At 53.2% G+C, this 63,373-nt stretch overlaps 1 protein-coding gene across 2 annotated transcripts; it reads left to right on the top strand.

The window, feature by feature from the left end:
* Positions 1-5,553: 5,553 nt before the first annotated feature.
* On the top strand, positions 5,554-45,503 carry LOC119089459 (putative phosphorylase b kinase regulatory subunit beta). 2 transcript variants are annotated; one of them, XM_037212164.1, is made up of 23 exons: positions 5,554-5,615; positions 11,619-11,870; positions 23,251-23,418; positions 24,226-24,361; positions 24,762-24,969; positions 25,137-25,333; positions 25,743-25,902; positions 26,927-27,124; positions 27,401-27,539; positions 28,000-28,017; positions 29,718-29,971; positions 32,856-33,002; positions 33,425-33,508; positions 34,013-34,200; positions 34,515-34,630; positions 35,077-35,225; positions 35,795-35,927; positions 36,437-36,579; positions 37,644-37,846; positions 38,389-38,523; positions 39,270-39,510; positions 41,259-41,366; positions 44,603-45,503. In XM_037212164.1, the coding sequence occupies exons 3-23, from the start codon at positions 23,253-23,255 to the stop codon at positions 44,762-44,764; spliced, it is 3,285 nt and encodes a 1,094-aa protein (XP_037068059.1). In that variant the 5' UTR covers positions 5,554-5,615; positions 11,619-11,870; positions 23,251-23,252; the 3' UTR covers positions 44,765-45,503. The 2 variants fall into 2 exon arrangements, with proteins under 2 accessions (XP_037068059.1, XP_037068061.1); XM_037212166.1 differs by lacking the exon at positions 28,000-28,017.
* The last annotated feature ends 17,870 nt before the right edge of the window (positions 45,504-63,373 follow it).

Below are 63,373 nucleotides of genomic sequence, written 5' to 3'. Positions count from 1 at the left end.
CCGTAAACATGGAAGTCAACTCTTTCTCTGTGAAGTATAGTCTGAGGCAATCACGTCTATATGCTTCAAATGCGTACTGGATCAATTAGGTAAACGACCGGTAATGAGAAAATCCCTTCCTTTGCTGACAAATCTAGCAGACTTTTACAACGATCGCGTTCCGAATGATTTACCGAAAACTTACCAAGTTTGAAAACAAATAAGATAAGCAATTGCGCTAGCCTACTCATATGAGCAACCGGGTTTGGTTCACGCTTTTTTATCTCGATGTGATGCATTATGCGAAACCGTTGAAGCAGAACGATCTTCAATGCGCGTTCACTGTTCAAAAATTGCTCCAGAACTATGCGCGTCGCAAAAAAAGTAGTCAATTATTTAATCACACAGTCAGTGCTTTCTTATTTTATTTTTTCGTGACTCACTCACTGGTAGTTCACTCTCACTGGTAGACAACATTCATGGAAGTTCCTAAATGAACTGACCGGTAATATAGAATGCGTCGCAGTGTACTTATTTTCCATCAAGTCTGTATCAAAACAGTGCGCATTGCAAGCAGGTAGCTAGCTTTGGACATTTCGAGAACAAACCTAGAACAACCATTGTCCTGAGTTGCGCCAACCTTTCATGGGGAAACCAGGTCATTACGTCCGAACACAATGTATCTAATGTTGACTCCTTTCGTGCTGGTGTTGCGCTATAACCGTGGGGTTTCTGCCGACTATGCGATGTTTCCGCCCGGTGTCGAACCGGGGGCCTCCTGCGTGTTAGCCGGATGTGATAACCACAATTTCTCGGGAACAGGTGATGCTACCTGACAAACCAGCCGGGTGGGGGACAGGAGCCGGCCGACTGACCTTGACATGACCAGCTTTTCGAGAGCGGGTCCACCTCAAGCGAAGGCTGACCAGTCGGTAGAACGCTCGCTTAGCATGTGAGAGGTACGGGGATCGATACCCCGCAGGAATCGTGAATTTTAGCGTTAACATGTCGACAGAGACGTCGGGGCCCATGCCATGAAAAATGGCATCGAAATGTTTCTGTCAAAAGATGTGGAGATCGGACTGCACGGGAGATGTATTTGCCCGCTTGGCAAATGGCGAGGGGGCAGTTCCCCGCTTGTCCCTCGGGTTGTGCTGCCTCTGGGCGTGTCCGTAAGGTTGATACGCGCAGCTTCTGCGTAACCAGGAATAAGAATGTCACCAACTTGAAGAGGGGGAAACGATTAATTAACAGATTCTCTTCAGGTTACATGAATTAACTGTTACAAAGTAATGAGTAAAAGAAAACAAAGCAAAACAGAATGCACGTAATGTCCGTTCTGAGAGGTCGGCTGATGCGGCAGATTTCTTACTGCTGGCGTGATAATTAACACGAGTGGAGACCTGGCTCCTGCCAGTGCTTCTCGCGAGTACCAAAGAGGGATCTTGTCAAACAGGGCTTCCATTTTCCGTGCACTTACACTCACCAACACTCACACTACGACGTTCACACACACACACACACACACACACACACACACACACACACACACACACACACACACACACACACACACACACACACACACACACACACACACACACACACACACCACACACACACACACACACACACACACACACACACACACACACACACACACACACACACACACACACACACACACACACACACACACACACACACACACACACACACACACACACACACACACACACACACACACACACACACACACACACACACACACACACACAACCGACAGCGATATCGCTTCTTCGAGCTCGTCGGGAGTAGGAGCCTTTTCAGGGTCACCAATGGCATAGCATATATACGGCGCGCGTCGGAACCGATTCATGGTCGTAGGGTACAGAAATGACGTGATGAAGACCAAGGAGAAACGAGTGTGACATCGTCCCATGATCGCCTAAACGAATAAAAATGTAGGCATCGCCATGCGATCACAAAACTGGCTGCTACAAATAGCAGGTGGTGAGACGATGAGGATAAATGTTAGCTGGCTTGTCCAAGAGGATTTCGTCCTCAAGGCCTAGCCCACAGCATGAAGTCCACTGTCGACCAATTGGGCGAGTGCGAAGTCACTGCATGGTAGCCTTAAGGTGATGGGCGTTCCAGGGAAATGTTCCTTCCACCAATTCACTGAAGTCCGTACCGTGTACGATGTCATGCCGTCTTAATCGGGCCATTGTTACTTGAACTTGCCGAGAGGTGGTGGGAGCGGTGCTGGATTTGTTTGCTGAAGCAAATATCGTTTTTGTGCTTGTTTTGACCCTTTTCGTGGTTTTTCATATTTTTCCTGGAGTCTAACATGTTTATTTTCATTCACATTGTCAGTTATCGTACGACTCCTAGGTTAATCGATTACACGCGTCATTTCTGAAACGACCAGTAGTTATGCCCAACTTATGTAGCACAAAGCGTGACTGGAAACGGGTGATGTGATCTCATTCTAACATATCTACTGGTAGCTATCTTGATGTTGGCCTTATACAACATCAGTGGCTTTTCTTCCAGCTAAACGATGTTTCCGCCCGGGATCGAACCGGGGGCCCTCCGCGTGTTAGCCAGATGTAGACACCACAACACCACGGAAACACCTGATGGTTCCTAATGAGCCGGCTGGTCAGCAGACAGGAGCCGACCGACTGACCTTGATATGTTCAGCTCTTTGGGAGCGGGTCCACCACAAGTGAAGACTGACCAGCCGGTCAGCCATGACGTGCCAACTATTGACGACATGTTGGAGCATCGCCGGGGCTGTAGCTCAAGTGGTAGAGCGCTCGCTTAGCATGTGAGAGGTACGGGGATCGATACCCCGCAGCTCCAAATCGCTGCTTTGATATTCGAAAACCCCTGGAGAGGTACCCTACAAAGCTAAATTGATATATAGCACTGCTACATGTGCCCATTGGCAACTCGCCAAACGGAATACATCTTGAGCGGGCCATTGGCCAAAATGGATAAGCATAGAAATTAGATGCTTGGTAGATGCTCATCATGAAAGGCATCAGATACACCCGAAAAATAGAAATCAAATCCGGACGTTAAGAAAGCTTAAACAAACGTTTAAAAACTACCACATGGCCGGCCGTGCAGAGGCTCACTCCAGACCAAAGTCTGGATACGCTGCGCCCTCCACGCAGACACTGTATGGAGGGCGTCCTGTCCCATATCACGTTATCCGATTTAGTTGCATGCTGGATTTCATCAGCCTATCTCAGTGTGAGAGAGCAGAGCCCACTCCCTTCCACGCATGACGCTCTCTTCTAAGTTTGACATTCAGCCACCCGTTTTTTTTAACGTACTTCCATCCCTGGGTAGTAACGTTGGTTCCACGAAAAAAGTGCGCATTGAAGTAGTACGCGAGCGTTAAACACCTCAGCATATGTTCGTTTCCAAATGTATGTGTATGTTGCAGGAGGGTGCTCGCTGCGCTTTTCAATGCTTTTGCGAAGTTTGACAGCATTTTCTTTATGGCTTCGTAGGGTGCTTTCGGGGCTTGTGAGAAGAATGCAAGTAATTGTGGAGCTCTATAACGCTTCATGTTGCCGTAAATCACTGTTGCAGCCTTCTGCAACTTTTTGCAACAAGCCGAAAAATTGGCTTTGAGGATTTTAATGTCTAACGACTGAGCAGTGAACTGCTTTTTCCACATTCTGCAACCTTCACAGCATTTTCAAAAATCCTCTTGTATGAGCTCTTGTGCCCTAGAAGACCACTGAAGGTAGTTTTAGGACACTGACTCGCTTCGTTATGTTCATAATCTTTTCATTTGATGCTAGGAAAATCCTCATATGTTCAGGTAATCTGGCCATCTTGCAACGAAACTGCTCCCGATATTTATTTCTCGGGATGTAGGGTGAGGTTGAGGCGCACCCCATTTAACCATCACTTTCGAATTTCGTGATCAATACATTGAACTCGAATCCAAGTCATAACGTGCCTTAGCTACAGGATAATAATACCCGGTTTAGTGACGCCCAATTAATTATTTTCAGTAACATTAACACGATTCACACGCCCACTGGCGTGTGTGTAACACCATATTATGCCACATCGTGTCACGTTGAAATGTTATCATGCCCACAATTTCTGTGTGAAAACTCTGAAGGACATAAATTCTGTATTACATTGGGAATGTGAATAGGCCGTTAACACCTAGTGCAATATAAGCTATAGAGAACAGTCAAGACAATTTCTGGTCCGGAGTTGCGTTTAACGCACAACGCTTAAAATTGGGACCCGGCACGTTACTGCGTTTGGTACAGAATCCGGAGTGGGTGCTTATTCTGTAATGCTAGGGATACTTATCTTGATCCGCCCTTATGGTATAGTGGTCATCGGCAAGATAACGTGCTTCAAGGTTTCTTGCATCTGTCCTGAGCTAATCTCCCATGGTAAAATACTCAGCCCACCAAATTGGCGATGACGCGTAAATGTTAGTAGAGGTACTCCTAGGTTGAATGCCTAACATTTTAAAGTTAATTGGCTTCATTTCAGTACAGAAGTTATCTCTTCTCTAAATATGAATGGAAATAGGAGGGAGGGGGGGAGGTGTCATACTCATGAAAAAGTGTGGAAGACATAATACCGTTCTGCATATGTAAACCTGCTCAAGGAAGCCAGTGCACCCCAATTGTCACTCATTGTCAATTGTTCGCTAAGGGACAGTGCTTTGTTTCAGATGAAGCTCCTCGCCAGTCAATCCCCCATGATGAATCATCTACTAATTGCCCATGAATATTCGGTGTTCTGCCAGCAACTGCAGACAGCTACCACATGACATTAAGCCAAGTTTTGGGAGCTATTACGTGTTTGGTCTCAGTCTACCTGACCTGTGTTTGGTTTGCCATTTCTGTAACCATCAACAGGCAAACATGCCATATCTGATCAGATCGTTACCTTGAACATAGCAAAATTAAGTCACATGACTGACCGCATGAATCAGCTGTCTCTTTTTATTGTTCTGTTTGTATGAACGTACAATTTCTCATTATGTCGAGTGCATTGGACTGAACAGAGCACGGGACGTATGGCGTGCCTCAGAATCCACCTCTCACATGCCGAGGTTGATCGTATGGCTGGTCCCTCATATGGCTGGTCGTATGGACCGTATGACTGGTCGGAAAGGTCCCTTACTGGACTTATAACAATTCAGCCGAAGTGGCACCTCCTAATGCATGAGAACGGAGCCGATTTGTAGAAGTTTGAGTGGTCTAATTTGCCGGGAGTCCTTTTGCTGGACTAGGCAATTATCGACCAGCTGTCCGCCAGCCACTTCCGCGCCTGCTCGGGTGCACGTTGCTATTGTTGTCTTGTGAGCGGCCGCCCGCCACCTGGTGGTCGACGGCACGAAGGAGGTCTCTTAGTGATTTGAACCTGTATGCAAAGTTATGGCACATAGATTAGTGAAGAGTTTACGGCAAACATTTTCATGAGGTCGGAGAATGCTATCGCCAGCATGTTTTGTTGGGGATTTAATCCCTCCTTGTTTCCATCATCAGTCAGCTGTTACGAAAGACTTTCGTTCAAGGTCAACTGTGTTTGCGTCGGGATGTGTGCATGTGTTCGACGCTTGGTGTTGGACAATAGATGTAAGTCGTATTTACCCTCATTGCATAATAGTCGCCTGAAGGTGTGTCTCTGATCAACCACAAAAGCTTACAGCAGTCATTCGTTGAATGTGTCGTTTTGATTCTGATTACATTAGTCTGTGGCACGTCGGATGCCCGGTAATTTTTTACTTGGGTACCTGTATGGCCGACGGAGGGAAGAGCTACGCTAGCTGCAGGGTTTCGAGTATTGTCGTGCGGGGCAAAAGCTGTGAGGCATCAGCTAACATTGTGACGTCACTGAAAATGGTTTTGCATCGATCGGGATCGGGGTTCTCTCGGGCCGACTGAAGGCCATAAGGCTTTTGCTTGTGATATGGTGTCACTGGTATTCGGCTGGGTATGTGACGTCACTGGTCGTGAGTGTATAAGGCTCTTTTGGGTCTACTGAATGCCGTAATGCATCAGCTGGCCATGTGTCGTCACTGGTATTCGATTGAACATCAGGCGCGGCCGGCCTCGTTCCATCTTTACTTTTCGTACCTGTCTGCCGCAAGCATTTGCGTGCCGCATAAAGGTTTGACCGAATTACCCCAATGTGTGACGTCCCTAATCATCACTTCATACGAGTGCACTTAGGCCTCACGACCACGGTGTGTCGTGGTCCGCGAAGTATCACCGGATAGCGTGACGTCACTGGTATTCGAATAAAAACTGGGCGCAACAGGCCGTGCTTCATTTTTACCTTTGTACTTGTCTACTGCAAGCATTGGCGTGCTGGATGAAAGCTGCCGAACCACCTGAGTGTGTGACATCACTGGCCATGAGTTCCAACGGTGCTTTTCGGCCAACTGAAGACCACAAGGTGTCAGCTAACGACGTCACTGCTATACGACTGTAAGACGTCAATGGCCGTGGGTTTCCACGGGCCCTATAGGACCGACGAAATGCCGTTAGGCATCAGCTGGCGATATGACGTCACTGGTATTTGGCTGAACATCAGGCAACAGGCCATGCTCCATTTATACCTTTCGTACATGTCTGCTGCAAGTATTGGCGGATTTTTGTGCGGCCAACTGAAGACCATAAAGCATCAGCTAACGATGTGACGTCGCTGGCACTCGACTGTGCGTGTCGCTGGTCATGAGGTTTTACGGCCTCTTTTGGGGCGACGAAAGGTCATACGGCAATGACTGAAGATGTGACGTCACTGGTATTCGAATGAACTTCGGGCGCGACAGACCATGTTCCACCTTTATCTTTGGTACCTGTCCATTGCAAGCCTTGCCGTGGAAGGCTCTGCCAAATTACCTAAGTGTGTACGTCACTGACCATTAATTTGCACACTCTTTTGAGCCTACTATAGGCCACAAGGCATCAGCTGACGATATGATGTCACTGGGTTTCGACTAGACATCATGCGCAACAGGCCATGCTCCATCTAAGCCATGTTTCGTCTGTACCTTTCGCACCTATCTACTGCAAGTATTCGCGCGACACAGGGGCTCTGCCGAATTACCTGAGCGTGTGGTGTAACTAGTTATGAGTTAACGCGGGTTTACTCTGGCTGACTGAAGGACATCAAGCATCAGCTGACGATATGGCGTCACTGGTATTCGACTAAACTTCAGGCGCGACAGGCCATGTTCCATATTTACCTTTCGTACCTGTCTCTTGGAAGTATGGGCGTGCTGAATGAAGGCTCTGTCGAGTCTCCTGAGTAAGTAACGTCACTGGTCAAGAGCTTTTTACGGGACCTTTTGTACCCCCAAACGGTATAATGCATCAGCTGATGATATGACGTCACTGGTGTCCGACTTAACATCAGGCGCGACAGGCCATGTTCTATCTTTACCTTTCGTACCCGTCTATTACAAGTATTGACGTGCTGAATGAAGGCTCTGTCGAGTCTCCTGGGTGTTTAACGTTACTGGTCATGAGTTTTTTCTGGCTCCTTGGAACCCTCTATAGGGAAAAATGCATCAGTTGACGACATGATGTCAATGGTGTTCGACTTAACATGAGGCGTAACAGGTCATGTTCCATCTTTGCCTTTCGTACCTGTAAAGTATTGATGCGTTAAATGATGGCTCTGCCGAGTCACCTGAGTGTGCGACGTCACTGGTCATGAATTTTTACCAACTATTTTTGGCTGAGCGAAAGCCATAAGGCATCAGCTAACGAAATGACGTCACTGGTAATCCACTGAGTGTGTGACGTCACTGGTCATGAGCTTTTACGGGCCTTTTTTGGCCGAGTTCAGGTCATTAGGCATCAGATAACGTTATGGCGTCACTTGTATTCGAATTAACATCAGTTGCAATGAGCCATGTTTCATCTTTACCTTTCGCACCTGCCTACTGCAAGTATTCGTGCGCTACAAAAAGACTCTGTCGATTCGCCTGAGCGTGTGGTGTAACTGGCCATGAGTTTGTGCAGGTTTACTCGGGCTGACTGACGGACATCAAGCATCAGCTGACGATATGACGTCACTGGTAATCGACTAAACTCCAGACGAATCATCTGAGTGGGTGACGTCGCTGGTCATGCGTTCATACGGATTCACTTGGGCCGCCCAAGGCCACAAAGCAACACCTCCCGTGAAGCATCACAGGATGATATGTCGTCACTGTTATTCGACTTAACATCAGGTCCAACATGCCACGTACTTTCTTTACCTTTTGTACTTGTTTATTAAAGGTATTGACGTGCTGAATGAAGGCTCCGTCGAATCTCCTGAGTGTGTGACGTCACTGGTCACGAGTTTTTTACGGGCTCCTTTGAACCCATTTTAGGTTATAATTCATCAGCTGACGACATGACGTTACTGGTGCTCGACTAAACATCAGGCGCAACAGGTCATGCTCCATATTTGCCTTTCGTACCTGGCTGCTACAAATATTCGCGTGCTATATGAAGGCTCCGCCGAATCATCTGAGTATGTGACGTCACTGATCATCAGTTGGTAGGAGGTCACTTGGCCACCTACGGCTACGGAGTTCCGCAGCAGAGGTGGGAGATGCACCATAGTTAAGCACACTAATTTTATTGTGCGCACCATTAAGTAACAACTTCAAACGCAACGGGCTGTTTCAACGACTAAAATTTTGAACAAACGTAAACACAAAACAAAGGTGATCCCAGCCCACAAACCGACGTATATGCAAAGCTATTCCGCCCGACATCACAGGATGCGCCCCTGAGCAGCTACGGTCCGGAATGCCCTGATGGCTAAATAATAATCAAGGGCGCCGCCTAGCGGCCATAAGTCTGGGCCACAGCCCGAATATCAGTGACGTCATATGGTCAGGTGATGCTTGATGTCCTTCAGTCAGCCCGAGTAAGCCCGCGTAAACTCATGACCAGTTACACCACATGCTCAGGTGATTCGGCAGAGCCTTTATGTAGCGCGCGAATACTTGCAGTATAGAGGTGCGAAAGGCAAAGATGGAACATGACCTGTTGCGCCTGAGATTAAGTCAAATACCAGTGATGTCATATCGTCAACTGATGTCTTGTACCCTATAGGTACAAAAAAGCAGCCCGTAAAGAACTCATGACCAGTGACATTACACACTCAGGAGATTTCACAGAGCTTTCCTTAAGCATGTCAATGCTTACAATAGACAGGTACGAAAGGTAAAGACGAACATGGCCTGTCGCGCCTGGTGTTAAGTTGAATACCAGTGACGTCACATCGCCAGATGATGCTTGATGTCCTTCAGTCAGCCCGGGTAAACCCGCGTAAACTCATAACCAGTCACACCACACGCTCAGGTGATTGGGCAGAGCCTTTATGTGGCGCGCGAATACTTGCAGTAGATAGGTGCGGAAGGTAAAGATGAAACATGACATATTGTATCTGATGCTTAATTGAATACCAGTGACGTCATATCGTTACCTGATGCCTAATGGCCTTAAGTCGGCCCAAAAAGGCGCGGGAAAACTCATGACCAATGGCGTCACACACTTAGTGGATTACCAGTGACGACATATCGTTAGATGATGCCTAATGGCTTTCCCGGCCAACAATAGCCTGTAAAAACTCATGATGACGCACTCAGGTGATTCGGCAGAGCCATCATTAGGCTCGCCAATACTTTAACAGGTGCGAAAGGCAAAGATGGAACATGACATGTTGTGCCTGATGCTAAGTCGAACACCAGTGACATCGTATCGTCAACTGAAGCATTATACCATATAGGGGGTTGAAAAGAGCCCGTAAGAACTCTTAACCAATGACGTGATATAACACGCGAATGCTTGCAGTAGACAGGTACGAAAGGTAAAGATGGAACATGGCCTGTTGAGCCTGATGTTGAGTCGAATACCAGTGACGTCATATCATCCCGCGATGCTTTACAGGATATGATGCTTTGTTGCATTGGGCTGCCCAAGTGAACCTGTATAAACTCATGACCAGTGACGTCACGCACTCAGATGGTTCAGCATCACCTTGATATAGCACGCGAATGCTTGCAGTAAACAGGTACGAAAGGCAAAGATAGAGCATGGCCTGTTGCGCATGACACCTAGACGAAAACCGGTGACGTCATATGGTCAGCTGATGTGGTATGGCTTACAGTGGGTTCAAAACAGTATACAAATTAATGGTTAGTGACGTTACACACTCAGGTAATTCGGCAGACCCTTCCTTCAGCATTCAAATACTTGCAATGGACAGGTACCAAAGGTAAAGATGGAGCATGGCCATGGCCGCCTGAATTGTATTCGGATACCAGTGACGGCACATCTTCAGTTAATGTAGTATGACCTTTCGTCGGCCCAAAAGAGGCCGTAAAATCTGATCACAAGTGACATCACACACAGTCGAATGCCAGTGACGTCACATCATTAGGCTATGCTTTACGGCCCTCAGTTGGCCCCCAAAGATCCATAAAAATGCATGACCAGTGACGTCACACACTCACGTGATTTGGTAGCTTTTATTCATCACGCCAGTGCTTGCAGTAGACAGGTACGAAGCTAAAAATGAACCTTGACCTGTTGCGACCAATATTTAGTCGAATATCACTGACGTCACGATACCCAGTGATATTTCACCGAACATGATACACCGCGGCCGTGGGGCCTAAGTGCACTCGTATCAAGTGGTGATTGGTGACGTCACACATTCAGGTGATTCGGTCAAGCTTTTATTCGGCACGCAAATGCTTGCAGCAGACAGGTACGAAAGGTAAAGATGGAATAAGGCCCGTTGCGCCTGATGTTTCATTGAATACCAGCGACGACATATCGTCAGGTGATGCTTTACGGCATTCATTGCACCCAAAAGAGCCCTAAAGCCTCACAACCAGTGACGTCACATATCCAGTCGAATACCAGTGACATCATATCGCTAGCAAATGCCTTGTAGCCTTCAGTCGGCCCAAAAGAACCCAGATCGATGCAAACCCATTTTCAGTGACGTCACTACGTCGGCTGATACCTAACAGCATTTCTCCACCATGGCAGTACAGGAACCCTGCAGCCAGCGTAGCTCTCTCCCCACCGTCGGCAATACAGGTACCCAAGTAAAAAAAAGCCGGATGCCCGCCCACCCATGTACAAATCGTGGTGGATCCCGTCGCGGGGGCGGTGCTGCCCCAAATTTCAGAAAGTGAGGCTGCCTGTAGGTCTTATATCCGGACCACAAACATCTTGTTAACACTTCAGCCATGTTCCAGACTCAAGTGTAACTGCAGTGTGTGTGCAAAAGTTAAAAATGAAGTGATAAGTTATTAATTGACTATTGTCAATTGTCAGTGGTAGGGAGTCCCTCATTCTTGAGTTAACACGGGTGTACCCATATATATGAGACTGGGGATGAATGTATGTGGACAGGAGAGCTCAGAATAAAGTTTGGAGTGATGATAAAGTGTGAAAATTTCATTTCAAATGGGAAATTAAAAGTAATGGATATTGTTTTGGAAAAACTAATGGAAAAATCCAATCCCGTCATAGGGCATCCCCCCTTCATGGCTACACCATATATTTATTTGTACAGTTATTTTATCCTGACAAACCTGAATGTTTACATTTCAGTGCAGTCCTAGTATCAATCTGGCTCTGTCCAGAAACATTTGGATTATCAGCCTCAAGACCATAGTTGTGCTTTTAAGCCACCATTCAAGACTTTAGAAGAGCTTATTTTCATTCCTAAATTTAACTGGACTTTAAGAAAAAGGTTTAAACTGGACTGCAAAGAAGCTAATGGAAAAGCAAGATCATATTCCTTAAATCAAACTACATGATTACACAAGGATCAACATTCGCCTAAGTTTGTCGCGTCTCGAGGTAAGTTGGTAGTCATGGTTTAAGATGTGTCTGTCATGCCTGTATTTTTTAAAAGATTAGTATAAAATTACCACGTAAACTTCCTCACTTTTACACTAGTCAACCTTATAGTCTTCAGTAAATTGTTTTCAATAAAGTCCAACAATTCCAAATGTTTTGCTCAATGATTGCAGGCAGCACATCAGAATTGAAGATCTTTTGTAGGTCACCTAAACCCAAATAAAGGCCTGCGACTGTTTTAGAGCCATTTTATTTCAAACTGTTCCGAGCTGGATAACAATGAGCAGAAGAAATGGTCACAAGGCAATAAGTGTGAAATATGGGCAGGATGTATTTAAGGTCTATTTAAGGTCTATGATTTAAGGTCTATAGATGTAGATGTCACGCACACATTTTTACCTGATGTTCATGGCATAGCTGACAAAGTACCAAAATTAATTGTTCTTACAAAGTGTTTGTGGTATTAGAAGCACAAATATTATGCATCTTAACAGTACAGACAGTATACCTGATTGTTTTGTAAACTTTAGATTCTGGTGAAACTGGGTGATTTTTAAGCTGACTTTTTTGCATTGAATACTATTTTGTTTGACCAAGTGGTGCAATCTCTCCTACTCCACATCTGTGTGCTGCTGATGCTTTGTGAGAACAATAAATTGTTGTGCATTTTTGTTGGCAAACTGCTTTCATGACTGAGTGTAAGTAACCCCTGAAACTTCCTGACAGGTGCAGCCTGTGCCATCTGTACATGTACAGTCAAGTTTGTACCACAATCACATTATGTGGGGTGAAGGCTACAGTTAACTGGAAATTTTTCTCCATTATTATGCTCAGTAGCCAGAATATCCAATTCACTGACAAAGCCATGGAATGTGCAAATATGAGCATCTGGTTGCCTGAAGTATGTGTAAATACAATAAAATAAGTATGTTACAATAATAACATGCATCAATAGCTATGATACAATGATGACATATGTAGATAAGCATGTTGCAGCGATAGTTACTAATTCACAAAGATGCCTTCATGTAATGTGCTAGGACTAAATGTACCATCCAGGGCCTGCAGTAGCAGGATCGCTGAAGATGTAAGTAGAGTGGGTGTTTTTAAACCTCTCTATATTACATGAAGTCATTAGCAGGACAACTAAGGCATGCAATTTTGGCCGTGTATGTACACCCTCCAAAATGGAGGGAAGTTACACAGTGGGCTTATGCACCATCCAAAACAGAAGGTGGCTAGCCTGTACATCCTCCAAAACAGGTACTGGCTACACAGCAGACTCACACCCCCCCCCCCCCCCCAAAAAAAACAAATCCTGAATCCTGGAGGCTGGCATAAGATTACAGCCAGGTTTCTGAATGACCTTCAGTGAAGGCCGGAATGCTGCCGGTGATGCCCACCGCGCCTCCGCAGCTCATGCGTTAGCTTGGCGTCGCTCGGTACCAGTGGACGTGGGCGTCGCTGGCACGCGTACGAATATAGTCCCTTTTGCCAGGAAGCTGGTGCCTTTGCGAACAGTGTGCGGACGATTGATTTGTATTGATGCATTGTCTATTTCAAGCTCGACCAATTTCCGGGAGCGAGAAATGGGAAGTGAGCACTGCTCACTTCAGATGAGTATTACTTTGTGTATCACTTGACTTTCTTGTCATATGCCAAGGATAGAAGAATGCAGTCATTGGCCATAGTATTCAGGGATGCAGCCAGATGTAAGGCGGGGGGGGGGGGGGGGGAGGACCCCTCGTGGACCTGCACTTTCGCCTGAGGAGCAGACAGCTCATTCAGTTATCTGTGATGAGCGGTCACTGAAATACACCCCTCCCACCAGCCCACATACACTGTGATTTTGTGTGTGTAGATGCTAGAGCTTGGGCACACATACACGTGCCTTCCTAGCGTTTAACTTCTTTCACGCTCATCGAACCGTTTTATAGGCCATATGCCGTAAAGAACCGAACCGTATAATTACCACAGAAGTCGCGGCACAGCGTCCCTAGAGCCATCACCTTAGAACAAATGGTTGAAACATGTCAAAATGGTCGAAGTTTATCAAGCCCTAATTGCTGAATGTATGCATGATATGCGGGTCAAAGTCCCAGTTAGGTGGCTGTCATTTTTTTTTGTTTCGTAACAATCGGTGAATTTTGCATTTTTTCGTGTTTATGTGAGATGTCATGAGCTGAGGCCTCTGCCAAAGCCGAACACGCAGACATTGATCTGGAAACGTAGTTCCCTCGCGGTTCAGATTCGAACCCAAAACTGTCGGTGTACCGAATCCGTTGTCATTGCACCGGGCCAAGGGTAAGTGGCACCCGCCGCCCCTGGCGCCGAATTGGAGAGCCCGGACGACGTGCCATGCAAGTAAGCTTTGACGCGGAAGACCCATCAGATTTCTGCCTTTGCAGCAGGGATAGCAGTTAGTTGGCTACAGATAATGAGGCGAACTTATATGGTGCTAGAATAGTACAGTGTTGTGCGCTACTAAAGTAATGAAAATGGGTTCGTTACAATCCAGTAAGTGTTTTATCCCCGCGAATAAACCCAACACAGCGTTTTAATCATGGTCTCCAACGATCCTGTGGCGTCACGAGCCGTCTCCTAAATTCGTGCAATCGTTGCATGACTTCCTGGTTACACGGCCACGCCGGTCGTTGTTTGTAACAACACACACACATAAGCCAAAATAGTTATATCGGTAGGCGAAGCCAGAAATCACCCGGAAGCTGGCCAACATCACATTTTTGGAAAGCGCTCTCCAATTTTACGGAAGGATTGGGACGGGTTATCAATGTCACGGGTGTAGAGATTACTGTCGTATCGTCTTTCTGCCGTCCTCGTCTGGTGTTTTAGTATGTGCGCGTTAGTTCGGTCAGTTAACTGTGCGGCCGTTGTCAGCTGGTGGAATTCACGAGAAGGGCTGAATTTCAACCATATATGCTTCTCTGCCCGAATTCTCTCCTTTGAATTGCTGAGATTTGAACAGGGGTCTTCTGATTGCGAATCCAGTGCTCTACCAACCCAGCTAACCGAAAAACACCGTATCCTCTTCCGGATCCCTAACCGGGATCTCCAGTTGTTAACACTTGACGATGGCTGAAAAATTGACTGACAAAGCGTTGTGTGCCACACACACCAGTACAACGGCGATGGTCCGAACAAGAATTCACCCGATCTCGAATGCGAAACGATATGGCCTAAACGGAGAGGTCAGGCCAAGAAGACCAGAGACGTGTGGTGACCAATATCGGCCCAAAGCATTTGCGTTTTTCATGGCAGGGTTAGGGTGTCTACATCGTGGACCCCAGACTCATCGGTTTCGTCGCTTAGAATTGTCAGGCGTAGCCAGACTCTCAGCTGGCGGAGTGCCAAACAACGCTACCAGAGAATGAGCGCGCAAATGTTAACCAATGGACATCTGCCCGTTGGGGTGATTGCGCAGAGTTTTCCGTAGCAGAGAAGGGGGTAGATCAAGGCGGTGAATTTTCTATCTTGGCAGGATCTTTGTGTGAAAATTGGTGCAGCCTCGCGAAATAAGGTTTCAGTACGTGCAGTGATCCCACGGTGGGGAGTGAAAATGGGCTGCGCATTTAATGAAACCGATCACACCGCAGAGTCCCCCAGTGCTGGGGTATTTTTATCGTCCATCATACATGGGAGATTGTTGCAGTCAAATACATTGCTTCTTTTCGATGATGTTCATGTCTAGCAGGTTAATAAAAGGGCCTTGCAGCGATTCAGTGTTGGGCTAGAAGCGTCGTCGAAATGTGTGTTATTATACTTACGTGTTGAGTGACATTGGTACACGATGCTGCTTGCAGCACATCTGACAACTTTTTTCTGAACACGACCAGGCACATTTGGCGCCAAACTACCTAAAGTGTCTACGTTTTACAGCGGTATTTCGGCGTACTTTAAAGCACTGATTAACAACGATATAAAATACATGTATGCGGGATTTGCCATCATTGACGGTCTAGACCTTAGAACAAATTTGTCTTTGGTATAGGTTGCAAGATGTAAAATGGTGTCGGCATATGTCAACTGCGTTTGGTGAGACGTAAGACGATTACATCATGTGCAACAAAACTGACTTTTCATCGCGCGATGGCACTGCACCACACATTGCGCTACGGGTCAACAGAGGCGACACCATAAGCGTTGCAAGAGTATCGATTCATGCCCCGTACCCTTCACCCTTTTTCATTTGGGTACGCGTTATTGGAGTGAGTTTTGACGGCAACACGTTGACATGTGGCACATGCCAAGTAAATGTTCAGCGCTCACCGTTGTACCCCTCGGCATTACGAACAAAGACATCTACTGGTTTAAGAGGGATTGGATGTTATGTGTCCATCCTGAAATGGAAGCATATGCATATTTCTGTGTGTTATGGGTATTTGTCAGCTGCAAAAAGATGCGCATTAATCGAGTCACGTCACTGCTAATGACATCCGCAGTCCCTGTCAGGCCTGTTATTCAATGGTTCTCGAAGAGAGGAGTACTTAACCAAAACTGCTGTCTAAAGTTACGGTGCGAACCACTTAGCTTCGTTATGAACGAAGGACATGCTACTTACATCACGTGTCCGACGGCCCAGTTTCATAACAGCATATCTCAGTAAACAACATCTTAGAGGTGCACAGCATTTCGTCAGCTGATTTTCCATAAAGAATGCGGTGCCATTACCGCGCATTTTGGAACGTTATTTCATGCTGATGAAGCTATTTCCAGAAAAAAATGCTACTTCTATTGGACTTTTGAGCTCGGTGCGCATAATTGAATAAAACCTTCTCGTGGCGTGGTATCTTCTGTTCTGATATTCGGAGACCACCTGAGTGCATCTGAGGCCTCTGGTCAGGCCGGCACCGGCGCGCTGGCCCTGTGGTCAGCCCGACGCCTGCCCGCTGGCTCCCCTGGTCAGGCCGGTGCCGGCCCGCTGGCTTTTCTGGTCAGGCCAGTGCCGGTCCGCTGGCTCCTCTGGTCAGGCCGGTGCCGGCCCGCTGGCTCCTCTGGTCAGGCCGGCGCCGGGACGGGACGGCTGCGCGCTGACGTAACGGCCGTCGGCCGGCCGGGTGCCGTCTGACACCTCAGTTGGCCACGGCGGCCCGCCGGCGGAGGCACGGCGTTGGAAAGCTGACGGAGGGGCTGCGGCGGCGGTGCCACAGGTGGACGACGCGCGTTTCCGGTGCGTGTTGGTTGAGAGCGGCGCCTTGGCCCATTTCTGTGAAGAGCTTGATTTCGCTCCCGTTTGTTGTTGGCGTCAGTAGAGTGTGGAGGACGTCTGGCTCACTGGCGCGTCCTGGATCAAAGCCATCAGCCGTTTAGGTGAGAGCTGAGTGCACATCAAGACGGCCTGTCCGACGGGACTCGGCGTGGCAGTGTTTGGTGCTGTGCTGGTGGTGCTGGAGTGAAGGACTTGCGGGTGAGTTCTAACTGGTTTAAGGCGGCGTATCTCATAAACCCCAGTCTTCGGAGGCTGGCTCACAGAGGGTGCTCCGGGCTGGCAGTGCAGTACTGGACCTAGCTCGGGTGGTGTTCCTGTTTTTCTGACGACCTTGGGCTGACCATTAGTTTTTGAAGCCGGTACCAAGGACGCCATCGGGTCTGCCGCGCCGCGGTCGGCCCGGTTCTTGCGCGCTGTTCCTGCGTAGTGTTTAGTAGCTTGTTTGTCGCTGAAGCCGGACAACGCAACCGCCGCTTCCCCCGTGCTATCCCGTCGCTGTCACTTGTCCGCAGCTTATGGTCAGAAGCGAGTCGGGACCGTGTTACGAATGCTCGTCACGTGTAGGGAATAGCGAAAACAGCGCTTATTTTCACAGGAGGTCACAGGAACCCAAGAGCGCATGCGTCGAGCAATGCCTTAGGGGGGAGGGGAGGGGAGAGGGGGGGAGGGGTGCGTGCCTGTCAAGTTAAGAGGCATGCGAATGTGTCCTGTGGCACCACATACAAATGCCCGTGCCGACTTGGAGAGGCGCTCAGGGCCTACGTCGGAACTCACGCGCCGTCTTATTTTAAACACTTGGATCTCCCAGACATGGTGTGGCATTGGATGTAAGAAGAGTGTGTTCGCAACAGCTGATTAAGGTCCTGATGGATAAGATACGCCGTAGCTGATTGAGGTCCTGTTCATTCACGATTGAAGGTACTTCGTTTACGGTCCAGTGAGCTTCTCAGGCAGCCCGTTGATCCCTCCGCTCACGGCACCCCCATGCCACAGGCGTTCGTCATGCTCTGCCTGCAATGGCTGGTGCCGGTGCTGTTCCTGCCCAAGCCGCTTCACCCGTTCATGCTGTCAAACCACGCCGTGCTGGTGGCGCTCTACATGGTCGGCTGCCTCCTGGAGAAGCGACCGTGCATGATGTGCACGCTGGTCGTCATCCTGGCCACCATCGGGTTCTGCATCTCGGACCAGGGCAGGTGTCTGCTGTGGGGCGAGAGCTGCGCTCAGCACGCGGTCTGACTCCACGCGGACGGACGACGGTGGAACCGGCACGGGCAGGCAGAAGCCTGGACAGTAATAGAACGGCCCCCGCAAGTGTATGTGGCGCGAACTTTCACACGCGCAAATATAGCATAATCATGTTCGGACGCTAGCGAAGAGAGTCTTACGGACGATGGTGGAAGAAGATCGCAGCACATAGCTGAATGATCGGAGGATCCCTAGTCAAACGACCGGGAGGCCCGCAGCGGGTCCGAGGGTCCGCACGTCAGTGATTGGAAGATGCCGAGCCGAGCGACCACGTGGTCTTAAGTCGGCGGAGCAGGATTATGAAATGTAGTTGAACATGTCAGAGTCGCCCTACGTCGCTCCTTCATATGACTGTCACCAACAGACTTCGCCGGTGTCATGTATCCTCTCTTCGGTGCAGAACGCAGGCGTCGCCGTGTCGATGAAGGCAGGCAGGTGCTCGTGTGTGAATCGTGGTTCATACGCTCATGACCTGAGTCAGTCGTCTCGGCTGAACGAATCGCTCAAGAATGTGACCAGGTTAAGTGGTCAAGTGCTCCCATGTCTCAGCGGTATGGAGTTCAGGATGTCTGCCTGACCGAACTGCTCTCGGCCACCTGCCGATGTCCTTTCGGGTAGTGGGAGTCTAACTGGTCAACTCAAGGCTCATGACCACGCTCTGGTCTCGTGTGGGGCGTGTTTGTTTTGTGTATCTGAGGAAGCATCGCACCCGCATCGAACACGTGCCAGTGACGAAGACGTGCGGGGTGACTGGGCAAACAACGTAGTCAGAGACACGGCCCGTGGTGGTGGTGTCGGCTAGTCACCGTTGCAGTGGTATGTCTACTACGCGGTATGTCTACTACGCGGTATGTCTTCTACGCGGTATGTCTACTGCGTCTGTCGACGCAGAACTGAGTACGCATTCGCAGACCATGAGGGCCGGATGTGGTCTGTTGCACTACACGGTACAACGCATTCACGGCGGATGCGGTACCACTGATGGACAGATGGCAACATCAGAGATGAAGTATGCACGTGATGGGACTTGTAACGCTCCGCCACTGCGTGAAACGGAAAGTTTTGTGATGTTATCCATGTGTTTATAGATGGTGTACAAGTGACACCAGTGTGCTATCTGGCGAAAATGCGCACATCGCCGACCGCGTGTGGTTTATTTGCTTGACCAAAGTATTGCCTGAGTGCCCATGACATTCTCTTCCCTCTTCCACTTGTCGCCTGGGACAACATAATCAGATCATATCTGCACCTTGTAAATGCTGAACAGTACTAAGAAAGATGTGTGCATGCGTTCTTCTAGGTAAGGGTGAAAAGGCGGTGCGCGGGTCTCAGAGACATCGTTCTGTGCCCACGCGCTTTTGCCAGATCACATGACTGATTTACATTACGTGTTTGTGATATCAGCAAATCCAGTCGGCTGTTTGTGCAAGACCCAAGTTGGAAAATTGTAATACATATGGGGTGAGCCGGCGCGTTACACTAAAAAATCGCACCGTTGCCTCAGCGCACGACAGTACGCTTCAGGTACTGTAATGCACTCAACAGCTCGCATCGCATGTAAATATGCTCCATTCCTCCGTCTTGCATCATTGCTTCTGAATACCCTGTGCGGCCGCTCACGCACGTCCCAATGCTTGTCATAAACCAGTCATCACTAGCGGGCCATCCTAGCGAGTGGAACCGCGGTGTGTTTCGATCACCACCCGTGCCCGGTTGCGCCACTCGAACGCCGGCTGCGGAGTCTCGCAACACCTGAGGCCAGTGGCCAGCCGCGCCGCGCGTGTGTCGCCAGCCACTGGTCGCGCCTCGGGGAGAGCTGCCGCGAAATCACCGGCCGGCCGGCTGGGCAACTGCGCTCGACACGCGGCGGGCCCGGCCGCCGCCAGCCGCTGCGAAACCACCGGCCGGCCGGCCGGCAGCTGCGTGCGCCACGCGGCGGGCCCGGCGGCCGCCAACCACGGCGAACCGGCGCTAGGGAGGGCGTCCGTCTTTACGGGGGGCGAGATAGGTGGAGCCGATTGCTGCGTTTGGCTGCGTCACCGGCTTCAGACGGTGATTGTGCAGGGATGATCCCGCGCACGCTTCGTGACAGGTGGTCGATCTTAGGCACTTGCGGTTTACTTAAGCGGAACGGGGCGTCATTTCTTGCACTGGAGCTAGGCGAAGTGGCGGCGGTGTTTGCCACTATTGCGATGAGTTCGATGACTGAGAGATGCAAAAATGGTGAGATTGTGTGGGGGAGAACGCGATAGGCATTACCGGCCGGACCGGTTTATAGTACTACCGCCGGGAGCATAATGGCTCAGTGGTTACGATCGGTGGATACGATGGTGTGAAGGGCCATGGTTAGGGTCGCGCTTGCCGGACGTGCTAATAGGACAGCTGTGGTTGTTGGAAGTCCCGCAAAGCAGTGCGTAACGACGCAGTCTTGTTTTCGTAACCAATTGTTGACAATTGGGAACTACGTTGTTAAAGTGAGTGAGGAGGCCACTTCGTGTGTTTGCGTGTTGTCTCTGGCTTGTATACACTGGAATATATGGTGCTGTTGGTATGCTATGCTGCTTCAAGAATTTGCGCAATGCAATTTGGAAAGATGTGCGAATGGTTATCAGAAGCTTGCGAAATCGAGCGCCTGTCGTGTCGCTTCCTTTCCCAACTTCCCGCCATCTCTTACAATTGCAAGCACTGTCTTGCGTAATTGCACAAACGACAGTACTGCATTTGGCCATCGTCGTTTTGCATATGATCTTGAAGCTGGCTTTGAAGCTGGACGGTGTTGGAACCGTTGCTCTTCGAACATACTGCCACAGATCAGCCCGCTGCCCCTTTTTGACTCCCTGGCGGCTCCCGGGGCAGGTAATCAAGTCGTCCGAGACGGGCTGGCGTCTCACACGGGCTGGCGTCCCAGGCAGGCTGCCGTCCCAGACAGGCTGCCGTCCCAGACAGGCTGGCGTCCCAGGCAGCCTGCCGTCCCGGACAGACTGCCGCGCCTGCTGGACTCCTGCGCCCGCTGTCCCAACACATCACCAGCCGATCGTGTGACATGATCATGACCCAATCCTGCCACCCGGCGTGACCGACCCCAGGCCACTGCCCCAGAGGCAGGGCCGCATGGCCTCAGTGTGGGTGCCGCGTCGATGGAAGCCACGCAGCCGTCTCCTGGACTGCTCGTTACAAGGAGGAGGGGGGGGGGCGGGGGGGGGGGGGTTACAGTGAACGAACGCGACAGGCAAGCGCCCCACTAACGCACATGTTGCTTGTGTTGCGGGCGAAGGCAAAGTAGCCCCCCCCCCCCCAGCCACCGCAGCGTGACTTAAGTCACGACACCGAATACTATGAGGCGATTGTCGAGGCCACACGGGAACCGGTCAGCGCTGAATACAGTCAATAAAAACCAGTCGGCCTCCGCTACGTTTCCTCTGTTCCGGGCTTTCTTGCCACTGGTTGTGCGCCCGATTGTGTGACGCTGAAGGTTGCTTGTCAGTGGGGTGCCGGACTGGCTTCGATGAGGCATGTTCGTTTGCGCCATGCCCCAGATGTGTGACCTCGGCAAGGGCAGGTCCGCTTATGACCTGCTTATGCTGGTGTAAGTTTGCACGGTTGTGGACCTTGAAGAAATCTTAAGCAACCGATGCGGAGGGAAGTATGTTTCACGTTATGGACTCCGAAGAAAATTTATGTGACCTATGCTGAGGAAAATTTGCTTCATATTTGTAACATTTAAGGGAATGGGATCAAGTTATGCGGACATAAGTCACCTGTGCGAACATGAATTAAGTTAAGAACAGCGTTTGAGGCAAACGAGCAAGACCCGCTTATGTCTTAAAGTCAAGGAAGTTTTTGAGTCTTTCCTCCCCAAGCCGGCGTTGGCTCCTCTCAGAGAGGCGTCTGGGCCCGCCCTTGGATCCCATTAAGGTTGTATGCAGATTATATCCACCAACTGTGCTGTACTGTATGCGGGCTATCAGGATTCATATGGGACCTGATATTGCACATACTTAAAGGCCCGCCTTGAGGTACCTTTGGGGTGGGACGAAGGGGCGAGAGTTCCCAGTGTTGATTCATACCTAGATTGTGGGAGCCCTCCCCTCCCCTAAAAATAACGGGCGCTTTGGAGCTTGCAACTCGTACTCAAGTCGTTTTGTTGCATCTTATGGTTGACCCGTAAGCTTGGATCGAGCTAGGTCAAACACGTTTTGCAGCCATAGTTTGCGGTCGTGACCGTGTGTCCATACCTGCTCCTAATGACCAGTTCGGGGCGAGCGTCGTGTACCTCACCGGTGACTGCTCTCAGGTGACCCGTGATCACCCGCCGATCACCCAAATATCTCTCAGAAGCTCTGCCGTGGATCGCATGTCGCACACTCGCATTATTAGCGGAAGAACGCTGAGCAGTCAGGCATAGCAGGGCGTAACACGGTCCCAACAGCCGGTGCGCTCGTAAACCCCAAACAGAATCGCCCTAGGACGGCTCCGATGAACTCTGTCGTGTGCGCCCAGTGATGGGTCCGGCACTGCCGTATTCGTCTAGTGACGAGTCGGGCGCTGCCGTGTGCGCCCAGTGACGAGTCTGGCGCTGTCGTGTGCGCCCAGTGACGAGTCCATCGCTGCCTGTGCGCCCAGTGACGAGTCTGGCACTGTCGTGTGCGCCCAGTGACGAGTCCATCGCTGCTGTGTGCGCCCGCTGTCATGTGCGCTCAGTGACGAGTCTGGCGCTGTCGTGTGCGCCCAGTGACGGTCCATCGCTGCCGTGTGCGCCCAGTGACGAGTCGGGCGCTGCCGTGTGCGCCCAGTGACGAGTCTGGCGCGGTCGTGTGCGCCCAGTGACGAGTCTGACACTGTCGTGTGCGGCCAGTGACGGGTCCATCGCTGCCGTGTGCGCCCAGTGACGGTCCTGCGCGCCCGCAGCCATGAAGACGCTGGACGCCTCGCCGACGGTGGCCCACCTCTCGGGCGTGGTGCACAGCCGGCGCATGGGGCGCACCTTCAGCATCGGCGACATTGACCCGGACACCTTCACCCGCATCAAGAACTATGACGAGACCGTCTCCCGGCTGGACCACTACTACGGCGTCGGTCAGTGCGACCGGGCGGCGGGCCGGCGTGGAGCGGGACCCCGGGCGGGGCCGGGGAGGCAGGCTGAATCTGGCTTCAGGACGAGGGCGAAACGTAGGGAGAGGGTGGTAACGTTGTCTAGAATGCTACTTTTGTGCTTAAGTTGACTGATCGTTGGCCGTCAAACGCGCGAGCGATTGGGGGCGGGCGCCACCGGGCGAGTGTGCGGGCTGTTTCGGTGCTGACACAAAAGCCCGTGGTTATCGACAGCCGTATCGGTCACGTCTGTTTGGAGACGCTGACCCGGCTGGAGCGCCCGGCTGTCAGTGGTGCGCCAGCTGATGCAGTATGTCCCAGAGACGCCGCGTTACCAGGCTCTGATCCTGACTGATCCTGATCCTGACTCTGACTCTGACTCTGACTCTGACTCTGACTCTGACCCTGACCCTGACCCTGACCCTGACCCTGACCCTGACCCTGACCCTGACCCTGACCCTGACCCTGACCCTCACTGGCCTTGCCCAGACCGTGACACTAAGGCTGACTCTGTACCCAGACCATGCCCGTGGCCGTGACCCGGCCGTGACCCGGCCATGACCGTGGTCTGATTTTAACTGACGTTGACCCTGGTACAGACCCCGTGTGTAATCCTGACCCTGACCGTGACCCGACCCTAATTCTGGTCCTGAGCCGACACCGGCCCTAACCCCGACCCGACCTTGACCCTGACCCGGGCCTGACCCTGACATGGTCCCTGACCCGACCCCGACCTGACGCGACTCTGACCCAAGCCCTCGCCGTGACCCGGCCCCGGTGTCCGCTCACCAGTGAAGCGCCAGCTGATCGCCAACCAGAGCTTCCTGACGGGCCAGTTTCCGGAGAGCTCGGCCGAGCGGGTGGTGTCGGACGTGCGCACCAGCCTTTACTGCACCTTCGCCATCTGGTGCCTGCACCAGGCGTACAAGTGAGCGGGCCAGCGGGGAGGATGACGCCGCAGGGGCAGGGCGTGGGCCCGGCCACGGGTCCGGCTGGGCTCGGGCCGGTGGTCAGTACGCTGGCGACCTGGACGCGCCCGGTATGTTTGTGTTCGTACCGATACTTGAAAAAAAAACGAGCGTACCGTTAGCGAGCGGTGGGCGAGGTAGGCTCAAGCAGTTGTGACGGTGGGAGCCCTGAAGATACGGAAAAGTACACAGCCGTCGAGTGGTGTCCGTTGCCACTATATTTCACCTCACTGCCGCCTGTTTGTCTCCCTGTCGTGACCCCCTCACTCTGCTCTTCCCTCCCCCCGCCGCACAACGGCCTGTCCCCAGAGCCGCGGGCAGCCCGGCTGACATCTGCTGACCTCGTCTGGCCTGCCGCAGGCGAATCGACGACGACCGCGGCAAGACGTTCGAGCTGGGCCAGTCGGCCGTCAAGTGCATGCGCGGCATCCTGCTCTCGTGGATGAAACAGGCCGACAAGGTGGAGCGCTTCAAGGCCAACCAGACGCCGCACAACGCGCTGCACTCCAAGTTCCACCTGCTGACCGGCGACGAGGTGCTCTCCTGCGAGCAGTACAACCACCTGCAGGTGGGTCCTGGCGTCGAGGGAACAGAGGCGGCGACACGGCCCCGGGCGGACGGGGCCCCGGCCGCTCCGTGCGGTGCTGAGCTGAGTGGGGAAGACGGCGCCGGGACGAGAGCTGCCGGGGCTGGCGGAGCTGGTGAGGTGGGTGACGGCTCCTCTCTCCCCGGCAGATTGACGTGGTGTCGCTGTACCTGCTGTTCCTGGTGCAGCTGACGTCCTCCGGACTGCAGATCGTGTTCAGTGTGGACGAGGTCAGCCTGGTACAGAACCTGGTGTATTACGTGGAGCGGGCCTACCGCACGCCCGACTTCGGCATGTGGCAGCGTGGCAGCAAGTACAACAACGGCTCCTCGGAGCTGCACGCGAGGTGAGGCCGCCGGCGGCGGCGGGGCGGGGAGCACGGGTGGTCTGCAGCGACTCGCGGTCGGCAGGAGCGAGGCAGCGGCCAGTAGGCGGCGACGAACAGCGATGACCGTTTGATTTTCGCATTCCGTGGTGAGGGAAGACACCCCATCAAGGGTGTTGAATTTCGGTGTGGAGCAATGTCTTCTCTGTCGCGTTTACTGCACGTCATCCCCGTCCACCTCCGACACATAACCCACATATCCGTCGTACCTCTGACCCACAGCCTACATTTCTCCCCCACCTCTGACACGACCCACATCTCCGTCCCACCGAGGACCTACGACCCACATTTCGGTCCCATGTAGGAGCCACGGCCCATAGCTCTGTCCTTTGTCTGACACACGACCCGTGACACCTGGTCTGCACGCTAGCTCGATCGGGCTGGCCAAGTCGGCGCTGGAGGCCGTCAATGGCTGCAACCTGTTCGGCGACAAGGGCGGCTCCCAGTCGGTCATCTACGTCGACATCGACGCCCACAACCGCAACCGCACCATCTTCGAGACGCTGCTGCCGCGCGAGTCCAGCTCCACGGTGCGTGAACGCCCCGAGGCGCTGTCCAGTGACCTCAGGTTGATGACGGCTCGACTACACTGGCCGTCTCGGCGGGGTTCATTGGAGGCATGATGACCGAATGCTTAATTAATTGTTGAATGAATTTCCGCCGCCACCTCTGACCCAATTTGTGTACGGTTGAGGTAAAGATGGCGTCGTCACGTGTTTCAGTAACTCTGCCCTCTGGCGTCATGTTGTGTGTTAGGTGTATGCGCTGCTCGGGTAGCAGCCTGTAGCGAAGAAATGTGCCGTGCTGACACTGTTAACACTGCTGCTTGCGTCACTCTGGCCAAGCATGTACGAGTTGGACGCCGCGGCGCGTTGCAGTGACGGCCTCCGCCCTGGTGCCGTGCGTGTCACGTGTTCGTCCGTGGTGTACCCGGTCAGATGGGTGGAGTGGCTGTCGATGCCCGGGTGGATTGCATGACTTCGTCCGGCCCTGCTCGAGGCTGAGTCATTATCCATGGCCACAGTTAGGTCGGACGCGTGTGTCAGGCTGTGGTGAAATGTCAGTGCTGGTAGCTGCTGGGCGACTTGTTTCCTTGTTGTTGCATTTCTGTCAGCGCGCTCGGCCGTAGCCGTTTGGCGTGCTTCTTCAGTAAGCCGCACCACTCCATATCCTGTGCTGTTGCCAGTCCCTGACGGGCCTGTGCTGACTCCTCAGCCCGTCCACACTTGCCTGGGGCTTCGCTTCAGTCGCCTGCCGTGTCCCCACCAGCTGATGTATCTACCCTGCCGCGTCCCCGCCAGCTGACTTGTCTTCCCGACTGTGTCCCTACCAGCTGACGTGTTTACCCTGCCACGTCCCCACCAGCTGACGTGTCTGCCCTGCCGTGTCCCCGTCAGCTGGCCTGTCTTTCTGGCCGTGACCTGTCAGCTGACCCGTCTGCCCTGCCGTGTCCCCGTCAGCTGATGTGTCTCCCCTGCCGTGTCGTCGTCAGCTGACGTGTCTGCCCTGTTGTGTCGTCGTCAGCTGACGTGTCTGCCCTGCCGTCGTCCCCAGTCGAGCGACATGGCCCTGTTGATGGCCATCTCGTTCCCGGCGTTTGGCACGCACGACCAACTGCTGTACTCCAAGACCAAGTCCAAGATTGTCAAGAAGCTGCGCGGCAAACATGGCTTCAAGCGGTTCGCCCGTGACGGCTTCGGCACCGTGCTGGAGGACACCTCCTCACGATTCTACAAGGACGGCACCGTCCAGGTATGACGTAGCTGCGGCTAGGGGCAGATGGCGCGGGGGGGGGGCGCTCTTTGACGTGACCTGTCGATTGGTGAGCGCGGTTGAACGTCACCGACCTTATCGCTCATTTGTGTCGTGTAATCGATGTGACAGGCCTGCGTGTACGCAGTGTGTGACGCTCCTGACTGGAGATGAAACTCGTTTATACAACACAGGTGTCTTGGTTTTCGGGGCGCCACGCGCGTGCAGCTTTGGACGGAGGCACTGACCGCCGTCTGCGTGCCGTGTGTTCGGCAGAAGTTTGAGCGGATTGAGAGCGAATGGCCGCTGTTCTACATGTACATGATCATCGAGGGCGTGTTCCGGAGCGACATGAAACAGGTGGACGAGTACAAACAGCTGCTGCGGCCGCTCATCCACTACGATCGCCGCACGGGTACGTTCGCACCCGCCCGTACCGTATCTGGCTTTACCGCTGCAGTTAGATGGGGTACCGTGCTGCTGGCGGGGAGCGGCGACTGTATGACGGCTGAATGAATGTGGGGTGATGTGAACTGAGATGAAATGAACGCTTGTGACAATTTTTTGCTTGGTCGGATCTTATTTTACGTCGAGGCGTAGCTGGATTTATGGCTTGGGGACGGTGTAACACTCCCAAAACGCGTGACGTCGCCTATTTTTGTCACCGCTTGAAATCTAACGCCGCGTCCGACTAACTAACGGCAGGCCTCTGATCGGGCTTTAAATCTAACGCCGCGCCCGACTAACTAACGACAGGCCTCTGATCGGCCTTTGGCTGTACAGGCGCTTTTGAACCCCGCCGCGCCGACTTTGCACCCGTCCGGGTTTGTTTTGCACCCCGTCGGCGAGTAGTAACACGTGCTGTCACTTTCCAGAGGAGGAGAGCTTTGGCGGTAAGTAGCGAACGTGACACGCACCGTCCCGCATGGCATGACCCCGCCTGCCTGTTGAGGTGGCCAGGGTGGCTCGGTCCGCCCTGTGTCCGCTGGCGTCCGCTGATGCCGTCAATCCCGTCACCTAGCGGCTGTCGCGTTCACCGCCTGCTGACAGCACCCTCAGCAGCAGTCACCACGGCTGTCGTGATCGTCCGCTAGGACCCGTGTTCACCGCCACCTGCCGGCGCACAGTATCGGTGACGTTCACGCGGTGACGTTCACCGCCACCCCGCGGCTCTGCGCTTGCGTGTGGAGCGTTGCTCGCCTGCCTCGTGAGTGTGCATGCCCGGCGGTCGGCAGCTGACGGGCTTGTCGGCCGTCGACCCCGAGCCGATATGCCCGGCGCCCTGGCAGTGGATGGCGCCGCGTTGTGGTGTGTTTGTGTGTGGTGTGCTTTCTCCTGTCGTTTGCTCTCAATGCTTTGCGCTGCTTGTCAGATTTTAGCCCCAGATTTCTGTTCACGATCTCGGCGCATTTCCTCTTTTACTTTCGTCTGAATCAAGGTATTTGTAACACATTGGTTTTGGGGACTTATGGGCTGATTTGGTTCTGTAATGTGTTGGTATGGTATGATTGTGCTCACATGTCCCGTTCCTTAGTAGAAGCTGCGCTTTTGCGTTTGTGATGGATCGATGCTTTAAAAGTTTTTAAGGACAATGTTATCCCCATCCACCGTGCATACCCAGGCGAAGTTTTATACAGCCGCACGCGCACACGCACACACGCACACAGTCGTCACGCGTTCCCTAGATGCTGCTTTGCTCTGGTGTGTGGCGTGTCTGTTCGAATGCGTGGTACGGGCTGCCGTGCTACCTGGAGGCGTTGGGCTAACATGGCAGATCAGCGTACCCCGTCCACTGCTGGTGGTGCGTGCTGCCATCTGTGTGCCGTGCAGATGTCCGCCAGCCGCCCGGCACCCGAGACAGCGGGGTATCCGGTGTCAGAGCCACCCCCGGCACGCAGCAACACTGACCTGTTACGTACACCAGACAAACGCGTGGCGTTTATAGTGCACCTCACAAAAAAACAGTAGACGGAGAACAGTAAGCAAAAACGCAGCATACGTATTCCGCTTAAAAAGATGGTATACGTTGTACACTAGACAAATACAAGTATGTATAGTAGCCCGGACAAAAAAAACATGGTATGCTTAGTACAACAAATAAACATATTTTATACTGAGCATACCAGGTAAAAGCACTCGTAGCCCAATGTGCGTTGTTATTCGCTTCTGGCCGGTGCCCTCTGGGACTCGGCCAGATTTCGATTCAGGTTAGTCGTCGGTGTGCCAGTTCCAGAGATGTTTGTAAAATTGTGTTCTTTAGTCGGTCTCCACTGTAGTCCTGTCCTCGCGCCATAGCCTCACACTGCTCTAGACTCATACTGGTGGCTCTCCGGCCATAAGCATGGCGAGTCCACAAAGCCAGCCCTGCGGACCCCGCGCTCTCCCGGGGCCCCCCCCCCCCCCATGGTTAATCCTGCGGTACATGACTTCGAGCTGGACACTGCGCCAGTCCCCACACCCCGTCGTGCCTAACGCCAGCGCTTGTGCTGGGGCTCGGCTGTTCCCCTCGCCCCGGCCGCGGCCCCCTCTGCCCCCCCCCCCCCCCCTGTGGCGCGTCTGCAGCGCGTGTGACGCGTGTCGGGCCGGCCGACAGACCCGACACTGCCGCAGTACTACTTCGTGCCGGCCGAGCACGTGCCGGCGGAGCGGGCCGAGCCCGGCAGCCAGCCGCGCTTCGCCAGCGCCGTGGGCGGCCCGGGCGACCTGTTCCTCTGGGGCCAGGCGATGCTGGTGGTCACCGAGCTGCTGCTGGAGGACCTGGTGCACATCAACGAGATCGACCTCATCCGGCGCTACCTGCCGTCCTACAACCGGCCGCGCCGCGCCACGCGCTACTCCGCCTTCCAGGTGAGGGTGGGACCCGGGCGGAGGCCCGATGGAGCGGGTCTGTCGCTGATCCTGGGGGCACGGGACCGGGGAGGGGAGGGAGGGAGTGGGGCAGGCGGCGAGGGTGTACGGGCCGCAGTACCGATGGAGACCGTGGTGGTTTGAAGGAGCGCAGTAAAGTCGCTTGCTGTGCAATGTAATGCCCCTATGGCTGGAGTCATAGGATACGTGTTAGTGCTGGACTTCCCGCTGTCATTGCCAATGTTTCGCGTAGAAAATTCGATCATCAATGTTCTGTCGATTCTCGCGCTCAGTCTTGCGCTATTTGCCAGCTGGAATCTGATTGCAAAGCAAGGCAGCGCAGTTTGGTGACGGTCACCACCTGCAGCTGTCAATGCTGGACATTTTCGTCGAAGATTAAGGCAGTCCCACCTGTCGCGGGGTCTGTAGGATGTTCCTTTGCATTGTTCCTGAACAAAAACGTCGTCTGCCTTGCCTGTCTCTACTACATCTAATGTATTTTCACTCATCCGAACCGGTAGGCATTCAAGTACAAAGTTGCTTTCCTCCGTCTGCCACCTTACCTTTCTTCTTCACCTGTCTTCTGCGTACACCATGTCTTTGCTGATTATTTGGCCATCATTGATTGTCGGCTGTTATTTATTAGTGGTGTGTTTCACTTATGATCACGTAATTCTCACGCCGGATTTTCGCTGAACTTTGCACCTTGTTTCACGGCCTGTGTGGTTGTGTTTACGTGCCGTCACTCAGCACTAATGTTCAGTGTCCATTTCAAACAAGAATCGGGTTACCTCCACACAAAGGGTTGAAATATAATGTCTCAATACATTTTTGGCCATCACCCTTGTATTCAGCTGATTTCGGTGAAAAGTAATCTTAACGAAAAATGGGTGCTTCGAAAGATTACCTATAGAACCGAGTGGATGGCATTTTTGGAATGGACACTGCCGCTTACAAACTGATAATGAGGTCTACATTCGTAAGAAACTGGTCATTTCGTTACAAAATGCGTCGCGAGCTCGCGCTACGACGCTTGTAAAACACACATTGGTATGTGTTTGGTTCGGTACCACTCTTCCAAAAGCAGCACCTTCCTTGCTGGCGCTCTGAAGCAGCGCTAGATAGTCAAATGAGTCGAAAGTCAGGACGGTACGCAAATGCTCTTTATTTTCGTCACCTGAACGAGGCGCCGTGTCAGTGCTGCAAAAGCACACTTAATTCCCCGCCTTAAAAGCTCATACATTGCACCAACTTGGCTGCGGCAACAACAATGCACAAACAACTACACCGTTTGCACACCACGACATCATGACCGCGCTTTAGCTGACCAGCCATTGGCTGCCACCGCAAGCCGATCGCCCTGCTGACTGTCGGCATATCATCATCATATCATCATCATATCATCATCACAGTCGCCGTCACCGCCGTCGCCATCACAGTGACCGTCATCACCTCCATCATCGCAGCCACGCGGTCGGGTGGGCGGGCGGCGTGCCTCCGTCACGCGCGCGGTGCCCGGGTGTGGTCGCCGCTCTCAGCCGTGTGTCGTTTCTCCCACATAACGTGGCGCCACTGACACGCGCCGGCGCCGCCCGGCCGGCCGCTAGAACCGCAGCGAGGTAACGCGCCGCCGTCGGCGCGCGTGCGTGCCCGTCTCTCGTCCGATGCATGCTCGCTGTCGCGCGCGCGGCGGCGCTCTGGCCTCGCCCTCCCAACACGCCGTAGCAAACGCCGTAGCTTGTCCGTAGGAGGCCGTAGACGCGGCGGCCGCCCGCATTACAACCGCGGGGAAGCTGGAGGAACCCTATATTGCGCCCTCCCCTCCCGCAATCCACCCATGCTGTCTGCCTTTGAAGCGTCAGTGCGATAGTCATGCGGGGCTGAGAGTGGGAAGTTTGGTTTGAAAGAGACTTTTGGAAAGACGAACTGGAATTCGGCACATTCGAAAGCTAAATTGCATATGATCATATCATAAACACGGCGTCGCGACCCGCTTGTCGTGCTGTAGACTAAAAAGCATTTGTCACGCATACCTAAAGTGGCGTGAGCATGCCAAGCTAAATACAATATATATATATATATATATATATATATATATATATATATATATATATATGCAGTTCGAGGTACTTTCTATGCCGCAATTGTATTGCCTGCTTGTCAGTTAGCTGTGTTTGACCCCGTCATACCGTTGTCTGCAAGCTTTAGTTTTTCTACGCCATTTTGTCAGAGACTGCTTCTCTGCATTTGTATATATGGTAATAGCTGTCACCTGGTCCTTGGTTCCCGCACCGCACATGTCATCTACCCCTCAGATATAACTGTTTCACCTGCCGTTCATATATTTGCCGTCTGTTTTGTCTGGCTCCCATGTATTTTAATACTCCCATGTACTCTCATTTACCTACATTAACTGAGTCCCTGAGATATTTGTCGTTGCGTTCCATCTGGCTCTCAGATGTTTGTGTGTGCGTTCCACGTGCCCCCTAGACGCCAAGAGCGAGCTTTATCCGCTTCTCAGACGTTGAACGTGCGCACGTGCAATCTGTCTCTTGTGTGTTCATTGCTGCTAATGCGCATATTTTTATTTTCATCCACTTGTTGGCATGCCATTGATGTCAAAGCGGCTCTGAGGAGTATTCCGAAGTTGGGTTTGATCTGATCGGTCCGTTTGGTTTGTGTCACAGCATTTGCTCTGCTGTTCTGTGTCCTTAGCTTCGTTTTGTGTCACTGGACTTTGTGTATGGGCTTACACCACGGCCAGTATCCCATTGGTACCGTCCACACCACAGGGCGACCGGGCCCCGCCCCTAGGGCACGGCCAGTGACCTGGTGGTGCAGGTGGTGTCGCTCACACCATGGGCTGACCGACCGCTGCCCTCAGGGCACGGCCAGTGACCTGGTGGTGCAAGTGGTGCTGGTGGCCGAGTCGCGCCGTCTGCAGGCCATGCTGGCCACCTACGGTGTGCAGTCGCAGACGCCCAAGGAAGTGGAGCCTGTCCAGATCTGGTCACAACGCCAGCTGGTGGAGGTATGTGACGGCTCGGACCGGCCGGCCGGACTCACCTCCAGGGACTGCTCGTGTAATAGGCCTGGGGAGATTCTGCACGTATTCGTGAACGCGTCACGAGCCCGCCAATGCCGGCATGGAGCGGAACCTTGTGAGAACAGCAGTGGTGTTTTGCTTTCGGCTTCTAGTCCGGGTTAGACAATCGCCACGGGTGGGTGGCTCAGCTTGAATCGCTTTCACGGCGTGTTCTTGTGTGTCCTGTTCGCTGCTGGTCTTGGAACCCAGTTAATCGTTTTAAAGCATGGAGCAGTGCAACATCGTCTTTTGGAATGAAATGGTAAAACCTTTCGCTGCAGAGGAAGAGCTTTGTGCGTTCACGCAGCCAAGGCGTGCGCCTTCGTCCCAATCACTCTCGTGACGCCCCCCCCCCTCCCCCGCTGCAGGTGTACCGCAACCTGGGCGTGAATCGCAAGCTGGGTCTGGAGGGCCGGCCCCCGCGACCGATCGGCGCCCTCGGCACCAGCAAGGTAGCGGAGCCGCGCGCCACTCCCTGCCCGGGCACAGCGGGGCGGCCGCTCCCCGGAGTGCGGGCTGAGACAGCCGCCCGTCGGAGTGCGGGCTGGGGCAGCCGCTCCTCGGAGTGGGGACCGGGGAAGCCGCTCCCCGGAGTGAGGTCGAGGGCTTACGGTCGGCGTGATCCAGGTCACGAACTCTAGTGGGAAGAGCGTCAGACTCGAGGGTAACGCAGCTGAAATCGGTGGAGCGCTTCCACCTGACGGATGGGATTGGTGGAATGCGGGTGTTAGGTGCTGCGGGGACCCTTGGGCGGCGACGCCTTCTGTACCGTCTCCCCGATATCCGTCGCGGATACCGCCTTTGCTTTCTTCTCCGACCTCTGTCGTTGACCTGGCTTCCGGCGGCTCTTTTCGCATCGGTTGCTGGCACAGCCTCTGACGGCCCCCGATGACTCATTGACGTCATCTCTGACGGCCCTGGCCGTTGTAAGCATCTGACGCTGGCCGGGCCGCCAGGTGTACCGCATCTCGGGGCAGACGGTGCTCTGCTACCCGCTGATCTTCGACAGCACCGACTTCTACCTGAACCACGACATGGCGCTGCTCATCGACGACATCAAGTCAGAGGTGCAGTTCGTTGGCCGCTACTGGCGCCTCTCGGGACGGCCCACCTGCTGCCTCATCATGAAGGAGACGCACATGAGGTTAGCGCCGGCTGCTGCGCCGGCTCGGGCCGGCTCGGGACCGGGCGGGACCGGGCGGGGTCGTGGCCGACTGGGCTATGATGCGGGCCATGACAGTCACTGTTACGCGTGTGCTCCGTGATTTTGAAGAGCGTGTTGTAAGGGCACGCGGGCGATGAGTTGATGGTTGCTAAGGAGTGTTTTATGAAATGGATATTTTTCCGGAGCAAACGGAGGACATGTTTCATCAAACGCCAACTGCCGATACTGTTCTCGTACTCTCCGTCTCCGTTGCGACTCTTACAAAGTTCCATCCCGCCCGCGTGTTGCCGCAGGGACGCCAACTTCCGCAAGATGGTGGACCTGCTGGCCATGCTGAAGACGGGCTCGTGTGAGGGTGTGAAGGTCCGCGTGGGCCGCCTGCAGAACCTCATGTCCTCCTCGTGCACCGGTCAGTGGCCGGCGGCCGCGCTCCGGCGGCGCTGCGGGCAGCTTCCTGCCGCAGGCTCGTGGCTCGTTTCCGGGCTAAGTTGACTGTCGGGTGATCCTGTGCTGGCTCTGTGCGGGGTACATGAATCGTCAGCGATTGGGCGCGCTCGCCCAATGTGATTGATCAGTGATTAGGCGCGCTCGCCCAATGTGATTGATCAGTGATTGGGGCGATGATCGCGACCTGGATGATCTTGCACGCGGCTGGTGCCACCACGCCGGCCCGGGAAAGGTGTGTACCCCACCAATCTGAGCAGTGTTTGCAAGGGTAAGAAATGGACAACGGCTGCTTCCAAACGCGATGTCACCAATCGCAATAAATCATTCAAACCCAGACTGGCCCGTTGCTCGCGATCTCCGCCGTTCAGTGTCTTAACACGTCTCGCGTTGCCCGGCGCGCCTGTGCAGAGCACCTGGACTTCATGGACTCGACGGACGACTGGGGCATGGAGCCGGTGCCGTTCAAGGAGCTGGCCAACAAGACGGTCGGCTACCAGAGCCTGACCGACATCCCCACGGCCATCGCGTACAAGGAGTCTGAGCCGCTCACCATCGAGGTCGGTCGCAGGCGGTCCCCGCTCCGGCGGGTACAGCGGGCAAGGGCTGGTGCCGTGGCCAACCCCGCGTGCTAGGCCGGTGCTGTGTGGCGGGCTGAGGTGTGCTGTGTGATGGGGGGGGGGGGGGGTGGTCTGGAGGACGGCAGGTGTCGGATGGACGCCGTCGCGTGTTGTGTGCTTGTGGGGTGTCTGAGCATCCGGTGGCTCTAATGCCGCTGATGTGACGAGCAGCTCATGCCGGTGAAGTAACCTGATGGCGGTCAGAGACGTCCGCCTGTGATCTAACCTGACGTCATTGGGTCGGGCGCCATGCTTGCCAGCTGGGCCCCTGACGGTATGTGTGACCTGGCCTGACCTCACCCCCCGACCGCCGTCAGAAGCTATATATCCTTTTACGGCGGAGATACTGATGCTCGCGTCTGTTTCTTGACCCTTTCTGCTCCGGACGGGCATCCGAAGCTGTTATCCCCTTTAGCGACATGACTTGACCTGTCCCCGGACCGCTGCAAGTAACGGCATACCCCGTCCGCGACCTGACCCGACCTGACCTGACTCCGGACCGCCGTCAGGAGCTGAGCAAGAAGTCGGACGGCGAGCTGAGGTCGCTGTGGGGCAGCATCACCACGCTGCGCGGCCGCAGCTTCATCCTCAAGCTACTGATGGACCGACACGGCCCCGACCATCAGCTGGATGGACTCTCCGGTACGGGCGACACGGTGCCGCCGTTTTGAGTCCCCGAGGAGTCGCTGCTGGTGTGACCTGTGTGGGGCTCCCGGGACGTGCGGGTCAAAGTGGACAAGCGTTGTAGGGCGTAGCTTCGCCAGCTGCAGATTGTGGTCGATCGATGTAGTGGGCCGCTGGTGATGCCAGGCTGGTGAACACGCGGCTCAAAATGAGCTCCGTGTTGATCCGGAACCGTTTCTGTGAGAACGCTTTAAGTGTGGCTGGTGCGAAATGCGCACCGTTGATGCGAGCCGCGATTTTTCGGAGCGCATTGCTTCCTTCCCGTGAGAAGGTGATAGGCCCTTCGCAGGCAGTGTCGCTCCGGCGTCTTATCGCCATTGCACGCTACCATTCCGATTCCTCTAATGACCCAGCGTTTGGTGGCGCACGACCCCCGCCGTGTTCGGACCGCGGCGTCTCGGCCTGCGGCCCGGCCTGACTCACACCCGGCTGCGACCTCGCGCTGACCGCCGGGCCGCCGCCGCCAGTGCACCAACGGCTGGTGCAGCTGAACGGCGAGGCGGGCACGCTGCGATGCTGGGCGGTGCTGCGCTACTGCTCCAGCCTGCTGGGCCGCGTGGTGGACAGCATCAGCCCCTACCTCACCGCCATACTGGTCAGCGGCAAGCAGGTCGGTGATGACGTCAGCCGACGGGCCGCGGCGGCGCTCGTGCTTGGCCGACGGACGGCGGTGAGAGACAGGCTCCGGCTGCGACGAGGTGGTCGGGTGATGTGTGCTGGTCAGCTGATGGAGACTGTCTTTAGCAAGCACTGTCAACTGTCGGTGATGGCAGTGGTTGCGTCGCATTTCTTTCCTTCAACTACAGTAGACCATTGTTTAGATGTTCCATTACTGCTTCTCCATGGATGCTGTAGTGATCTAGCGGTGAAGTGATCTGACAGTCAAGAGTGTTTGTTAGATATGATAGTATAGCTCGTGATCAAAGGCTCGTGGGTTTGGTTCCCGATCGCCGCATATTTCCGAAAGCGATAGCTGGCGCGGGACTTTTCCGGTGCGACTTGCATGAGGGATTCCTTTCGCCCGTAAGCAGTCTTGACGTTGACCGCACACAGAGCGCCCGTCATCTGACCCCCGCCCTGTCGTTAGCTGACTCACCACGTGACCCAGGTCTTTTGACTCGATATGTGACCCCCGTGCGCCCTAGTCGGCGCTCTGTCTCCCCGTGACCTGGCTGCGGCCTCCGGCAGTCGACATGTGACCCCCGTGCGCCCCAGTCGGCGCCCTGTCTCCCCGTGACCTGGCTGCGGCCTCCGGCAGTCGACATGTGACCCCCGTGCGCCCCAGTCGGCGCCCTGTCTTCCGTGACCTGGCCGCGGCCGCCGGCAGTCGACATGTGACCCCGTGCGCCCCAGTCGGCGCCCTGTCTTCCGTGACCTGGCCGCGGCCGCCGGCAGTCGACATGTGACCCCCGTGCGCCTCAGTCGGCACCCTGTTTCCCCGTGACCTGGCCGCGGCCGCCGGCTGTCGATATGTGACCCCCGTGCGCCCCAGTCGGTGCCCTGTCTCCCCGTGACCTGACCGCGGCCTCCGGCAGTCGACATGTGACCCCCATGCGCCTCAGTCGGCACCCTGTCTCCCCGTGACCTAGCCGCGGCCGCCGGCAGTCGACATGTGACCCCTGTGCGCCCCAGTCGGTGCCCTGTCTCCCGTGACCGGGCTGTGGCCGCCGGCAGTCGACGATCGGCGTGATCGGCCATCCGGAGGTGGTGATCGACAAGCCGATGACGCCGGCCGAGATCGAGGCGCTGTTCTTCGGCTCGGTGCGGCCCATAGACGTGGTGCAGGCGGTGCTGCAGCAGGAGGTGGTGCTCTGCTGCGGCCGGCTCATCCTCACCCGGCCGGACCTGTTCGCCGGCATACTGACCATCCGAATCGGGTATGGCCGCGCCGGCTCAATAGGAGTCGGTAGGGCGGAGGTCATGTAACGGTGCGGGAGAGGGGGGAGGGGGGGGGACTGCCGGTAGCGTTCTGAAGCTGCCGTCCCATACGTTGTCGGTGGACGTGGTGATAGAGCACGCTCGTGGTGGGGCCAAGTATAGTTAATGGTAATGTGGTTAATGGATGATGTGGTGGATAATAATGGTATTGTTAATGGATGATGGTAATGTGAGCTTTTACGGAAGTGCTGAGGTAGCATTACTTGTGAAAGGAAGTTGGGATTTTTAGGCAATATGGGATTCGGGAGCACGGAAATTTGGCAATTTGGGAAATTTACTATCTTTGGATGTCATTCACTGATTATATTATTGACTTGCTCAGTATTAAACGCTTGACAAAGTGACCTCGATTCATGTGCAGCTCCCAGCATTAGACACGCTGTGTGTGCTCTGTCCCGGCTGCGCCTATCGTTCGTTATCGTGTTGGTCGGGCTCGCCGAGCGTGCCGTGCCACCTGACGAGCGGGCGTGGCCGTCCGCAGGTGGGTGCTGCAGGCGATGGAGCTCTACAGCCAGATCGAGGGCCGCGACCAGGCCATCTCCGAGATGGCGCCCAACGAGGTCCGCTCGCTGCTCTACAACGTGCTCTCGCTGGGCAGCAACGGCGCCAACATCGGGTGAGACCGACCCCCGCCTGGTGGCCTGGTCGTCCTCTCGGATGGTCCGCTCCCGTGGGTCTCCGCCGGGTCAGGCCATCGGGTGAGACCACCCCCCGCCTGTTGGCCTGGCCGTCCGCTTGGATGGTCTGCTCCCGTGGGTCTCCGCCGGGCCAGGCCAGGCCTCACATCGGAGGGTCTGTGGTCTGTCTGCAGGGTGGACTGTGACAGATGGCCTGCGGTCTCACGCCCGACGGCTTGGGCAGCATCCGTGGCTGGTTGCGACACGCAGTCGGTCCAGCGTTTTGACACGCGGACACTGTTTTGGAAACTGCTGTCGGGGAACCCGTACCTTGTTTTGAAAACTGCTGTCAGGCCCTGTCACCGTCTGCTCGTTTGCAGCTCAGTGGAGTAGCGACAACGCCGAGTGAGATCTGGTTGACCAGCCTGTTTTGCGAAGGGACCCACGCTTGCCTGTTTTGCGTAGGGATCCACGCTTAGCCTCTTAAAGGACGTTTGGAAAATTACGTGCTATGATCAGCTAAATTGCAAGCAGAATATGTTGCCTGCAATTTAGAAGCCGTTGCCGCTCTTTTACGTCATGCTTAGAGCTGCAGCGCTGGATCTAGACGTAACATTGCCTGCGCATTCCTTACGGATCTGTCGCGTCTTGTCGTGCCGTCGCCCTCCGCGGGACGCACCCCCCCCCCCCCGCGTGGGGCGGCCCCGTACCCGTCACGTGACGCGTTCCGCCCGGCCCTCGGCAGCATCACGCCGCGCCAGCAGCGCCAGATCGACGGCTGCCTGGGCCGGAGCCCGCGCGACCTGCACAGCTCGGTGTGGTTCATCCTGGGTCGCACCGGCGGCGGCCTGACTATCGGCAAGCGCCACCTGCCGCAGCTGCCCACCGTCACGGACATGACCGTCAGCGAGCTGCGCTTCGCCATCCTTGTGAACGACATGCTGGCCCAGTGCCCGCAGCCGGAGCTGCGTCAGATCGTGGTGCAGGTGAGCGGCGCGCGCCCGACCGCGCGGGCCCAGTGCCCGCAGCCGGAGCTGCGCCAGATCGTGGTGCAGGTGAGCGGCACGCGCCCGACCGCGCAGGCCCAGTGTCCGCAGCCGGAGCTGCGCCAGATCGTGGTGCAGGTGAGCGGCGCGCGCGGGCCCAGTGCCCGCAGCCGGAGCTGCACCAGATCGTGGTGCAGGTGAGCGGCACGCGCCCGACCACGCGGGCCCAGTGCCCGCAGCCGGACCTGCGCCAGATCGTGGTGCAGGTGAGCGGCGCGCGCCCGACTGCTCTGGCCCAGTGCCCGCAGCGTGAGCTGCGCCAGATCGTGGTGCAGGTGAGCGGCACGCGCCCGACCACGCGGGCCCAGTGCCCGCAGCCGGACCTGCGCCAGATCGTGGTGCAGGTGAGCGGCGCGCGCCCGACCGCTCTGGCCCAGTGCCCGCAGCGTGAGCTGCGCCAGATCGTGGTGCAGGTGAGCGGCGCGCGCCAGACCGCACGGGCCGGTGATGCGGGGTCAGAGGCGGGATTGGGGATGGATGTGATGTCTGGGACTGGGCTGGGAGTGCCGTGTCGGAGGCTGGATTGGGGAGGGATACAATGTCGGAGACGGGACTTGGAGTGCCGACGTGTCGGAGGCTGGATTGGGGAGGGGTACGATGCCGGAGACTGAACTGGGAGTGCCGTGTCGGAAACCGGGCTTGTGGCGGCTGTTAACGGTTAGATTGAGGAGGGCTCGGCGTCAGAGAGTGGACCTCGGGAGGATGCAGTGTTGGAGACTGGACGAAGGAGCGCAGCGTCAGGGATTTCACTGGGGTAGGCTGTTGTTGCGAGCCGGATTGGGGATCGTGTGGTGTTAGAGGCTGAACTAGGACAGGCTATCTGGCAGAACGCGCACGCGATGTGCTGTAGGTTGGATGTTTATGTTAGTCGCACGTCCGCGACGGCGAAGCCGGACATAGGACAATTTAGCCAAACAGCTGTGCAACGTTTGGCCAAAGTTTAGCCAAACAGCTAAACAAAATTTAGCCAAACTGCCGTCATGCTACACGGCGGCAGGACGGCATGATTGTGTAGCTGTTGTGTCGGCGATTTGTCGGAGGTCTAAGATAGGAAGCCCGCGTCAGGAGACGTCACAAATGCGAGTGCTTCCGGCCGGTCACGTGCTTCGTTTGCTCCCTCTGATGAGCTGGATCTGAAGACTTGTCCGTCACCAGCACCGGACCGTCTGATCCTCCGGACGCCGTTTACTAACGTGTCGTCACTGTTTGTGGACAGTGATTTCCACGTGTCGCTGAGAGACTGTGTGTGGCGCGCGCCGTGCGCCCCGCCCCATCCCGCCGCTGCGGCGCCCCGTGTGCCCCGCCCCACCCCGCCGTGTGTGACGCGCGCCGTGTGCCCCGCCCCATCCCGCCGTGTGTGGCGCGCGCCGTGTGCCCCGCCCCATCCCGCCGTGTGTGGCGCGCGCCGTGTGCCCCACCCCATCCCGTCGTGTGTGGCGCGCCCCGTGTGCCCCGTCCCATCCCGCCGTGTGTGGCGCGCCCCGTGTGCCCCGCCCCATCCCGCCGTGTGTGGCGCGCGCCGTGTGCCCCACCCCATCCCGTCGTGTGTGGCGCGCCCCGTGTGCCCCGTCCCATCCCGCCGTGTGTGGCGCGCCCCGTGCGCCCCGCCCCATCCCGCCGGTGCCCGTGACCCTGGCGGTCGGACTCACGTGACCTGACCGCGTGACCGAGCCGGTGTCCTGACGCAGCTGATCGCGCTGATCGCCACCATCCTGGAGCGGAATCCGGAGCTGGGCTTCCGCGGCTGCATCGAGCTCTCGCAGATGGTGGACGAGGCGCACGCCCTCTACCTCAAGGTCAGTGGCGGCGGCCCGGCCTGGTCCGGCCCCGCGACCGGCGTGTGTGACCGGCGGTGGTTCGGCCCGTGACCGGCGGCTCACCGGACGGCACGGAACGCTGCTGGGAGTGCCGTGTTACTGCAGTGGGTGCGATGTACATCAGGGCATTGGGATGCATTTATTTTGATCGAAGTCTTGGTCAAAACCGTGGGGCCTGGTGATTTGTTATGGATGTGGGATAAGGTAAACCTCTGCTTGAGTAGCGAAGAGGTGTGGAATAATAAGTATCACAAGATATGGACGTTTTCTTTTTTCGCTTGAGGATCTGAATAAGTTTTGGATGGCTTTTGAGTTGACCCCTAATTTCAAGTCAGTTCTAATCTAGCCGATCATAGCATTTGATTCATGTTGCTTCGTGGCAGTGAAAAGTATATAACCGCACGGGACATGTCTCCGTCACTTTGAGGTGCATAATGTCACGTTCATACTGTACTCTTCCTCTCAGAACAAGTTGCTTCCGCGACGAATCTGTGACGTTTGATTAGACAAAATGTTGGTGTAAAAAGTGATGAAAAAAAGTGCCGATCCAGCGCGACGGAGATAGTTGGATTACATATTGATGATAAGAAAGATGTGAGGACAATACGATCAAGATGCCACGTGGTGTTAACCTTTTCGATCCTCAATTTTTCTGGGACTATGAAGAGGTAGCCATATGAGCACAGTTGTATGCTGTCTGACACGTCCGACTGCTCTGAACACCCGGTGTTACTGAAGTGTCCGCGCGCTGGCTGGGCGTGTGCTGGTACCGTTCGGTGCCTCCGCCATATGGAGCTGGTATAACGCCATCCGACGGCGTCGCTCAGCTCGGCAAGTGATCCAGGAGAAACTACACACGCTAGGAGCTTCTCTTTAAGCTTGTTCTGAACTTCCAATCACTCCAGTCGAGGAGCGCGGAGCCGTAGCTGTACCACGAAACGTGGCAAACGTGGATGAATCCCCCCCCCCCCCCCGCTGTCCGTGCGGTGGCACGCAGACCGGAACACTTCTTCACTGTCAGCCTACGATCGTCCACAATGTCATCACATGTTACCTTGTTGACGCTTCCCTGCCAAAACTGATGGCATATTGACCCCATATTCACGTCATATCAGATGCCAGTTAATATAAACGCATCCGCCGCAGCGCCCGGCGTGAGGAAAAAAATCATCCAGCTCATGTTGGGCAAGAACAGCGTGGTACTCCTCACCACTGGTGTTTTGAACTGACAGTCTCAAAACCGACACCTTTTCAGAACTGAGCTGTCTCAGCATTTGACCCGCCCCGTGCCACTACAATGTGACGCCACGATTCCACCGCGCGTCGTGTGCTCCAATGGTTCATGCGTCGTCCATATATTGTTTCTGGTCACGTTGAAGTTTGAGGTCTGCAGCTGCTCGCGCTCGGATAATCCTTGACGTTCGATTACAACTGGAGTGATGGATCGCGGTGCCAGGCGCCATATTCGCATTTATTGTCCACCAGCAGCTGGGCTGCGTTGGGGATGCGTTTAGAGTTGCTATCTGTGGGATCAACTGCAGTTACGTTTATGTCCGAAGTGGGTTCAGAAGGCTTAAAAGGTTCGTTTTCACGTGGGACAGACGTGGAGACTCCGCCAGACTGAGCCGTGCGTGCTCCACTGTCACCCGCTGGAATGAGCGGGCAAGAATGAATGAACCTTCGTGGGGTTTGTGCTGTTTGGCCCGTCTTTATAGAAGCCGTGCTTAGCGTTCGGTGTGAAGGTCTTTTGCGTTACGCAGGAATGTGTCATGAAATCCCTCTCAACCAACATAGCAGTTGTCAACTGATTAGTATCAGAACTCAGTCAACAATTTCTTTCCCACTTAACCCAGTGAGCAGCATTTTCAATTTTGAAATTAAGGTGGAATTTTCTTTGTTTGGAGTGCCTATTACCCGGACTGCCAAAATGCCCTAAGCTGCTTTCTTCCGTTCTGTGCGTTTATGTCTACCTTAGCGACACACGTCCTCCATAACTTACGGGCCGTACCTGTCGCTGCCATGGACATCATAACGCCCGGATACCTATTCGTAATTGAATACCTGTCCGCCCTTGTGTCGCCTCTGCCGTCCGCGGAGATCGCAGAATCGCCGCAGCTCCCCGGCCTCCGTTCGTCTGTCGGGCGTGCCGGTCCACCGCTGCTGGCGCACAGAGACGGCATAAACGGCTGCTGACCCCGCTTGACCCGATAGAACAAGGCGACTGCACGAGTTCTGTATAAATAATTCGGGTACAGATTGTACATTTCGTATGTTTTTCACACCACCCCGTTCTTATTTCATGTGCATCTGCTCTAGCACGCCGGATGTCAGGTCGGCAGGGAGTTCGTTCCACCGACGCCGCCGGTGGTGCGGGAACGACCGAAGCTGAAGATGGCTAAGTTGCCGCAGGGCCATCGGCAAATTAAGGCATATTTTGACTTGGTTTTGTGAAATGGACTGATGCCTTTCAGATGGGGCTTTGTTTAGTAACATTTCCAATATACCAAATTCGTACAAATTGCCGCCGCCACTATCGCAATTCCGTTTGCTTGATATTATCGCATTGCTCTGAACGTGGACGCATTTGTCTGTATTTTTGGTAAGATCATCATTTCTTTTTCTTCAATGACACCGGCTTAAGCAGCTTGTGAAGTGGCTGACAACACGCCCTAACATGTACGCCATTAGCTTCCGGCTAATCCCAAGGTTCTAACCGGTTTAGTTGCGGCGATGGCACCTTTGTCCAGTGGGCCGCAGATCGATTGTTTTAGATGACTTAAATTGATCCGTGTCCTCCGTCCTACAACAGAACTCAGCCCTGCAGGAGAAGATTGTGCTCCTTGCATCCTGTGAGCTGTGTCTTCCCGCATTGGCACCCGTCTCCGCCTGAGCCGATGCAGCAGGACATTGTTCCCAGACCCGTGTCTCCTTCCATCGGCACTGTCTCCGCCTGGGCCAGTGCAGCAGGACATTGTCCACAGACCCATGTCTCCCTGCATCGGCACCCGTCTCTACCTGGGCCGATGTAGCAAAAGATCCCCATACCCGTGTGTCCCTGTGCTCTTACCTGACACCATTTCACCCGGTGCAAGAGCTCTCCGCCCTGTCCCCCTGTCTCCCTCGTATTGCGTCCTGCCACCGCAGGAGGGCCATGTTGCGCGGCTCATGTCCCCTCCCCTCAACATGCCCGCCTGACGCCGCCCCTGCCTCCGCAGGACGGCGGCAAGGGCAGCGCCGCGGACCTGAGCGGCTTCTTCCAGCTGCCGCCGTCGGCCACGGCCGGCTACCTGGCGCGGGCCGTGGTGCACCACCTCCTGACGGCACCGTCCGCCGACGCCGACACCACCGACGGCCCGCAGGCATGTGTCCTCTCCTGAGCCGGCCGGGCGCCGCCAAACGCGGCGACACCGCCGCAGGGCGGCAGGCGGGTGCCCGCCCGGGAGCGTGTGGACCGTGTGCTGGGTGGTGACGCAGGTGGGAGCGGCCAGGCGGGTGTTCTCTCGGTGGCGTACCGCGGACTGTGGGGTGTGTCACGTGTGTGTGGGAGTGAAGGCGTGTGCGCGTCGGCCTCAAGTGCAGGCTGAGAGCCGCGCCGAGCCAGCCGCCTGCGCCGGTGGCGCTGGACTGTCCGGCTCGGCACCCTGCCGTCTCCCGCGCGCGGCGCGGGCTCGGAGCGAGTGGCTGGGAGGGGAGGGACGGCGCCGTCTGGAGTGCTAGGGGGATGAGGTGCCCAGACGGGCAGGACAGACGATGGTGCGTGATGAACGGGTAGCCGATGTCGGGCGAGCAGCTGAGGTCTGGTCTGGAATCCCCAGATCTACGACGATTTGCGCATATGTAGCGCTGCTTCCATTGGAGTGCTGTCGCTTAGATATTAATGCTCGCGCGCTTTTTGTTGTTTTAACCCAGAGGAATGTTGGTAGGTTTCGTTGTAAATGGGAAATTACGTCAATTTCCAGTGGAAGCTAGTCTTCGTTCAGGCCAGACGGGTCAGCCAACAACGGCACCAATAGTCAACGGTACACAGGCGGCCATTCTGTTAACGTAGTTATCACATAGTTGAACGCATTGCGGTTTTGTTAGTCATTATATGTTTATGTATACATGGTCGGTTTAAGGTACGCTGCTGTGTGTATGCAATCTTATGATTTAAGCTCTGATATTGAAACGTTACGCCTAGTTCCGATGGGCGGCGATTTGTGCGTGCAACTGGAACTTGCTTAGGTTAGCAGCCGCTGCCCAGTTCAGGGATATAGCGAGTAGGAAATGTCTGTGCTTCGCATCGCTGCCACTCACAACGGATGCCGTTTCGGTACCGCCTGCACCCTGTAGCATAGATATGTGCCAGTAGCCACGGGCTATGCTGCTGCTGGTCTGCCCTGCCGCCGCCGTGGTGACGCGCGGTGCGAGTCTCTGCCGCCGCGCTGGCGGACCGCGGACCGCGCTGACCGCCCGATGGCCGCCTGTGTTCCAGCTGACCGTCTCCACCGTCCTGAGCTACCTGACCTCCGGCTTCCCTTCCACCGGGGCCAAGCCCGAGCCTTCCGAGCCCCGGGTGATCGTCACTCCCGAGCAGGCGTCCTCGGCCCGGTCCGGCACCTCCGAGTGAGCGCCGCCCGGACCTCCCCTCCCGCCGCTCCTCTCCCCTCCTCGCTCCCACTCCGCCACGGCTCCCCAGCGTGTCGCCGCGGCGTGAGACCCCGCCGCCGCGCGGTCCCGGCTCGGCGGCGCGGGTGACCACGCTCCGGTGGGCTCCGAGCGCCGCGGACGGCCGCTCTGCAGAGGCGTGCTGCCCCCGGCGTCCCACGTGCTGTGCTCCAGGGACGGGGCAGTAACGGGGTGACGTCACTGTCTCGGGCCGTGCGTCGTCCGTGGTGAAGCCGATGCCGCAGGGCGATACTGTTCCTGCTCATTTTGTGTAGTCGGTGCGCGGCTTGGCAGTGAAGCTTGGCAGGGAATGTTCTGTGCAATACAGCAGCCAGTATCAGGAACGGTGTTTGGTAGTCGTCGGTCCCGAGCCTTTCTCACTCTCGGGCTGCAAGGACTTACACAAAGTTTAGGCATACCTCCCGTCGAAGGGGAGTTCAGTCGGTCATCGGTCTTTGTTTGAATGGAGCTGAGCGCTGTTGTCGATAACCGTGAGGAGCGTTGAATTGCGCTGAGGTCGATATTTCTAGGCTCGTGTACACGCTTATAACTGTTTATAAGAGCACGTCCACGCTGTGGCTTTACGGTACAGAATCCGTACACGCAGGGTCAAGACAACGTGCACAGCTACACAAAGGCACATTCTGTTAGAATTCCCCATTCAATCATGTAAATGAGATCGAAAAACGCAGCACGAGGGAAGAGGAATCTTCCCTTAGGCAAGCGAATCCAGCCGGCGGCGGGTGGGATGGAGCTGCCACCAGGTGACAGCCGGTCTGACAAGGGGCAGGTGCATTGTACCACACCGCGCTCAGACTCAACAGACTCCGTCGTCACAGACCAGGCCGCCGCGCCGCCGGCGACCTTTCCGGCATGCCGTCGAGATGCCTCGGCACGCCTTCTCAGGAGCGCGCGCGGGGCGCGGGGCGCGGGACGACGCAACGCAGTGCGCTATCCTGTAAGCGTGTGAGCGGGCGTGCTGGCGCACCGCGTCGACCGCTCCGTGCCGCTCCAGCACCTCCGCACGGGTGCGAAGGCTGTGGCGGGCACCAGTCACCAGCGTGGCTGAGGTGTGGAGCGATCACGCTTCGTCCTGGTGACAGCCGGGCGCGCCGGACGGACCGGCAGTGGTGGACGCAGAAGGCACGCTCCGGACGGGGAGCTGAAAGGCGTCGGGGCTGAAGCGGTGTCGAGTTTTGAACCAAAACCCGAACATCGCGTTTTTACGCCAACCAACAACAGACCTAAAGGTGTCCCAAGTCAGGTGTCGTTCGAGGAGTATGCCCTGTATCAGCGCTGAGGTCGGGGAAGGAAGGATTCTGGCGGAAATGTTTATATTAAAATGCAATTGTGATGCGAAAAATGCGAAATTAAGCGAAAAGCACCTTTAGCTCCCAGTTTTTTGGCATGGGTTGGAAGTTCCTATGCTGAGCTAGCAACCTTGGAGGAGGTGCTGTGACAGGAGGTTAAATGCCATCGCGAAAACATTGATTATATTGGCAGTGCTCAACGTCTCGAGCTGGACTTGCATATAATCACAACTGGAAAAGGTTAAGGAAGGCTAGGCAAAAATTACATTTGAAAGCCAGTACACGTCAATTTGGACACTACATGCTAAGGGCTGCAACAAACGGTAGGCAGGTAAGCGGCATGGTGGCATGCCAAGGGCTGCACCAAACACAGGCAGGTAAGCCGCGTGACTGATAGCCCATACCGTGAATGAGATTCGAGAATTACTTTCCACGGGCATGAGGAAGCACGAGTATTGTCCAAACCTCACACAGTAGTCCAGGTTCCCATGTCATGGCACCCAATATACGGTACTGTTAAGGGTTCCCCGAAACACAGACGGTTAATCCGAAACGTTTCGAAGAGGCTTACTGAGTATCAGGATAAAAAGACCTGAAAACGGCGTCGATGCTCACAACAGATACAGAGGCTGCTCAAATCAGGTCCTATGATGACGTTGGTGTGTTCCGCCTCAGACGAAGATTACGAATGTGCAGCGATTCTGTGATATCGAGGTCCGCACTGTCTAGATGTTGCAAACATTTTTATCTTAGCATTGATATTTGCTGCCCTATGCTTCACTGTTGGATCTCGCTTACCATGTGTTCCTTCACACGCGCCCGGGTGACCGGTTGATACCCTTCGCTTGGGTGCGGGTCGGTTTGACCCATCTGACGTCTAAGGAGCTAAGAGAGCTAGAAGCGCCAAATTCACAGAGTGTGTTGACCTGTGCGTGAACTCACTTAGGTTAAAGTTTGAGGTTCCTAGATCATGACCTTGTGTGATCTAGGAACCAAAGTGCCCCCATCATCTAGGTACTTGTTCTAAGAAACAGGTCACAGGCTCATTTGAGGTCAGTGACCTTGTTTGACCTTTCATATGTCATGATGACCAAAATGGTAAAATACTGCGTTGTTTTGCATTTGAACAAGCGACAAAGATTACGCCAGCCAGTATGTTGCTAAAAACAAAATACCGACTAGGGTCATGTTGGGTCAGTGACGTATTCTGACTTTTATAAAGTCCATGGAGGATGTATAATGCGGTTCCTGTCATAAATGAATTCGAAATAAACACCAGTAACTACCCTATACAGCAAGCCTCAAAGAAATTAAGCAGGCTGGCTTTGACCTTGGTCTAACCTTCATACCTGACCCTAGGCCAATGGAATTGGCTCATTCAGTTGTTGTGTTTCCTGAGAAAGTATCCCGGAGATGCAGGGCTTCATCTAATACTCCGCTGTTGCATCAGATTGAACGATACCCCTAACAATTGACTGAATTTATGGCCTGACTTTGACCTGCCATAGGTCAGCGACTTTACAAAGTACATATAAATTTGTGATACCAAACGATCCGCTGCTCAATTGTCTTCAGCTATGTAACATGTGGAGGGGTTACACCGGGCCGTTCGAAAACCATTCCGGAAAAACCTTGGGGGGGGGGGGAGCAACCCGAGCGCGTGTTATCCCACCCAGGCGCGTGTTAAGGGGCGAGGATGCTCTCCGTTAAGGTGCGTGCGCAAGGTGTTTGTTGAAACGAGCGAACCGGCACGAATGCTTCGCTTTGTTTCTGCTACACAAAATATCCCTTGGCAAAGTTTACAAGAAATGGCATACACTACGTTCTTCCGTGCCTGCCTTTTCCTTCAATCCATGGACATATGTATGAAAAATCCTACACCCGGTTGGACGCGTCGGGGTCTCTAACACCGGTCGCACTAGCACAAATTTTAAACCAGGACCACCAGTCCACGCTACCCTAAGATCGTGCAAACCACCACAAACCATCAGACGGTGGCATTGGCTTGTTTGCACAGCTCGTCAGCTGTAAAAGTGAGTTTCTCATATACATGATTTATTTCCTTATCTTTCTACGGCTTTTGCGTGAACATGATGCAGTCTTAAATCAAGAGTGTGCGGCGCAAGCGACAAACCTCACTCGGTGTTCTGGGCATCTGTTCTCAGATGTCCAAGACGGGTAGTATAACGTAAATGTCCCTTCTTGTCCTTGAAAATGAACACCGAGGACACTGAGTGGGGTCTGCCTCTTTTGCCGTACTCCCTTTGATGGATGACTAGTGACGCGAACAGGTTGATGTCGGCTGAGGATCGAGTGGTTTGCACGGGCTCATGGTATCGTGGACTTGTGCTCCTGCTTTTAGATCCACGCTACTGCGATCAGTACTAGAGACCCAACGTGACCAGCCGGGAGCAGGGTTCGCCACATATGTGTCAATTGACTGAAAGGATATGTACAAGGAAGAATGCAGTACATCATATATGTCACCTCTGCCCAGGGATCTTCTGTGCAGGAAATGCAGAGCATAGCATTCGTTACCGGTTTAATGAACACCTTGGGTCTCCAAATCTACGAAAAGCACGCACACTACCAGAGGGGCGCGCGGTAGACCGACACGCAGCAACGGAGCACAACGCAAAACCCACCTTTTAAATATGTATGCTAACAGCTAAAGACAAAGCGAACCTCAATATCTTAGAATCACCGCACGTTCGTAATCCTCGTCCGAGGCTGAACGCGCCAACGTCATCATAGTACCTGGTTTGGGTAACTTTATTTGCGTTATACACGCGCAGAAATGGCTCTATATTCGTTGTGACGAACATTGATGCCTGCTTTCTTTCTATCTCCATACTCAGCAAGGGTCATCGAAACCTTTCGGCCCAGCCGTCTGTGCCTGTGGGGCAGCCCATAGCAGTGCCGTGTACTGGGTGCTAGGACGTGACAACCTGATTTCCTGGGATGTTCGTGAGGCTCAGGCAATGCTCGTGCCTCTTTATGATTGTGGAAAGAAACTGTCCGGTCTAATACTGGGTATCGGTCATCGTAACCTTCCGGCTAAGCCGACCGACCGGGTTCCTTGCAGTCCGTATCACAGAACTGTGTGTCGTGTGTTAGGATGTGAACGTTCGGGTGCTTTATGAAGTTTAACTTCCTTTTAGTAGAAATATTTGCACAGATTCTAGCTTTTCGCACGTCACGTGTCTTGATTTCAAGTGCAAGTTTTTGCTCAACCTTGCTCAATCCTTTTCACTCGGGATCATATGCGCAGCTTGAAACATCGAGCACTGTCAATATCACTCGTGCTTTCTCTTACCACGTCGCATAACCAATACCTCCTGGTATATTGGAGGCCGACAACTCTGCATGAGAGCTCTTAACATACAGCAAATTCTCAGTTTGCGTGGTGCACGACTTGAATCCGGTCAGAGTTAAGCCGATGTTGTCGGTGGTACATGGTAATGCAAGGCTGCGGTCTCCCAACGTAAATTTATGGGTATGGCCTAATTCAGGGCGCAAGAGTTGCTTTTCGCACCAGTCTTTCCGAGTGTCCTACTAACTGACACGTGGATTGTTTATGCTGACCCCATTTCATCGCTGTGTACCTCGTGAAAACATCCCTCCGGTTTCCGCAATGAGGTAGTTCAACAGTAATAAGCCCCATTACTTAAGTATGCCCCTAGGAAAGCCAATTACCCGTATGCCGCTGAGGTAAAATTATCCGCGTAATTACGGCTCCAGCGGACGGACTGCTGCTGCAGAATGATCTTGATCATCTGATAGCGTGGTCGGTCAGGTGGGGGCTGACCACACCCCTGTACAATGTAAAACGTTCGCGATGCCCGTCAGGCGTGCCCCGTCCAGACGTAGTATTGTATCCATAGAACTGAATTTGAACAGGTGTGTAAAATCAGGGACCTTGGCGTACCGCCGTATACCAAACTAGCCTTCGCTGCACATGCCTCTAACATGGCCAGTATTGGGAACCAAGTGCTCAGCCTCCTTATTTTGTCTTTCCAAGTCGGCACCAGCTACGCAAAATTCAACCGAAGCGCTGTGACTGCTTATTTTCCAAAGGTGCGATGGGTTATAGAATATTACTGCGTGGTCTGGGCGGGGGTGGTCAATTACCACGCAGCGCGGCTAGATCGAGTGCAACGCAAATTTCTTGCTTGGTTACTTACGCATTCTCCGGGCAAACAACTTCTTTTTCTTATGGCAGCCTGCTGCTTCATTTGAAAATCCCGTCCCTAGCAGCACGAAGAGTGCAGCACGATTTAATCTTAAAAAACGAAAGCACAGCACTTTCTGAGAAACATCTCCCAAGGTAAACTGGGCTCTCCAACCTTGCTGAGTTGTTTTTCCTCGCTGGTGCCTCCTCGATCGACCCGCGCCCGGACTCTGTTCGCTGTACCTCACGCTCGTGTGCAAACAGCACAGAGCGGTCGTTTTGCAGGCTTTCAAGCGTTGAGAACACTTTCTTGCCGGGCAATACTGGCACGGATGTTTGTCGTGACGGTTTTGACATTTTATAGTCCAAGTGATCAAGTATGTTTAACTCTGTGGCATCTTCACTTAGCTTTGAGATGTTGTCCTTTAATTGTGTTCACACTGCTGTGTACCGTGTATTTTTGTATTTTATTTAAAGGACTTCGCCTGTTAGTGGACTGCTGCTTCGTTGGCGATAAAAGAAAATAAGCAAATAAACAAGGGGTTTTATTTGTAACTGGAAGGGATTTGTGCCAATAAGTTAACATGTGTAATAGATAGATAGATAGATAGATAGATAGATAGATCCATATATATATATATATATATATATATATATATATATCTATATATCTATATATATGTGTGTACCTCACATTACTGTGCCTCACATGTGTGTACCACACACACACACACACACACACACACACACATATATATATATATATATATATATATATATATATATATATATATATATATATATATAATTATGTGTGTGTGTGCACACATATAACGTTTAAGTGTAATTTGGAATACATTTGTGTCAATATATGCGCATATGTATATAATGATGCAAGCGTTGTGTGGCGTTCGACTGTTGTTGTGGTTAGGTGGAAACAAATGTGAATGTCCTCTTTTCATGGATGTGAGAAAGTTGGTTTGCTGATCGTGACAAAAGCTGCGCTAGACGGCTGGAAACGGGCCCAGATCGCAGCGACCCGGCGTCGCGGCGGCACAAGTCCAACATCATTAGAACGGAGGAGCAGACGGACAATCGTAATGACAAATGGGGCTCGAAGTTTGTGGCCGCTCGCGTGCGCTCGCAAGTAATTCACAGCTCCAACCATCTTCTAAGGGTTCTAAGGACTATGGCTAGGCTGGAATCAACAGCATATAGCTGGAGAATGTAACGGACACAAGTCACTAGGCGATTTGAATGTCATTCGACCCACAGCAAACAGTGTTGAAATCGTCAGGAGGTCGAATGCATTGTCTCTTTAGAATTAGTCCCAAGCACCGTTCACTGTCACGTACACCGGACAGATAGGGCTATGAAGACATTACAGATATGAAGCCCGGTCGATCGTGATAAGCTTGGCGCGAAATACTTGTCCCCTTTTTGCAGCCATTTGGTCACAGACACTGAAGTCTTAGTCATTTTAGATAGACGAGCTACGTAGATCGAATTGAACAGACCTGGCCAATAGCCAGCTAATATTCAGGCAATGTGATTTGTGCATTAGCTCTCAAACGCTCTGCCAATTAAGCTCACATGAAAGATAGGCATTCCAATGTGCTGGTAAAAGCCATCTGTGCGGATTCCTCAAGGCGTCTGGCTCCTTTCACATAGGTTATGGCCGCATCTTTATGACAACAACACTCATGTCTGGCATCGCGTCATTCGTTCCACCCGGCACAAATCGCCTTCCTTGCACACGCGCGTGACTCAAGCTGCGACATGCAGCTCATAGAAAAAATCCACGCGAGCCGCATGTCAGCAATTCACGCCGACTGCACAAAGCACCGACAGGTATGATTGGCTAGCCATACGGACCACATATGTAACCAAAGGAAGAGGGTGGCCTTGGCGCCTTTGGGCCTGCGTTTTCCTGTGCCACCGTAGATGTCTCCTGGCAGAGGGCTCCAACAGCTCGATGAAAAAACACACAGCTCGACGCGTTCTCGCTGAGCTCTCCCTCCCTGCGAAAATCTTGGTTACGCCTCTGGTGCGGAGTCAGTAATAGCGTAGGATAGTTAAAGAGACAGATAAATATATATATATATATATATATATATATATATATATATAATATAATTTTTGTTATATAATGCGGGTGTGAGGTAGTACCGCAATGCATGGCAAAGCTGCAGAACAGAACGGAACAACAACAGAGGCAGTCGTGATCGCAGCGCGGCGGCCCAGCGTTCCACTACCGTTTGATGTCACGCTTTAACTGGAGGCCGAATGATGTGTCGCGCGGTTTGAGTGTTGACCCGTTGTGCGCTCGTGCCGGACAGAAACACCCCACGGCGCCCGGCTTCTGTGCGGACGCGTCACAGTGTTGCTGAAGCGGCATGTCTTGTGGCGCTGTCGCCTTGCTGGACGGCGGTTTCCAGTCCTCCGGTGCCAGAGCTGCCGGCTGCACGCTCGTAGTTAGGTCCCGGATCGAGTGCGCTGTCTGAGGGAGCGGACCAGTCAGCGTGCCGCCATCGGTTGGGAGAGCTACGAAAAACATTTGATAGTGGGCTGTTGTTGCGTTCACTAGCCAAAGCATGACGAGCACCACAAGTCATGGTCTTCTGCGCCTTCTGTTATGCATTTATGTGCACGCTGTCCATGTGTAGCTGGTAGTTCCGCCGTCTACTTGCTATGATGGCGTGGCATTTCACATATCTTCAGTCCGGTACAAAGCATCATACACAACAAATGGGCTGATCAGAAATGTTTCAAGCGCAGCAGAACTGTTTGGGACTGAAATCTCGGTTTTTGGAGCATCCAGCCCCACTCGACGTGCGCAAAGACGTTCAAACAGTAGTGGGAAGATGCCCTCCATATTTTTACGAGAGCCTGCATCTTTGTTTTTCCCGGAGGACTGTAACTTGAGCGCCGTCTGCGAATCCCACAGATGGCAATGACTCAGTTGCACCTTCGTCGATTTGCGATTTGACTGAACTCTTTGCATGCCGGACTCGCGGGCGAGAGTGCGCCGTCTCATGGCACTAGACGTTAATACCGTGCAGCGACGCTTCTGCAGACAACTGTGACGAGGTTTGTCCATGCGCTGAAGCGTATGGACAAACCCAGCATCACTAGGAATGTCAACCCGCTAATTTCCACCACTTTAAAACCTTTGTCAGTAATGACATACGGACAGGGACATACGGCCACATCTCGATTCGGTTCGGGGGCTTATTAGGTTCCTCAGCTCGCAGCTGAACCCTCATCCCCCGTCACCACCTCTCCACTCACAGTAGCGCTGCAGGCTGAGGGAGCTGAGCTGAGCTGCTAAGCTCCCATCTGTGCCCCATCCTTAAACGGATCAATCTAAATGATAGGAAATACCAGTTGCATTGAAAGCAGCATGGAAATATCAAAACGATAATCAAGGACCATTACCGAACCTCCATTCGGTTCTCCCATACACCCCACACGCCCTGCATTCAGTTCTCCCATATATAATTGATATTTTTATTTTTAAAAATCAAATTAAAATATCAAGTTATTCTTAAACTGTCTGCAGCTGCAAACTAAAGCTACCCAGGACCCAGGACAGGCTAGCATTTGCAGATACCACAGATAAGTCGGCCCGAAATAAGCCCCACGAACGCGTTCCAGAAGCTACATCTCTATCACGATTGAGCGGCGCTTCATGAAGCCGCGTTCGGCCTGGGGTGGCATATGCTACTCTCCAGCACTCAATTTTTATGACAAATGACAGGGCAGACAGCTGGCAGGGTCTTGTATTTGCAATGCCTATCAGGGTTTCACTTTTGGATTTGTGAGAAGCATTTTCTTCTGTTTTGGTGTAATAAGAATGCGTTCCCAAGGGCTGGGGGTAATACAGGAGTTGTTGCCTGCAGTAGGACATCTTTTGATGCTGTTTCGAAACGCCTTTCCTAGAAACACTCCTGCATCATGTTAACGCTTATGTCGTCCGCGTCAGTATAGCGCAGCCACTTCACAATGAGTATGGCGGCGAAGGGCGTGTTCGCGTCGACCGGCTGAAATCACATCCATTGCTTGGCATGCGAAGTAGTCTGGTCGGGCTGGTGTTCATCGATTACCAATTTCGTTTCAAATGTGACGGACGTCTGACGGGTTCAACTGTGGCAGGCACGAACAGAACTACATCAGAAACAGATGCTATTTTTGTGCGCCGCACTTCATTTTTCATTTCCGTCCGTCCCGGCGGCTCAGTTGGTTAGAGTGCATGCTTTCCGATCCACCCACCCGTGGCGGGGCGGGTTCGAGTCGCTTTAGGCGCCCGCTATTTGCCCTTGACAGACATGACCTACAGCCTGTGGCAGTGGTCGCACTGAAGGTCAGTTGACGTCAGAGGGCACGACGGACCCTGCTGAGCATTGCAGTACCCTAAGCTTTCGCTGCTCAATTCTGCTGTTGCCTGGAATGGCGCGATCGGATGTTAATCGTCAGGGCTCACACAGGCACTGCTTGGTGTGAACTCCGACCCCAGAAGTCCATCCATTCAAAGGGTTCGGGTCAAATCTAATAAATGAAAATTGGACGGCGCTCGTCCATTCAGTATTGTGTAGCTGATGGTTAGTTTGGGATCTTATCCAACGACCTTTTGCGTGAGCCGTGAGAAGAGCTGGATTGCGTGCTCGCCGCGGAAGACCGATGGTATCGGCAGACAAGCATTGTTGCCACAATCTCGCAAGTATTGTTGAAATTGCAACACATTTAAATTGGTGCCTTTGTTGCAATCGTTGTGGCCTGGGATTAGATACACAGGCCTCTGCCACCGCGCCCAGCGGCTACACACGCCGTTTACAAGATAACAGCAGCCGGAGAAGGCGTGGGTCAGGATGTCATGGAGACGGTTTGTTTGGTAGAGCAACAGTGACTGTAGTAACAAAAATGTCCAAATGTTGGACGATCTGTGATGCAAATAGGTATGTTCAGAACCACTATCTGATGCATGTCGCAGCCCTTTGAAAGGTGACATTTAAAATAAGGCACCTGCTGGTTTGCGAGGGCTTCCGAACCACATCTGAAAATTTAAGCCAGCTGTGGGCACAGGGGCCGGTAGCGCCCGGACTGCGCGGAGATCGCGCAGTTCAGAGTGCTGTCTGGACTATTTTGGAAAGCTTCAGTCATATCATCGGCGGGCCATATTTCAATAGATGCATACCATAGATACCATAGATGCCATAGATACCCCATAGATACATGATAGATACCACAGATACATACCATAGATACCATAGATGCCATAGATACATAGATACATGCCATAGATGCATACCAACAAGAGGAAACCATATACTCTTTGACTCATTGGGTCCAGAAATATTAATTGGTGCAACGGGTGTAATGTGATTTTATTTTAGAAAAGTCCTCGTAAAACATGGTGGCTTAAGTCTACGAGCCTCACAGCGTCCTCGTGCTGTCTGAAGCATCACATCTGGCAATACGGAAGGACAGGTCACACTTTTTTTACATCAAATCGTAAAATGAATGAATGGATGGTATGACGAATGCGATTTTGACCTTTTCATGAGCAGCACTTGGCCGGATCAACATGATTTAACCTGCAACCTGCTGGGGGGGGGGGAGGGGGTGGGGTTTAATTGACCTTTACTCAGGGTACCACGTATCACTTCTGATGCTTTCCTTCTTGGTACAATTCATAGATCCGTTAAACCCGTAACAGGTGATAGGTGATTAAGTTGCACATTCCGGAATTTGTTTTCGATGTTAGCTGAGGTCATTGAATTATGATGTCGACGAAGGCCTGATGGTGATTGCTGCCTCGACATGCAGTAATTCTGTGATGTTCTGAACTGCTCGGGTGCGATTCATGGGCTGATCAGTCAGACTGTCAATCGGAGTCATCGCACCAGTTCCACCAACAGATCTCATTTGTGATCAGCAAGTCGGTATGCTAGCTCGCTGGTACATTTCCAAACAAGTACATTCTGTGCATCGTGTGAAGAAGGCATGACGCTGAAGTGATCTGACCTTCACCTGGAGTGACCTTGGCCCAGTCCAGCCTCAGCCCTTGAACTGTCTTGATATTATAGCATAATTCTGAAGCGCCGGAAGGTATCTTTTCGTCTGGTTCCTAGATACAAGGCCATCTGAATATTATGACGCGTTGTAGAGGACCGTGAGGTCATTCCGAGTTATGGACGGTTCTAAGAAAGCTTGCGTGATCTGGAACATCATTGACCATGCGAAAGATGCCAGCTCATAAATATTTAGGCGAAAGCGCCCAGAGATATCGCGCCCAGCGCCCAGAGATATATATATCAGAGATACCTCCTTTTTCAACAGTTTTGTTGTAATATTCAAAGACACCACTGCGCGATTTTTACTTTACATTTTTACTTCACTTCACTTTACTTCACATGGTTTTACTTACCTGAGCCCCTACATGGTTGCACGCAGCGAACATCTCAGCCGATGCCGGGTTAACTCAGTCTACATCGCATCTGAGCACCTGCGAACCAAGGGCACTCCTGTGGCATCCCTCGTAACCTGTGCAGTGAAATGGAAGGATTAGGGAATCAAAACCTTAATCGACAGCGGAATGGAAGCAGGTGACACAAGTTGACTCCATGATAAGTAATCCTATAATGATCCGGAAAATCGCCCCGGCCAGCTGTCTTAATTCGGACACGACCCTTTCACCAGCATATATATATATATATATATATATATATATATATATATATATATATATATATATATATATATGGCGTCTAGCCTCATCGTTAAAGCAATTTGACAGTCTTATGCATCGAACCCATAAGCATTCGGACCAAATTCAGACGTGAAAACATTTGACGGAAAAAATATCGAGTTCAAAATATCAAGAGGTGTAATATCATCACACAAGCTACCGACGCGCAACTATTGGCACGCAAAATACGGAATCCATGAAACATCAACACCGCAAAATATCGACGGGTAGAAGATCGGCAGCGTAAATAATTGGCTTCAAATATTTGGGATACGGCTGATGATAAGGCGATGATACGGCTGAACAAAAATTGGCACTGATACGGTCATTAACACACGTTCGGGTGGGGGTCAAATTGCCCCCCCCCCCAAGGCTTTTCCGGAACAGGTTCCGAATGGCGCGGCTACGCGGCGCCAAATTCTGGCTAGCTGTAGACAACGGAATAGTGGATTGTTTGGTGTACAAAATTTGGATGTACCTTGTAAGGTCGCTGACCTATAGCAGGTTCAATTCAGACCATAGTTTTAGCGAAGTCAATTTCTAGGGAATCGTTCAATCTGATGCAACAATGGAGTGTTAGACGAGGCCACGCAGCCCTGAGATGCTTTCTTAGGCAACACAACAATTGAATTAGCAAATTACAATGATCTAAGGTCAGGTATGAAAGCCAGACCAAGCACAAAACCAAGCTGTTTTATTACTCTAGGGCTTGTGTGTGGGATAGTTTCTGATACTCATTTCGAATTTATTGATGGCAGGAACCGCATTGTATATCTTCTGTGGACCTCTTTAGAGGTTAGAACAGGTCATTGACCTGAAATGACCCCGGGCAACATTTTGTTTTTCGAAACATACTGCAGTCCCAATGGTTTTGATCACCATAACCTTCAGGAGATCAAACAAGGTCACTGACCCCAAATGAGCATAAGGCCTTTTGCTTAGAGACAGTTATTTAGGTTCTGGGGTAATTTAGAGACCAACCTGGAAGTTGACCTTGTTTGACCTTATTTGACCCAAAGGCCATGACCTAGGAACATCAAAATCTGCCCTAAGTGAGTTCAGGTACATTTCAACACACCCTGTAAATTTGGTGTCTCTAGGTTTCTGAGTTCTCGAGATCTCAGCGGGGTGGGGGTTAAATTGACCCCCCACCCGAGCGAAGGGTATCCAGCCGGCCACCCGGGCGCGTGTTAAGACGCTGTGATACATCATAAAGTAATTTTGATACATCTCTCAACATGCTGATCAGAGCAGGCGGAAGAAGTCCAACGCACCGTATTCCACATATCTAAACGCTTATAAGTCCAGAACTGCGTGCCTGTCGATTTATGGAATTGTGCAATGCGCGGTGATGATCACCAAAGAAGCCATCTTTGCTTCTGCCGCGGGTAAAGACGAGACAGAGGATACTGGCAGCATCTGGTGTTCTAGCGGTGGGGCTCAAAAATGCGGTAGCTGTTTCTGGCAGATGCGGCACCCGCTGAAAGACGACAATGCAATGCAAGCATGTGCTCCATGGGCCATCCTCCGCCATACCAAGGCCCTGAACAGAATACCTAGCTTTCATGAGCGTCATCCCAGGCCCTGTGAGCACCATTAAGAGAATTCGGGCTATGACGCAAACATACCTGACAACCAAAACATATCCAGTCACGTGCAGGGCTCCACAACACGTGACGATGACCCGAGAGCTAACTGGCCGAAACGTTGTGCAAACCATAGCACACCAGACGAGCACGATAGCTCTCGTCTTGTGGTCGAACAATTTTTCCAACCGTATCTAGGTATTTTGTCTCCCGTTTGAATACGCACGAAGCATATGTCTCTATCGTCATGACTTTGAGCGGGAAATGTTATGTCGATTATTGATATGCGTGCAATGGCATTTAAGCTGTGCTTATGCACTGGATTGTGTATGCATATTAGGCAGTCAAGAATGCCCATTGGTATTAGTGGAAATTCGGGGAAGGGGGGGGGGGGGTATATGGGATTTCAGACCGATTTTCTAGACACATTCATGAACTTGATTTTAAAGTATTCGATGCAGACGCCAATCATCGGGCAAGTCGCCAGGGTGTTCCCGGATGGAGAGGGGTAGGAGGTGAGCGGAAATAGAAAGATGTAAAATTTGCTCCGCATTCCCACGAATCTGGACCGAATTTGTTGTGAAATTGATCGGTGTATCTATCCACATAAAAGAAAACACGGCCCACGTTTTTACGTTCTTTTTCTTAAACGCCAGCGACTACATGGGCCATGCTAGCGCTCAGGGCCATGGCGTGACTGGGATTCTAACCCCAACATTCTTAATATTTGGGTCATTGCAAGTCGTTTGGCATTGGTATTTGGGACATTTGTTCCGTCCATTTTCTGCGTGCCGTTATTTTACGGTGTTAATTGTTTTCGGGGAAGACATTTTGCGTGCCGATATTTCACGTGTCGGTATTTGCTCGTGGTATTTTGTCCGTCGATGTCAAGCTTGCCAATATTTTGTCCTATAATGAAAGCACAGTTTTGAAGTTTTAAGTTAACCTAGTCTTCCAAGCCTGCTAACCGTCCATAACTGTGACGTGACGTGACATAACGTAACAGACGTCCTCCGGTGCAGTGGCGCAGGGAGGGGACAGGATATAGGTGACACGTGCCCTCCACTGCAAGCTGGTGCTAGAATCTGGTGATGGAACTGGACAAGTACCAGCAGTATTTCCTTTTTCGTGTTGCTGTGACTGTTAATCTGTTAGGCGGAAATCTCCAAAATGGTAAACCTGAAAGATACGCCCAATTCTGATCTTTGGACCGTACGAACTTGTTTTGAAAGACATTCGGCAGCATTATTTCGCGACGGTCTTTCTCGTGCACCCACCGCCGCTGCCTGGTGTTATCTGCAGCGGCCAACACCGTTCGGTTTTACAGAAACTGCATCCCAGGCCATCGCTGCTCGTGCTCCTGAGATTGTGAATGTGTAGGGTCTAGAACTATTGACATACCTATTATGACGTCTGTTTAATGATATAAATAATATATTGTGACATCTGTTTCACTAGCTAGCTCCCGAGCTCCTAAGCTAGGTCTTAAGATCCTAAGTCAGCTCCTAAGCTCCGAGGCTGGCTCCTAAGCGAGCGCACAGGCTCTTAACCTTGTAATCACCTGTCTCACAAGTCAATGGTGCAAAAATGTGGATGCACAGACAAGCATGGACTGGCCTCTCTCATTTTATCACTGCATTTCGACACATGCTATTGAACATTAATGAGGCCTCTTAACATTTCCCGAGCAAGAGGATCCGCGGATAGAACACAGGGGGCATCTCATCGTTCCCGGTCAAGAGCTAACGAGTCATTCCTCCCCAGCTCGGCCGCCCGCCGACTGCCACGTTGCACCATTCTGGCGACACACGGCGAGGCCTCTGGGTCGATCCGGAGGCCCTTACATGAATGCATCATGCATCGGTTCCTTTCGTGACATGGGAGGCCCTCTGACCTGAGCAGTTGACCTGAAGCTGAGGTGGGATGGAGGGCCGACTTTGGTACTGGAGGCCCTGAAAGATAAAGGGTTCTTCCACTACCCCATTATGGACTCTCATCATGACTTCTCATATCTCCTTTCACTGCTGGAGTGCCCCAACCAACTCCAAAGATCCTTCGGTACGTGACATTTGACACTGTCGGTGCATGAGGCTCTCTGACGGACATTTGAGGTCACTGCCCTGCGGGCGGCGGTCCTAAATGTAAGTTACGGTCAGCCCTCAGGGCTCTTTGGCAATTAAACCGCGCCCTTGATCTTTGTTAAGGAGGGGCCCCTTAGACACCTTTTTGTCCCTTCCCCTTCGGGCCCCTCAAACACGGTCCCGGCCGCCTCAGAGGCGCTTGCGAACACAGGATCTTCTGTTGATCGCTGTGCGACTCTAAATGACAAGGAGACTCTGACTGTTTCTGGGACACCCGTCCAATGCAAGTAGCAGACCTCGACCTAGTTTCTGCTCGGAAAATGGGGTTTCAGTGCTCAGACCGACTCGGGGCAGGCCGTTCAGTGTTGGCTGTCTCTGGTCGAAATAGATGAATAGATGTCCGCGTTCCCCCAGGGAATTATCAATCTGTGCAAGTGGGGAGTGTTCCATCTTTGTCCAACCACTTAATGGGAGTGTCCCACCTCTGGAGCATATTCCAAAAAACATACTCTGGCGAAACCTCAGAACTAGTTGTGTTCAATAATAACATTGGATAGAGTGTCACTGCGGCACCGTCAATACTTGATAAAGATATCAATGATAATTATTTTCGAGTCCGAATTACCCTGTCAACGCCTTGCAACAGCACTGCGCTTCTGCCCTGCGGTCGCAACGACCGTCGTCATGACAACGACCGTGCACACTTCTACTGTTGCGAATAAAAGACCTTTGCGATTGACCCAGCGGTAAACACCATAAGGGAGAAATCAAAACCAGGGCATAACGGATCGTTGAGCACGAGTAATAATAGCTTCATGTTCGCATATCTTCTTGTCTAAGCGAAGCTTTCCAAGCTTCCGTAGCATCTCGTACCCAAACATTTTGACTTAAGTGTATTGCAAACATTACAAACCACCAGTTCCGCAGATGGGGGAGGGGGGCACAGGGGGCACGTGACCCCCTCCTTAGGTTCCGAGAGGCCCTTCGGGCCCCTGGAGACCTACGATTATGGGCCCGAAATGCCGACTGGAAGTTGCATTCAGGGGTTACAACCCGCAGGGCCGGGCAACCCACTCCCAGCCAGAGGGCCCTGCGCACTGATTAGAGGCTCCCTGAGTCGACAAGGGCCTATATGTTGATCAGACACCACCAGAAACGCGCAGTCGGTTCTGTGGCGGCATGGGCCTGAGAGCTCATTTCCCAAGCAGGAACAAAGCCGGAGCCAACAATTTACATTGGTCGGGGCCACAGGTTCTGTCAACGCCTGACTGCGCCTAACGGGAGCTCTGCATTGGTGGGGGGCCCGAGTCGGCCAGAGGCGGTGTTCGAGGAGGCCCGAAGAGCCTACAGGGCCCAGCGGGTCCGACGATCATCGGTCCGATTGGAGGGTCTAAGGGTACGAGGGGCCGGTCGGAGTCTTATTTAGGGACCCAGTCTGCGGAG

This window comes from Pollicipes pollicipes, unplaced genomic scaffold (assembly GCF_011947565.3).
Source record: "Pollicipes pollicipes isolate AB1234 unplaced genomic scaffold, Ppol_2.1 Scaffold_3087;HRSCAF=3621_pilon_pilon_pilon, whole genome shotgun sequence".
NCBI classification, from domain to species: Eukaryota; Metazoa; Arthropoda; class Thecostraca; order Pollicipedomorpha; family Pollicipedidae; genus Pollicipes; species Pollicipes pollicipes.
The sequence above is the reverse complement of the archived record's forward strand: the minus strand, read 5'-3'. Positions and strand labels throughout refer to the sequence as shown.

Excerpts from the sequence above, each read along its gene's own strand:
- LOC119089459 (XM_037212164.1), top strand. The coding sequence starts at position 23,253 with ATGAAGACGCTGGACGCCTCGCCGACGGTGGCCCACCTCTCGGGCGTG. Across the intron at positions 24,970-25,136 it reads AGCAGTACAACCACCTGCAG|ATTGACGTGGTGTCGCTGTA; the intron begins GTGGGTCCTGGC and ends TCTCCCCGGCAG. Across the intron at positions 34,631-35,076 it reads CATGTCCTCCTCGTGCACCG|AGCACCTGGACTTCATGGAC; the intron begins GTCAGTGGCCGG and ends GCGCCTGTGCAG.